General features: G+C 39.6%; 1 protein-coding gene across 1 annotated transcript; it reads left to right on the forward strand.

Annotated features, from left to right (window-relative positions):
* Nucleotides 1-47,862: 47,862 nt before the first annotated feature.
* LOC306734512 (L-amino-acid oxidase-like) lies at nucleotides 47,863-53,239 on the forward strand (the record flags this gene model as incomplete). Its single annotated transcript, XM_079215869.1, is given in 8 exon segments — nucleotides 47,863-47,899; nucleotides 49,180-49,406; nucleotides 50,298-50,410; nucleotides 50,557-50,758; nucleotides 51,199-51,267; nucleotides 51,446-51,582; nucleotides 52,455-52,976; nucleotides 52,978-53,239. Coding segments are annotated over 8 exon segments (1,569 nt in total).
* Nucleotides 53,240-72,089: the final 18,850 nt, after the last annotated feature.

The following is a 72,089-nucleotide window of genomic DNA, read 5'->3' on the forward strand; positions in this document are numbered from 1 at the left end:
CCAGTGTTGCTGTCTTGAGATAAGAGGCTCGCAGTATGTGCTGTGTGTGTGTGTGTGTGTGTGTGTGTGTGTGTGTGTGTGTGTGTGTGTGTTTATGCCCAAGACATTTAATAAGAACTATGTGATACACAGAACATGCACTTCATTGTAAAGTAGCTGAAGATATTTTTCTTTCAACTCTCATCCCGAATTCTGTCAAAATGACGTTTCACCCACCTCAATCCTATTTTTTACGTCTCTACACAACTCTACGTCCTTAAGCTCGAGCCCTGATTTTAACCAAATAAAAATAAAAATATCTAGATTTTAAAGCCCCGGGCTACCAGTCTTAGCTTTCTAAATTATTAATAACCAGCCCTTAGCCTGAGATCTGACAAGGCCGTGTAAGTGATTCACCGTTCAAGGCTGAAGACCCAGGTTGATGGGGCATTTGTCATTGTAGTATTTGACAGATCCTACTCTCTTTATTCTGTAGTTTTGAAAAGTGCTATAAAAATCAAGTACTTTTTTCTATTTTTATTATTATCATCATTTCTCTGCCCCAAAGAAATTAATTGACACTTTAAATGTAAAACATTGCGATTTCGCCTCAATTTCCATTTGTGAATTTTTAAATTTCCACAAGCCAGGAGGGAACTGAGAACAGGTGAGTCTACGTGAGCCCAGGATATCACCTCAGTATGGTGAGTAGTTTGGCTTTCTGTTAATTTATTTTTCATATTGTGTATATTTAAAAAATATTTATTGGTGTACACACCATCAATTATCTATGAAATAATTGTGATATATCAAAACACAGTTTTCATCCTACAGTGTAGAACTTAATTGTTTGGTACCTTAAGTCACATCAAATTAACTGTAACTGTAGCTGAAGAGAAGACATTTTATAATTCACAGAAGAACATCTGAAGTCCTTCTGTCTCTTAATACCACTCATATAATAATGAATTTTAGAAAATAGTTTGTACTGACATCTGTATATAAAAGCATTGACGGCTCTTCTATTCTTTTTCCCCCAGGGTTCCATGTGTTGTTGCTGCTGGCTGCACATGGTTACCAGCTATGCTCAGAAAGACGGTAAGTAGCCAATACTTCATTTTTTTATTACATTCACATCTCATTTCTTGAGATAAGAGGCTTGCTGTGTGTGTGTGTGTGTGTGGTTGTGTGTGTGTGTGTGTGTGTGTGTGTGTGTGTGTGTGTGTGTGTGTGTGTGTGTGTGTATTTATGTCCAAGAGGTTTATTGAGAACTATGAGCGACACAAAACATGCACTTCATTGTATTGTAGCTGAAGTTATTTTTCTTGGCCGGATGAGGATTTAAACCATGACTCTCCATATTTTAGAGGAGGTGACTTAATGACTGCACAACTTGAGGTAATGGCATCACATGATTTAAACTTGGGTATTTTGACTCTTTGGCTGGTTAGCTAGCGTTAACTGTAATGTTACCGTTCTGTTATCATCAAACACTCTTCACGTTAGCTTACGGGTAACGTTAACATAAATACAAGCAAACATGACTTGGGTTTAATTATCTGTTACCAGTGTCGCTGTCTCGAGATAAGAGGTACGCAGTATGTGCTGTGTTTGTGTACACTTGTGTGTGCTGAAGACCCAGGTTGACAGGGCATTTGTCATATTAGTATTTGACAGATCCTACTCTCTTTATTCTGTAGTGTTGAAAAGTGCTATATAGATAAAGTTATTTTTTCTATTTTTGTTATTATCATAATTTCTTTGCCCCAAAGAAATTAAATGACACGTTAAATGTAAAACATTGCGATTTCGCCTCAATTTCCATTTGTGAATATTTTGATTTCCACAAGCCAGGAGGGAACTGAGAACAGGTGAGTCCACGTGAGCCCAGAATAACATCTCAGTATGGTGAGTAGTTTGGCTTTCTGTTTATTTATTTTTCATATTGTGTATATATAAAAAATATATTGGTGTACACACCAATTATCTATGACATCATAGTGATATATCAACACAGTTTTCATCCTACAATGTATAACTTAATTGTTTGGTACCTTAAGTCCCATCGAGTTGAGTAACTATAGCTGAAGAGAAGACATTTTATAATCCACAGAAGAACAACTGAAGTCCTTCTGTCTCTTAATACCACTCATATGATAATTAAATCATAATTAAACATAGTTAAAATAGTTTTGTACTGACATCTGTATATAAAAGCATTGACAGCTCTTCTATTCTGTTTCCTTCAGGGTTGCATGTGTAGTTGCTGCTGGGTGCACAAGGTTACCACAGCTATACTCAGAAAGACGGTAAGTAGGCAATACTTCATTAATGTCATTAAAGTTATCTCCCTAAAAAAAAATGTATTGATTGGATTTTGTTCGATTTCTTAAATGATTTACATTTAAGACGTATTCATTTATTATTTATTGTTCTCTGTCTCTGATGCAGCTTTTCAACATCTCGTTCCAACCAGACTGCACTTTCTTTGATTAAGAGTTGTCCTCTTTTACCTGTGAGGGTTTTAATGGAGAGGGGTTAGGAACATCAAGAAATTCTAAAAGGGCTGTGACCCTTTATCAGTGGTTTGCACTATTTACAACGTCTTTGACACAGACAGTGAAGAATAGTTGTGTGATCTGTTGAAATGCTGGTGTCTTAATCACCTGATCTTCCGCATCATGCACTAAACCTACAACAGCCGGTCCTGAGTCCTCCAGTTGTTCCAATGGACAGAGAAGCGATGACTCCAAATCTTGACCTGCTTTTCTGGGAAGATGACCATCCTCCTGAATTGTTCTTCTCAAGTGCAGAAGCTCTGGAACTGGTGAATCACCAGAAGCCTGTGAAAATAATAGATTTATGGAACACAATGAAAAGGGTATTCTTTATTATTATTTTTTACAGTCACTAACCGACAATCCTTGGACTACAGTTAGTGAACATTGTCTGTGCAATTTCATCTGTGTTTCTGATAATTGCCTGCTTTCGAGAACATCAATTTAATTGTGTTTTTTGCTAAAAAGAAGTGTTGTACTACATGGCAACAAATGTACACCTTTGTTAATGTGTTCATCCTTCCACTAGACTGCAGGCACAAAAAGAGTCTCTGTGAAAGAACAGATCGACAGAAAACATGACCATCCACATTGTCTGCGATTTCCATGAAATACGCTGCAAGTGTAAAACCTCTGGGGCTGAAAAATCACCTAAAGAAATTACTATTTCAGATTAACATCCAGATCCTAAACAAACTGCTAATATTAGAATCAAGTTATAGCAGAAACTTTCTTTTGTCTTTCCAGCACTTGGCACAGAGGCTTACTCCTGAGGAGCTTTCACACCGTAGTGACGGTAGCCCTGCTGTTGCTGCTGGTGGAAAAACTTCACCTGATAAAACCCGTGGTTCACACCAAACCGGAAGTCTCGAGTAGACGTGAATTTGAGATTCTCCTCCTGTCATCACTGTCTTCCTGATGTTGTTGAACTTTCAAATTTCCAGTGGACGTTTTCTGAGTTACTTATTGACTCCACCAACTGTCAAACATGGCTTTATATAGACCTTCTGACAACTTAAAGGAATGTCATCACACGCTCACAATGGGGGTATTTTTTTTCTCATGAGTTAAAACGCTACAACAATGAAAAACATTTTTTGTGTAATTGGTAAAGTAGAAAAACATACGTCCTTTCATATTTTAGACCACAAGCATTCAGAACATATGGGCAGAAAGAGCATTTGCCCCTGTCCAGGTAGTTTCCTTATGACCGCTCTAACCCAGCCCACCAGCTCCTGGGTCGGGAAGCCAAACCAACCTCACAAGCAGAAGGCAAAGGGACGGAGGTCCAAAAACTTCAACCCTGCTTTTTGGATTATTTTTCAACAATTTTGATGATTTGGGGTTCAAGCCACACCACAGGTATGTCACACAGGAGTGATTGGGATGGGTGGTTTTATTTATCGCTTGAGCAAACATTGCGCGACACAATTTTTCCTCAATTTCGACTTCCGAATGTTTGAATTTCCAGCATTGACACAGGGAACGGAGAACAGGTAAGTCCATGTGTGCCCTGCAGGTGGAGCTAGCTAACTCAGCAAGCTAGCTAGCTTCCTGTGCAAATACTTTTATTTTAAACTAAGCTTAAAACTTACAAAATGACATTGAAGGTAGTTTCACTTTAATTTGTATCCTACAGGAGTGGGTGTTTTCAGTTAAGATGCAAATGTTACGTTAAATACAGCAGCAAGTGGCAATGATCCAGATCCAAGCAGATTAAAAATGATCACTGATTCCTAAATTGTGAGATAAAATAATTTTGCCAGATGGGGATTTAAACCATGACTGTCCATATTTTAGAGGAGATGGCTTATTGACTGCACCAACAGTTAAAAATAGTTCTTCGCACAACTTGAGGAAATTACATTGCATGCTTAAAACTGGGGTATTTTTGGTCTCTTTCGAGTTTAAACGCTACAAGAATAATTGAAGAAATAACTTTGTAGTTGGTAAAGTAGAAAAGCATATGGCATGTCAACTTTTAGACCATAAGAGTTCCAAACATATGGGCAGAAAGAGAATCTACCCATGTGCAGGTAGTTTCCTCATGACCTCTCAAACCCAGCCCACCAGCTCTTGGGCCAGGAAGTCAAACCAACCTCACGAGCAGAAGGCAAAGAGACGGAGGTCTCACAACTCCAATCCTGCTTTTTGGATTAATTTTTCCACTATTTTGATGAATTTGGGGTCAAGCCCCACCACAGGTACGTCACACATGAGTGATTGGGATGAGTGATTCTATTTATCGCTTTAGCAAACAGTGCATCGCAATTTTTCCTCAATTTCGACTTGCGAATGTTTGAATTTCCAGCATTGACACGAAAGAAACGGAGAACAGGTAAATCCATGTGTGCCCTGCAGGTGGAGCTAGCTAACTCAGCAAGCTAGCTAGCTTCCCGGGCAAATACTTTTATTTTAAATTAAGCATGACAATTACAAAATGAAATTGCAGGTAACTTCACTTTAATTTGAATCATACAGCAGCAAGTGACAATAATCCAGATCCAAGCATATTGACAATGAGCACTTAAAAACATACCACATACATGAATTGCAACTACGATAAACAAATTTGTCTGGATTGGGATTTAAACCTTGACTCTCCATATTTTAGAGGAGGTTATTTAATGACTGCACCAACCATTAAACAGTTATTTGCACATCCCACAGGAGTGATTGGGATGGGTTGTTTCATTTCTCGCTTGCGCAAAGGGCTGTGTGTTGCAATTTCTCGTCAATTTCAACATGCGCATTTCTTAATTTCCAGCATCCAGAATTAACAGAGAACAGGTGAGTCCATGTGTGCCCTGCAGGTGGAGCTAGCTAACTCAGCAAGCTAGTTAGCTTCCCGGTCAAATACTTTTATTTTCAATTAAGCGTAAAATTCACAAAATTACATTGAAGGTAGTTTTACTTTAATTGAATCCATTTTGTAACTTAAGAGTGGACAATTACTCTAAAAAGATTAATGACACCTTTTGTTTCTTTTTTTATGGGAGATTGTTTAGTTTTGAGTGCCCTCCCGACCTGGCTATGTAGACATAATTATTAAATAATCTCATAATTCCAATTAACACATCTGGAAATAACAGAATCGAATAAGCTGCATGCATTCTTGAAAAGCACCGGGTCCAGATCATGTCCCCTGTCAATCATGACAGTTACTGCTACTTTAATTCTATAACTACTTAAACATTATCTGTTGAAACTGAACTTTGACATTGTCGATCATTATAGTCAACTGGTGGAAAGACATAAAACAACAGAGCATGAATCAACCTGCTATTGGTGAAGCAAAGGAAGTTGAATCAAAAAGCATTCTGTGAATAAGTGATGTGTGATATATTTACTCCAGAGGGCAGAAAAGGGTCTTTCTTGTGTCTTTGACATGAGAGGAAAACCTCATACATGTACTGTGGCATTATGTGGAGTATGTACTAAATGTAGATACAACAGTCCTCTGACCACATTTTGGGTAGGTTTGCTTTTTTATATGCCTGCCTAGTTTTGACAGTAAATGTGAACTATTTGAGTCCTGCTTGGTTCAAGCCTCACGTCCCCTGAGCTTCACAAAGCAACACAAGTCGAGCCATGTTTATTGATATATAGATTCATATAGAGAAGATTCATTAGTTTCTACAGTATTAACATCTGTATAAACGGGCTTGGCCTGGTTAACTTGCTCCACAATAGATTGCTGCTAAATATATTAGTTTTACCTGATTATCAAAACGTGTTCGTCATTGTTCATTTATGTGAATTAATGCTGAAAACCTTTGATTTCCTGATGCCACGTGAAGACTCAAACACTTCTCAGATCTGCTCTGTGACCTTGACACAAAGTCAAACCTTCTAATTCTAGAAAAAATGTGTGAAGAGGAAGTTCCCACCTCCAATATATTCATCAGTCATTCAGTCAATAGACATCATGGAGGCCACACCTCTCTGCAGACTGTGTGAGTGCTTAGAGTGTCTCTCTAAATTTGCTGCTAATCATAATGTATATATGCAAATAAAAGCTGTTTTCCTTCGTGTCTCCCTTAATACATGTACTGGTGCTTCTAAATGCAGAGAAATCTAGTGAATATAAGTTATTTTATTATGTTCATATACGCTTAATGTGCAGTCACTTGACTTGCATGAATCACTTTTGTCACAACAGAAAAATATTTAAAAAAAATTCTGCGTCTTATTCTCAGAAGCAGCTTTTTTTCATGTTGTTCAAAACAGGCTCCAGCTCTTTGAATATGACTGGATCTTCTTTGATTGTGAGGGATTCAAAAATAACAATTTCAGTGTTTGTTAATTTAAGTTCAACATATTACATTGAATTTAGATATTAAAAGGGAACCTAATGGAGAAAAAAAAATGCTGTATTTGTAAACGATTAATTAGAACCATATATACTTGTTCTCTTCCATATGTCGGGAAAAACATTTCTAAGTTGATAAGGGCATTACATAAATGTTAAACCCTTGTTGTAAGCTGGTCCTCTGATCCTGGAGAGTCCTGCACTTCCTGTTTTGGAGGGAGACAATGTGACTTTGAGCTGCAGTACCAGGATGGCGTCCTCAGACCTCATAGCTGATTTCTATAAAGATGGCAAGCGTATACTTCAAGAGCATCTACAGCCTCTTTAAACCACCCAGAATGCTGCATGTGAACTCGTGTAAATATCACTTGCTTGTAAAAGAGTTCACCAGCCTGCACGTTGCTGCTTACAACAATATATTTTTAGATTCAATATTGCTTTTTGAAGTCACAAACGGCAAAGGTTGAAAGCCTGGTCTTGTCCAATGTGTCAAAAGGTCAAGATTAATTTATATAGCTGCAGACTTCTCATGAAGAGATCATGTGAGAAACTCACAAACAGAAAAAGGTAGGACCCTCGGTGCATCAGTGCTGCCTGCACTCTGATGGGGGGAGGGGCTCCCCTTAGCCAACACGTGTGTGCAAAACAATGCACCGTTTGAATTTCAAGATAAGACTCTAGAGAACTCCTTCATTGATTTCACCAAATAGCTTCAGTTTCATTGCCACAGTATTCTGTGTGAAAGTGAAAAGGACCTTTTCATCAATCAAGTTTGCATTTCCTTTCTTTTTTTGTTCACATTCAGTGTTTTGTCTCAATGAGGTCTGTGTGTTTAAGTTTGAAGTGTTTCATTAATTTCAACAGCAGACGCAAGGGTATCAGTACAAGGGGTACCAGTCATCGACACTCCCTCAGCCGGTACCGAGCAAAGCACAACAGATGCATATGCCTTCTATTATACCATTGATTAGGTAAGTATGATGATACACTGGCCTCTAGTGCTGACCTCATCTCAATCTGTCCTCTTGACCTTTCATAGTAGTTCTCGTGGCTCCTTCTGACAGTTGATTGATAACAGTACAGTTAATAAAGAATAATAATGTTAATAGTTGCAGAAAGTATTTACATTAAGCCTGCAATAATTATTTTGTATAATCCAAACATATTTCAAGCTTTTGTTGTTTGTTTTTACCATGTAAGTCCTTGTCCTTGAGTACCTTGTAAAGCGCTATACAAATAAAATATTTTTATTTTAATAAAAAGTTATAAAGCATGGAGAAGTTTTGTATGTTTTCCCCTTATTTTTGATTGTTAATCATAATTTATATTAATCCTGTGTTTCTTCCAGGTCGCTGAGAGCAGAGATGTCAGACTGAAGGAAAGACGCTTGTTTACGACGTTTCTCTGTTATATGTCAGCTTATTTTACATTTTAAAGTGGGAAATATTTGTATGTATTTTGTATGTGTCATACAAGGACTTCTGTATCAAATGTTACACATGTGATATGATTAGTTGGTGTGGTGAATACTCATACTAAAAAATAAAACTTGTTGCCAGGATATATTTGGAATCATTGAGCACAGCTATGTGGCTGTTCATCGAGCGTCTCAAAATGGACTGACGTGCTTCTGAGTCGTCTTGCAGCATCAGAGTCTATTTTTAAGAATGAGCGGTTCATTAGAGCGAGACAGTTAAACCACATTGTTCTATCTGCTCGCTTCCGAAGAGCAGTAAACGTTTAAATGCACTCAACTGTGGTAAACTACTGGCATCTGAAGCAATCAAAACAAAGATAATAAAGTATGATAAATAAGTAAATAAAACTAGAGTCTGACTTGTGCACAGTTTAAACATTGGATTGCACATGAATGAATGAGGAATTGTCAGTTTTTGGTCTGTGTGATCTACTGGTAGCGGTGCTGGTTGTGCAGCTAATCAAATCTGTTGAAAAATGTTTTGGTTGGAGTTTTTCCTGCTCGAGGGACCGAGGATGCCGTTTGTTGTACAGATTGTACAGAAGTTCTCAGAGGCAAATGTACGATGTGTGATGTACTGTAGGGCTGTACAGATACACTCGAATGTAATTGTGGCACCTACAAAACCTGTCACACTTTGCATCACCTTTTACATCAAGGTGCATTTTTTTATTTGAAAATGTATCATCTTTACCCTCTAAATCACCGTAATGCAACTGTTGAATATTAGTGTTACAATTGCATAAATATATTGATGGTTGCAATCAAAGCAAGAGAGATAAAGCTGTCCTGTCACGCTTTTAAAATGCTGGATTTATGTATCAGGGATTTAAGAGCAGATATTAACACGTCTTCAGCAGAAGCTCACATTTGCTTCAATTTCATTCGTTAACTACGAAGAAAGGGGAGGAGCCTGCTTTCATGAGACCTCACTGTACTTCTGGTGAAGGTCAGACGACATGGAGGCCACAGCCCTATGCATCAGACTGAGTGAGTACCAAGTCTGCTTTAAGTGAAAAAGGTCCTTTTTTACTACAAGAGACAAAGCTCATATCACATTGAAAGAATTATTATTTATTATATTTCCTGACAGACATCTTCTTTTATCTCTGCAGTGATGAATGTGTTGCTGTTGCCGGTTGCAAGAGTTCACCTTAATAATGCACAGGAAAGTTGTAAGTAACAGTTTGTCAATTACTTATAATTTTTTGTGCTAAATGTCAGAACATCTGTAATGATAAATCTGAATATTAGAAGTTAATATTTCTAAATCTCTTGGTTTATCCTCCTCTCTGTATTTCTGTCATATAGATGCTCTGATTGTTCCAACCAAACTGCAGCTCTTTGAATACAGCTCCCTCTCTATTACGTGTGAGGGTTTCTACACCACCGGATGGACCGTCATGAGGAAGATAAAGATGAGGGGGGAAGTTGAGGAGTGTGTCAGCACCTGGGCGACAACGCAGGCATCCATCTGCGCCATCAAACCTATTTATTTAACCGACAGTGTAGAGTACTGGTGTGAGACCGGAGACGATAGGAGCAACGCTGTCAACATCACCGTCACCGGTAATTCACTTATTGTTGCTTCACATGTTTGCTGATAACTCATCTAAAAAAAAAATCATCAAATAAAAAGGGTGAAAAACAAGCAAAAACATAGGCTTTGTCAATAAAGACAATTCATTTAATTAAAAAATTTAGTAAAATGTTCACAATTTATCAGCTAAATCTGGGTTTGACAATGTGAGTTTTAATGTTTACTTATTGAGGCGTTTTCTAATAGTGTGTTTAGTAAAAGGCTATAATTAACTTAGATTTTTACAGTGTATTCTTGTGCTTTTACATCCATCATAACTCTCTGACTCTTCCAACTACTAATCACGGTCCTAATAAACCAATATCACATTTTTCTTTGTTGAGCTGGGGATGTGATCCTGGAGAGTCCTGCTCTCCCCGTGATGGAGGGAGAAGCTGTGACTCTGCGCTGCAGAAACAAAAGGACCTCCTCGGCCCTGGTGGCTGATTTCTATAAAGACGATCTTCCCATCGGCACCAGCTCCGCAGGAGAGACGACCATTCACGGCGTTTCTAAATCCAACGAAGGACTTTACAAGTGCAGCATCTCTGAGTTTGGAGAATCACCGCAGAGCTGGCTCGCTGTCAAAGGTGAAACATATCAGGGTTTCAAGCTTTTGTTGTTGTTGGCATGCACAATATGAGGCTTAAATATGAAATAAAATTAAAAAACTGCTTAATGTGTTGCTACTGTAAACTAATCTAATGAGCCAAAACTGCTGACTTCAACTGGTTTGGTAGTTGTGAATGTGCAAAGTGTTTTTTATATTACAATGTTAAAATCTGAACAAATTTACAATTTTAAGAAATATATTCAAAGCTTATTTCTTTCCAATTGTGCACATGTTGTACTTCTGTGATTTAAAAATGATTTAATTATTGAGTAGATAAACAGTAAACAATTATTTATGTCACATAGATGTTTCTGATTTAGAGCCAAAATATGGTTGGGAAGATGAAGAGCTTCATGTTCTTTTGGAAGAAAAGATACAAGTATCATCTGCAAATGAAAAAACAAGACAAAATAATAATGATAATTTTTCTTGATGAAGAATGGTGATGACATTTTACGAATACAATAAAAAAATGGTCAAATACTGAACACATGTTAAAACTAAACAGCTATCTTTTATCATCATTCTTACTGATACAATTGAAGTTACTTTCACGACCTTATAGAAAACATGCAAAAAGGTATTTGCTTCTACTGCAGCAATATTCACTGTGCCTTCCTCTCACCATTTATTTGGGGGCAACTGTAACTCAGGGGGATGAGTGGTCGTCCCGAAACCACAAGGTACCCGGTTCGATCCCCAGTCCCCCCATAGCTCACATGTCAAAGTGTCCCTGAGCAAGACACCCAACCCTTGCTCCCAGCTGCTCCCCGGGCACCTCAAAGGGCTGCCCACTGCTCCCTAACCAGGGATGGGTCAAATGCAGAGAAGAATTTCCCCAAGGGCACTAATAAAGTGCATGTTTTCTTCTTTTTCTTATTCTATGTATCTGTGTCTTTGCAGCAGTTCCCAGAGAGACTCATCACTCCTGCCAAGTGGACCTCTTCTTCAGGACCGTGTCCACCATCGTAATGGTGGTTCTGCTGTTGCTGCTGCTGCTGCTAGGACTACTTCACTGTGGGAAACTCAGAGTCACAATAACTGATACCCACCAATGTGCAAAACTGAAGACAAAAAAAATTACGACTGTACAGAGTTAAATGTTTAAGTTATTTCAAAGTTTTTTGATACATTTCAGAGTTTTGAGATTTTAGTGACAAATGTGGCTTCTTTAGGTCTCATGATTCTATTTTATTGACTTCATCACAAGCAGAAAAAACTCTACCCTACAGATCGACGCTTGACCTATTTTCTATTTTTAAAAAGCGCGCTGTATATCTTGTTCTATGTTTTGTTTTAGAGACTGCAGATGCTGGTGATTATTTAAGTGACTTAGACACATACCACAAAAAAAAATATGAAAGGGTCACACGCTCAAAGATATGCTGTTAATATAGAACTCAACCTGTTTTTGAGGGGTCATTAGTATCTTCTAGGGCTCCACAATCTACTGTTTTTCTATTGTATGAATAAATAAAAATTCAGAAGTCAAATAAAGACATTTGTATAGGTATTTTGTGTGTTATATATTCTTAAATGTCTGCTCATTCAATTTCTTACAAACATTTAAAAAAAGGCAACTTAAAAAAAAGACCAACAAAAGACATCTTTTAAGGTATTGTGACTGCAAAAAGTTGTATATTAACTTTTTGGTTATGATTACATTTTTCATTGACCTTTGAAATCACTCATATTGTATAACTGCTCATAATGTAATGAATGCACATACAATAAATGCAAAATACATGTACATGACACAAGTGGAGTCCTTTAATTAAAGCATATGGACTTGAGGACATTTTCATCTGATCATATTGAAATTGACAAAGCCTCTTGAATGAGTGACATATTTCAGGACTACAAGAAATCGATCTGGACAAAAGAGAACCTCCCCAGGGATGATGCTGAATGTATTATACTGGGTGGTTCATAGTATTTAAATAACTGGCATGTGATCCAAGCCCAACCTAACACGGCCTGTCAGGAGCTATTGCTTCAATTAATTCTTAGGGATTATTTACTCACATGAAACACTATTTTAAAATATATTTAAAAAAACATTTTTAGGATTAAACACATTCAACTCTGGGTTATTGGAGCATTGTTGTATGTGTTGCCAAAATAGTGACAAAAGCCCAAATTCATTGTGGTCCTCTGTTGTTTGGAATAGTCTGACTTCTTAAACCGATTACATTAGAGATCTAAAATTAATGCATCAAATTATTTATTTCCTCTCCCTCTCTGACTGCTCCTGAAGTTTCTTCTGAATCTCTTCTCTCTGACTTTCAGTCTCTTTCAGGAGTTTGTTTTCTCTTTGTCTCGCTGTAGTTTCCCTTTCCATTATGGCATGTTATTAATCATCTCCTCTGTTGCCTCCAGTAGGTTATCTGTGTTCTGTAAGAGTTCCTTACATTGGTCCTCCCTCCTCTCCAGATTATTTAGGTTTTATTTATGCCTCCTCATTCTTGTTTTTTGTCTGCTTTTGGGTTTTCTTTGTCTTCTTCTTGTTCTCTTCTATCTGTGTCTTGTTCTCCTGCTGATGTGAGATGAGTTTCTATCTCTGGTTCTTCAGATCTTTCTTCTGGTTCGTCAGTGTCGTTATCACCTGTTGTACATGACACAGTACTTCCTCATTGTTCTGTAAGTCCTCATCAAGTTCAGCCTTCAAATGCTTCTCAGTGTCTCCCGCGTCCATCAGAGGCTGAAGTTCTGTGCTGTTGTTTGTAGTTTCTATGTAAATACAAGAGATGTCTGTTTAGTTCAAATTAGTTTTTTTATGTAGTCTTGCCCTTTGCTAAAAAAGATTGAATATAACAGAGAAACATAGCAGAACGGGGATATCATTATCATCACATTATCATCGTTTTAACAACGGTTATGTTTATAACAGCAAAGTTGCTTCATGACGTCAAGAGAAGTTAACCAGAACCATAAACCAGAGACAGATGGCTTCTGTTTCAGTGTTGTAAATAAAGGTTGTGGCCGTTCTTCTGTGCTGTGCTTGTGTAAATAGGATGGTGGTGACACTACCTATGATCACACCAGTTAGTTAGCACGATGGACACATCTAAGCAGATGGAAATGTGAATAGCAGAACTAGACTGGACCTTAAAGAGATCAGCTGAAAATATAAAACACATAACTGTTAGTTACAGACTACAACTGTCTGTCACTGAAAAGGTGACAACACCTCTGACTTATACATCCTTTTTCTACCTGTATAGAGGTCATCAGGACCTCTGACTGTCTCTGGAGGTCCAGCAGGTCCAGCTCTGGATACCAGCCTCCAGACTCACAGTGTAGCACCATTCCACTGCTGGATTTGGAAATATCTACGTGAGGTAAGGAGACAGAACCCAACAGAGTAGAAATGTTAAAAACTGTTTGAATGTAAAGTTACCATAATACTTACCACACCCTTTTTGGAACAGTTGCTCCGGCCAGCCAAAATGCTATACTTGCGAGCCTAAATTCCCTTCTGCTTAACCCAACTGGGATTCAGGTGTCTCTGTGGTTTACCTAGGTACCCCTTTCTTTGAGCTCACGTACAGCACCCTTCTTGTCATCACAGGAACCCTACAGGTTGCCCCAAAGTTCAAAGTTCAGGCTCTGGATACCAGCCTCCAGACTCACAGTCTAACACCACTCCAGTGCTGACTTTGGAAATCGTTATTTCAGGTAAAGAGACAGAACCTAATCGTGAGCACGAAGGTAAAAACAATCTTTGAATCTTAATTTGCAAAAAAATATCACTCTTTCAAGTAAATGTAACTTAGACACTGCACCTCCTTTACCTGTCAGCGCTTTTGAGTTGAGAGTTTCAGTGAAATGTCTCCGAGCTTAAGATTGTTGACGACCAGCGATGTTCTCCTCTTGTATGACGGATGCTGATCATCCAGAAGTTCTTGTCCAGAACGCCACACGTGGACAAATCTGGGTTTCAGGTCCGGTCTCGTCCACTCCACAGTGGTGGAAGCAGCATCCAGGGCGGGTTTGATGTGGCATGGCAAAATGATGTCGCCACCAGCTACTGCTACTATTGGCAGACGTGGACCGATTACCTGAGACTGACCTGAGGAAGAAATTATGGTATTTTATAACGGTGGTTGGAGCTGAACGCATTCCCCTCTGGAATGCTGATGGTCTGAAAACAGTCTCTCTACTGGTAGCAAAGTGGAAACAACACAAAAGCGGAAACAACAGCTTTAGCCTTCTATTCATTAAATATTGTGTGGGGACAGTATTGCTGTAAAGAAATGAGTCTGAGATTGGCAGCCTTTTAACTTCCAACACAACATTAATGAAGATGTACACTACCTTCACAGCAGTTTAGTAGCAGAAACAGGACAACAGTGTGATGGAACACCAAAGCACTGGAGGTCAAGAGTCAATGTTTCAGGGATGGTTCATCCTTCTGGTTAAACATCCTGGAGCTCTGAAATTGTACAACTTAGGTCAAACTTGTCAAATTTAAACACAGTAAATGCAGATGACGTTACTCTTTCAGGTCTCTATCCAAAATACATTATTTTGTAAATTCTCCCCCTTTCTGATCTTTTTTTCACTTTCATGTTCATAGACTGAACATTTGTGAACTTTACTTTGCTTTAAGTTTGAATAATTTTTTTGAGTTAAAATGTCGGTAAACCTTCAATAAATAAGCACAGGAGATGTTAACTGTATCCGTACCTTTTTGCAGGAGTCAGTATGTCGTCTCAGCACAGAAGACTGACGGCTGCATGATCATTAGTAATAATGAGGAAGGACTCCAGGGACGCGCCAGATGGTTTGTTACACAGAACCATCTTAGAAAGCTGTCATTGGACAGGATATACGTGGCAGGTGATTGGATGAACCATCTGTCAGTCAAACTCTTACTGGAGCAATTGGGAGAAGATTGAAAACGTATTTTATATGTAGAAAAAACTAATCAGCTAAACTAATCTGTTCAGGAGACGCCATTGTTTATTTTTTATAGAACAAACAGTTGTCTCTACATATTATCTCACACACGCCTAAGCCCCGCCCCTAGCTGCCTGGCGCTCCTCACAGGAAGCTGATTGGTGCGTGCTCTGGCTTAACGAATGAATGTTATGTTTCATCGTCACTCTGCTGCAGCTCTCCATTAAAATCTCAATTTCCCAAATTAAGTCAGATGAATCAATATAGTATTTTCACCACATTATGACATATTGTTTGTGTTTTGATGGACTCATTCATTGTATTTCAAGACCTGATCGCTAGTTAGAAACAGTTATACTATTTTATCCAGCTGGCCAAATGTGTACTGTTTTCAAGGAAACGTTGCAATTGACAATCAATTATATTTTTAAAACACATTTAAACAATGACTCATGCAGACGGCTCTCCTGTCACGTTTACATTGTCTTAATGTTTTCACCATTTTGATGATGCTCTGCTGCTGTTGGGACTTCTGTTCTGGGGGAATATGAGAGTTAAACACAAATAACTGATACCGACTCGTATGTAGAGGTAACCACCAAACGGATCAGAACGAAAGAGTAAATGAGGATACTCAGGACAGAGATTAATGAATGACTTTGGTCAGTAAAACTATAAAGTAGTAAATATGGCAATATTCATTGCAGTGTTTGGCATCCCTTCAATAGGTTTTATGATGTGGTAGATAAGGTTAAAGCACCGGGTGCTCAAGAGGTTAAACATCCTTTATGTTTATGGATTTTATTTAGTCTGATACTTCCATCTGCATCCTGTAAAAGCAGATTAGCAAACCACAGGAAACATTCACTGCTGAGGTATTAATACTCACCTCTATCTGTTTTTTATGCCGATTCACTTTGTATTGCTGCAGCTAAAAGAAACATCTGAGACTTCTGTCCTGGTTATTGATTATTAAGTTTTATCAGTGCCAATATTTGACACAAACAAACATGGCAGCTTTCATAAAATGAAATACCTATAGAAGATTGCATAGTAGTTACGTTCATGTTTATTCAATCATTTCTTTAAAAAGAGAACATATACAGTTATTATTATAAAAATACAAAACAGAAGAAGTTGTATTAATTTTTGGGAAACAGACTGATTAGTCTGCAGATCAACAGTGTTCTCATACGCATTTGCAACAAATAAAGGAAACGATAATTAATGCACAATATATTCAAATCAGGCTTGATTTGAATATATTGTGCAACACAATGATGAAACTTTTTTTTATAGAACAATCACATTTTGAGCACTAAACTGACTGAATGATGTGAGCAGAGAATAAACTGACCAGTTGAATGTGGTCACACTTCGTTTAAGATAACCACGTAGATGTATTAACAACTGAGGATCAAAACTGAACACATGCAATATTTTAAATGTTTACGCAATTGGATGATTTATTTCCTCTTCTCTCTCTGACTACACCTGAAGTTCCTGCTGCTCCTGACCTGTCTCCTGCTCCTGATGTTTCCCCTGCTCCTGACCTGTCTCCTGCTCCTGATGTTTCTCCTGCTCCTGAAGTTTCTCCTGCTCCTGATGTTTCCCCTGCTCCTGAAGTTTCTCCTGCTTCTGATGTTTCTTCTGCTTCTTATGTTTCTTCTGCTCCTGAAGTTTCTCCTGCTTCTGATGTTTCTTCTGCTCCTGATGTTTCTCCTGCTCTTGCTCCTGAAGTTTCTCCTGCTCCTGATGTTTCTCCTGCTCTTGCTCCTGAAGTTTCTCCTGCTCCTGATGTTTCTTCTGCTCCTGAAGTTTCTCCTGCTCCTGAAGTTTCTCCTGCTCCTGATGTTTCTCCTGCTCTTGCTCCTGAAGTTTCTCCTGCTTCTGATGTTTCTCCTGCTCCTGATGTTTCTCCTGCTCTTGCTCCTGAAGTTTCTCCTGCTCCTGATGTTTCTCATGCTCCTGATGTTTCTTCTGCTCCTGAAGTTCCTTCTGCTCCTGATATTTCTCCTGCTCTTGATGTTTCTTCTGAATCTCTTCTCTCCGTCTTTTATTCTCTTTCAGGAGTTTATTTATTTTCTCCTTGTCTCTCTCTTGCTTCCCTTTCCATTCTGTCATTTTATTAATCATCTCCTCTGTTGCCTCCAGTAGGTTATCTGTGTTCTGTAAAAGTTCCTTAAGTTCTTTCTCACTCCTCTTCAGCTTATTTAGGTTTTCATTACGCTTCTTCGTTTTGCTATCTTTCTGTGTTATGGGGGGTTTCTTCTTCTGCTTCTCTTCTATCTGTGTCTTGGTCTCCTGCTGTTGTGAGATGAGTTTCTCTCTCTGGTTCTTCAGATCTTTCTTCTGGTTTGTCAGTGTCGTTATCACCTGTCGTACATGATCCAGTTCTTCCTCCTTGTTCTGTAAGTTTTCATTAAATTGTGCCTTTGTCTTGTCCAAATACGTCATTTTCTCACTTGTGGTCATGAACTTCTCAGTGTCTCCTTCCTCCATCAGATGCTGAAGTTCGGTGCTGTTGTTTGTGGTTTCTATGTAAATACAAGAGACGTGTTTAGTTTGAAGTTCAAGATTTTTTTAAGTGAAGTTAGCTTTGGTGAAGCTAAAGCATGTGAGTCTGAGGGCCAGCTGTACTCGGGACTGATTCATTTGAAGATAAGCAAGGGTCTTGGGATAAGTGGTATAATACCAAACAATTTGTATGCTCCACAACTGCAGTGGACACAGAGGATAAGATCACGTCAAGTGGTTCTCAACCCTTCGTAGATCTACAATCTTAACAGAATAAATGTAAAAATAACCATGAAAAAGATATGTAAACCAGAGACAGACGGCTTCTGTTTCAGTGTTGTAAATAAAGGTTTTGGCCGTTCTTCCGTGCTGTGCTTGTGTAAATAGGATGGTGGTGACACTACCTAGAATCACACCAGTTAGTTCTCCTTTCACCATGAAAGTAATTCATGTAAAAATGTGAATTAAAAAGAGACGTGAAAGCAATTGGAGGTTTGAAAATAATATACAGTATAAAAAGAAGTACAATGAAGTTCCAACTTACGTGTTTTGTTTCGTCCCCGTTTCCACACAACAATGATGACTGCAACAACAGGCACGATGGACACAACCAAGCAGATGATGATGATGCGAATAACAGAACTAGACTGGACCGTAAAGAGATCAGCTGAAAATAGAAAACACATAACTGTTAGTTACAGGCTACAACTGTTTGTCACTAAAAAAGGTGACAACACCTCTGACTCATAAATCCTTTTTCCACCTGAAAGACGGATGTGGGTCTCTCTGGTCTGGTTGGTGGTCTTCTGGTGGACTCTACAGGTGAAGCTGTTTCTCTTCTCTACAGTCAGTCTGCTGCTGACAGTATAGAGGTCATCAGGACCTCTGACTGTCTCTGGAGGTCCAGCAGAGAGGAGGTTTCCCTCAGCGTCCAGCCACAGCAGCTCAGGCTCTGGATACCAGCCTCCAGACTCACAGTGTAGCACCACTCCAGTGCTGACTTTGGAAATCGTTATTTCAGGTGAGGAGACAGAACCTAATCGTGAGCACGAAGGTAAAAACAATGTTTGAATGTTAAGTTGCCACAATAATGAAACAATAGCACTCTTTCATGTAAATTTAACTAAGACACTGCACCTCCTTTACCTGTCAGCCCTTTTGAGTTGAGCAGTAAAAATCATTTAGTTTTGAAAATGTAGTTTTGTTAACCATGACTGGAGGGTTCAAATGCCCTCCAGTCCCCCCTTGGCCCAAATAATCTGCACAGTATAACTGTCATTTAAGACTAAATAATGTATTTATACATTTCCTGGATGACTATAGTGTTTTAAGTGCTCAATGAATTCACACCAACTTACCGACAGTGAGCTCGACCACAGATTCTGTCTCAGATTTGGAAACTAAACATTTGTACGTTCCCGCATCAGAGAGTTTTACTTGAGAGAGTGTCATTGAAATGTCCCCACACTTCAATTTGTTGGTGGACAGCGATGTTCTCCCCACGTACAACGGGTTATCCTCAAGCTGAAGCTGCACACCGTCTCTTCTCAAAAGGACAAAACTGGGCTTCAGGTCAGGTCTCAGCCACTCCACGGTCAGGCCAGTGGCATCCAGTGGCATTAAATGCAATCAACACGGCACTTCTGTCCCGACTCAGTCCCTACTAGTGATGGGAATTCCGGCTCTTTTTAGAGAACCGGCTCTTTTGGCTCGGCTCACTAAAAAGAGCCGGCTCTTTCGGCTCCCAAATGGCTCTTCAGATTTTTTGGTGCTTAAATTAATTTATTACCAACAATAATGTAAAATGATGCGCAATATGAATTACTAACGTAAAAAAAACATGCACTATATCAAATGTGTATTATATAAATACACTTTTATTTATACACTCTACAGAGTGATACAAAAAAATTAGAAAGTGCAAAAACAAACGTTTAACTGTTTTCAAATGAACTTAACTAACTTTTAACTATTTTAAACTTTTAGCTTTTAATACTTAACAAATTTAAAGTGAAACAACATACAGAAGCTTACAGAATCACACAACAAAATATAAATAAAAATGTATAAAACAAAAAGAAAAAAATCAGCATCCTGAGTTGTGTCCTTCATTGAAGGTTTACATTGAGAAAGACCAGGTGCCTCAGCTTTGAGGGCTGATCCTGTTTCTTCTCCGTAATGATCTACTCTGTTTTGGAGAAGATTCTCTCTGAGGGACTGAAGTTGCTACAATGCACAGTCTCTGTGCGTCACGTGAGTGAGGCGTGGGCCCCTCCCTCCTGGTCGTGTGCTTGCTGTGTGTGTGTGTGTGTGTGTGTGTGTGTGTGTGTGTGTGTGTGTGTGTGTGTGTGTAACTCCCGCCCCTCCCCCCTCTGCTCAGCGCATGCACAGAGACGACGCTACACATGTTGACCAATTAAATGCGGCTTGAGAGAGAGAGAGAGAGATTGAGAGAGAGAGGAAAAAAAAAAGCGGCTCCCAATCAGGAGCCGGCTCCCAATCAGGAGCCGGCTCCCGTCGTTCACTAAAGAGCCGGCTCTCAGAGCTGTTTCGTTCGCGACCGACACATCACTAGTCCCTACATCCCTCCCACCCACCCCGTTCTTCTCTCTCTCTCTCTCTCTCTCTCTCTCACTCTCTCTCTCTCTCTCTCTCTCTCTCTCACAGGAACAAAGGGGGGGCTCTGATCTGCAGAGCGCCAAGAGACAGCCCCCACCCACGGTCTCTACCCCCGACGTTACCGGCCGTCCGCCGGAACCGCCACCGCCAAACCTGCCTCTTTCTCCCATCCCTCTCCCCTCATCTCTCGCTCCCCAAGAGGGATGCCAAGGCCATTTTTTTTCTTTAAAATGGAACAATATATTAACCTTTTAAAGTATACTATAAATATAAATAAATAAATACATACAAAACACTTGTCTTCAAACTGCAGCGTCAAACCTTTTAACTTCAAACTATAAAAATATATATTTAAAAAAAGAACAGACACAAGCATCAGGTGGCCTGATGGGACCGTGTGCAACAGAACTCAGAAACCGTCGGATTCTACAAACTGCTGCTTTACTGGACTACACGTCATCATTAATATCAACTGGGAGAGATTTGTTCCATCAAGGCGAGGACGGACGTTCAAAAGCTCGTGCTCGTGTCTCCAGCGATCTCTGTGTGCGCTCTGATCCGCGCTATTTAAATTGGCTCAGGCACCGGAAGAAAGCACCGAAATCTGCGTTGCTTTTCGGTCCAGTAGGTACCGGACGTGTTGGTGTTTGCAAGTTGTAAAAGCTCAACTGTTGTTGTGTAGTTTACCTCCACAAGAGTGTGTTAGAAGAAGGAGGACAACAATGTGATGCAAGGCCAGTGCACTGAAGTCCCAGGGCCGAGGTTTCAAGAGGAGTCCGTCCTTCACAGGAATCATCCTGAAATTCTGAAAAAAATAATCGTTTAACTGTAAAACACGTGAGACCAAGTCATTCTAAAATCTTCTATTTCAAAATAATTGTAGTTATATTTGTTCAAATTGTATTCGTTCAAATGCTATGACAAAGAAAAATAGATGAAATATCAGTGGATGTCACAGGACTGTAATAATACATCCGTGATAAGCAGTTGTAAATCAAAGTGAATTAAGATTTTATTTGATACTCCAATATTACAGGTGGTGGACCATGTCATGAATATGAGGAAAGCTCGAACCAAATGAACTTTCAATAAGTTAAATTAATGGTTTGGTCCCAGATTACTCAACCACTCACTAAAAGACTGATTTTACAATCACTGTCCATCTTAGTCTGTTTTTGCTCTTCTATATGCAGTTTCATGATATTTACAACATATTGACGTCAACTACATTTAATTTTCTGAGCGTCTGATTTGAGCTTCAAAACCCACAGACATCTATTTAAAAAGAATGCAGAAGAAGCGATGAGGTGCTTGTCACTAGAATAATGTCTTAAAACACGAGTGTTTCATAAAGAAATCCTACATACCTGCTGCTAAAGAGTCGCCGAACCGAAGTAAAAGTAAACTGTTAGGTCGTAGTCCAAGATAAAACAGCCTACGAATAAAACCAAGTGTACTTTTGCCCCAACCCCTCTGTCAATAGATAACATGTGCTATTACTTTATTGATCCTTTCCATTAAACTCAAGAGCGTAAGACTATGCACAATGTTCTACATCTGCATCTATTTGCCTTGAAGCCTCAAGCTGTCTTGATTGTTGTGCAGAGTTCTGCTGGATGCAGAACATCAGAGGCCTTCTGGACCACGTAATCCTGCACTCTGATCCTTCAGGTAAAATAGAGCCAATCAAAGTAACTTCTCCAAAACGTTGAGAGTAAACGTGTGTGTCCCTTCATTGCACTTTCGTTTCCTCTCCGTCTGTTTATTTATGACCTCATAGTTCAAACTGAACTCTGGACCTGCTGCCTGCAGTATAGTTGTCGTAAAATACTTGTATATTTGTATGAAATACTAAAGGAAGCTGCGTCGGTTTTCCTTTAACAAATGCATCTGTCTGGATGGACTGAACCAATTCAATGGACTATTTCTAATAATGGTGGTTATTTCTATGGCTTATTGTTAGTGTTATTTATTTGTATGAGGTTTTTTCACTTCAGGCCAAAACAAATCCCAGCGTCCAATACAAATGTCCTGATTATGTTTGTAGGAGGTGAAGTGTCTTTATATAAAACTGTACTTAATATTACATGAGATGTAATAGTTTGTTTCCTGTTCACCAGAGTTCTGTCCTTTAAATCTCAAATCCCCTGGCGCCACCTGTTGAGATCGTACTTTATTTCCTCTGGTTTTAAACTCACAGCAGCTGTTTCCTCAGCAGCAGAGGAAGAGGAGGAGGAGCTTCTGACTTCTTGATGTGTTGAATGCAGGTGATGCTCAGACAGTCAGCAGCCGAACAGCATGGAGGCCACAGCGCTCTGCAGCCCGCTGAGTGAGTAAAGGTCTTTGTGAAGCAAATAACAGGAAATGTAGAGTTGTAATCTCACTGATGATGCAGCAAATATTACAGATAATTACATGTTCCAGTTATGTGATATATACATAATATATACAGTATATATATATCAGAAGTAATATCTGAGACAGTGACAGTTCTCTTGTCTCTGTAGTGAGGACTGTGATGTTGCTGCTGGTCGCACAAGCTGATTTGAGTTATTCTCAAAACGCTGGTAACTAACTTTACAATTTTATGTGTATTTGCTTTCTTTTTTTTAGAAACAATGTCTTTTCATATTCTGTATCCCAAGTGATAACACCTAACTACAAGTATGCTTGAAAATAAGATACCGGTAATAAAGCAAAAAGCCAAAATGAGCCTTAAAGGAGGACTTCAGAAACATTTCAAGAGTGTAAAACAAATTCAACTCTGTTTCAAAAACATGAAAGTCTTTTGTTTTGTTTTAAATGTAAAATATATTTGATGCAATAGCAGACATGTCCTTCTTTGGATGCAGCTTTTCCGCAGGTTGTTCCAAACAGACAGCAGCTCTTTAAATCTGAGTCCCTCAGTGTCAGCTGTGAGGGACTGGAGGGGCTGACTGGATGGAGAGTGATGAGGAGGATCAAAGGAGTAGATGGAACATGTGCTATAGACTGGTCATCGACAGGACCCTGTGAAATTAAAGATCTCTTTCCAGCAGTGGACAGTGGAGAATACTGTTGTACAATGGGAGCAAAGACCAGTAACACTGTCAATATCACTGTCACTGGTATGAAAATACTTAAATACTAAGAATACAATGTGTGTTGATGTATTACTGTGTTAAATACAATATGATCGAATAAACTATTAAAACCAGGAATCCTCAGCCACATTGGCCTTCTTTATTACAAAACGTTTTAAGCTGTGTAATTAACACATATTCCATTAAAACGTGTCGTTCAGAAGGTCCAGTGATCCTGGAGAGTCCCGTCCATCCTGTGGTGGAGGGGGAAGCTACGACTCTGAGCTGCAGAGATGAGCAGGCGTCCCCCAACCTCACAGTGGACTTCTTTAAAGACGGCCGCTTGATGCAGAGAAGCTCCTCATTAAACGTAATCATCCTAAGTGTCTCCAAGTCCAATCAAGGAGTCTACAAGTGCAGCATCTCTGGAGCTGGAGAATCACCAGAGAGCTGGCTGACGGTCAGAGGTGAGACGTACCCGTGTTTCAAAATACATCTATGGATGCTTTGTCCCAAACCCATGTTTTAAAGCTTGATGGAAGTATTACACACAATTTGTACAACTCAATGTGAATTTGTACAAGTTGTCTGAGAACGGATGTCAAAGTCTCAGGAAGTCCTTTACTTTTTATTTTCAGAGAAAATTGTGAAAAACAGAATGGATTGAACAAAGCATTTTATTTCAAGTCTGATATTGACATCCAAAATAATGCTTTTCACAGCATCATGTCATGTCTAATCTGTAAATTTCCCCACTGCGGGACTAATAAAGGAGTATCTTATCTGCTGCACATCCCATGATCTCTCCAGCCGCCGATGAAGCGCCTCATCACGGCCCTCGGATCCTTCTGCCGCTCTGCATTGGTATCAGTGTGTTCCTGGTGGCTCTGCTGATGTCGGTCGGATTGCTGCAATGTAGGAAACGACCACCAATCACCAGAGGTACAGACAGATGGACCCCGCTGTTATTACTCATGCAAAGTTTGCTAAAAGTGGGATCTTCATTGCTATACTATGCAATACTATGTTAGTATTCAACATAATTTCTGATGGTTCCTGATGGCCAATCACATGGTTCGCACTCATTTAGTTCTGGTGTTTTTATTGCATCCAAACAGAGTCCCCAACCTCTCCTCCCTCGCCTTGGTCTTCTTATTCAACTGAAATAGGTGAGGAACGCCCACCTACATTTATTTAAACTTAACTATATACTGTACATGGGTATTTTGTTACTCTGCAAATGACCCCAGGTAGGAAGGTGGGCTGGGCTAATGACCCCAGCTACGTATCTATGTATATTACAACCTTTGCAGTCCGAGCATGTTTCATAGATGCAGAAATTAAACTTTCTGTTGGATCAACAAGCCAAAGAAGACGTCCTCCCATCCACACCCTGTAAGAGGGACATGTAAAGTTAGGCCTATAGAAACATCTCCAAGTTCTTCCCTTTTTGACATGTAGAAAAATGGATTCATGCCTTCATTTTAAGAAGAAAAAAAAAGAAAAGAGAGAGGTATCAGTCCAGCTGCAGCCATGCAGAATTTATTTCATAATTTCACTCATATTAAGCAGGGATCACATTATTCTTTTAATTGTCTATAATTTTTGACCCCATTGTCCTTCTGACATTGTCGTCTGCCGACCTCTACGTATATCATTCTGGGGCATTTTGGGTGGTGTGATGAACAACATCGTAGTCCAGTGAATCATGTGTTTCATGCACGAACATTACACGTGCACACGTGTGCACACTTCCACGAAGGGTTAAAAGCGTAGCAACTATGTCAACGATGATAAAGAGTCCGGGGTTGAGATCCACAAACAAAATATGGTCGAATAAAGTTAAAACAAGTCGAATAATGTGTCCGCTTTAATACTTATAGGACTAGATTTATAGAATGCATGTACATACGCTTAATTGCTTTGACATACCTGCCTGTTACTCATGAGGTGTTGTATTTGTATTATACTGCAGTGTATGAAGAGGTCAGAGCAGATGTTCCCACCCAGGCAATGTATCCTTTCTTGATGAAACCGAGGATGGAGAACGGTAATTAACTTGACTCTGAAAAACAAAGACTTTAACATGTAAAAATGTAATATGTTAGTATTCAAGATTGCATTAAGAAAATCTAACCTGACATTTATAGACTATCTTTTAGGGTTGGTTCATCTTCAAGCTTTTAAGCTTGTGATACTTAGGCTTCTTTTTTTAGCAACCCAGACATAAACCACCCGAGAAACCCACGGACAGAAGAGTAGACGGGCCCCAGGTTCACCGTGTAGCAGCTCTCATGCTGGCTGATCTTACGGTTATCAGTCAAGAGGCCACTGTGGAAATAGTTCACCACAATGCACGTGTTAGCTTTATTTTCATCAGGACATCAAGCGCTATAAGCTTTAACCTGAAGTGTTGTGTAGGGAAGTGAACGGAAGGTCAATAATCAGACCTCAGAAGACTTTACACTGCAATACATTTGAACCCTTATTTTCTCACAGATACATAGTTTATCTGTATTACAGTAAATAAGACCAATTGACACTACGTGCATCAGTCCAAACTGTGATCAGATGGAATAGGGCAACAATTTGTAAAATATAATTACTTTAGAATAGAAATAATTGGACTCTAATAAAAGTCTAATGAAGTATCTAACAAATATTAAGTTGAGTATCATCTGCATGATAATGATTAAAGCTGTGGATTGTACAATTCAGAAAAAAAGTGTTTTTTAGAAAAAGTATTGTGCCAATAATTGAGCCTGACATCTGTTTGTGTGGTTGTGTGTATTTATATAATTAATTAATCTTGTGTTTTGTAATGTCTCAGGCTCTCAAATCTAATGGACAATTAAGTCATCTGAATCTGATGTTTTGACTAAAAGATGTTTTTTTATCCATAGCTGTGCATTATACAGCACATAACAGTTTACATCTGCATTTAATGGGTAGTTTATAGACTGATTCATGTACTTTTAGAGTCAGTGTATTTTAATCAGGCTTCCCCTGTTGTTCTGAATTTCTGACGAATGTTAGAATGCTATCAAGAAACTTCCAAGTTATGTCGGGTCGTATAGATTTCTGCTTTCAGATGAATTAAAAAATTCACAATTTTGAATTGAATTTCTCTCAAACAGAACCAAGAGGATCCAGCCATTGCACCAGAATTGCAGGTACCAACCGACTTTTAACAGAAGAGGATCACTTCTATTATACGATTGATTAGGCAAGACTGACTTTGCTTTATTTTATGTGTAGAAATAGAGAGGAAAAACGGTAACTTGTCCTATTGATGAGGGGACTGTGTACATCTTGACTGTTCTCAACTTCTAAAATTCATATTTATCAAAAGTTTAAAAACATCAGCACAAACATGAGAGTTAATGTTGTGAACATACTGACAGATATGTCCTTCGTCCCTTGTGTGTCCTGCAGGTTACTGAGCGCAGAGGCTGAAGAAAGAAGAGATGGAAGACGTTGTCATGTGTGCAGGTCGACCACACACAGCTGTTGAATTAATGCATTTTGTAATATGTCGACCGAACAATTTTTTAAACTGTTACATTTCCAATCATTCCCGTTGCAGAATCAAAGTTTTATAATTTTTCTCTAAATACAACTATTTTCAAACTGTTGGGAGAGTCGTGCATGTTCATGATAAAAGACAATATTACAGTATCGCAGGCTATGCACATTTGTAGAGAGAGTAACTGTATTCTTATGTAATGACAATGGGAAGTTTCTTCATCATCGGAGGGCTTTAGCTAACTCAGAGCAGCAGTTAAACCACATTGTTCTACCGTCTCTTCTTCTGAGATGCTGTTTACCAGAACGGAGCTGCTAGAGATCGGAACTCACTCACTGTGGTCAAGTAGTAACATAATTACATCAGTTTGACCTGAAACAAATATAGAAACATGTATACTGTGAGAAATGGTAGCATCCCTTCTGATGCATGAACCAAACTGTTTAATTTTATTTTTCATGTCAATATTAGATAACTTGACGCAACATTAGCATAATAAATACAAATGAATACATTTTAATTTAAATTGATTAAGTGTCCCCATTTCCACAAAATTAAGACAAGATGAAGCATTTATATCAACATCTGTTAGAGAAGCTTCTTAAATGATTTCATGTAAAACCTGATATGTGCTCAGTTTCACCAAATGTTTAATACAATTATTGTATATTTGTATTACCTAAAGCTTACATCCTCCATCAATGTACGGAGCCAATAATGCTGCTGTTTTCAAATCTATGTATGACTTTGTTGAACAAATTCTAAACAAATGATAACATAGCTTGTGGGAAAGAAGTGGCCAACGTGGTTAAAGACAGTATGTTGTATTTATGAACACAGTAAATACTGTATTGATATAACAAATGAATACCGATGTGTGAAAATGGATGGAACGTTAGCTCCTCATCTGAGCTCTGCAGCTCACTCAAAGCCTCCGTGGCTAATTGTGTTAGAGTGCAAAGGTTAAACCACATTGTTCTGTCAGCGCAGTATGAGGAAGCTCACACAGGAAGAGCAGAGCTCACTGTGGTCAGCAGGTTCACATAAAGCACTCGAGTCTGCAACAGATGCAAAAGATATGAAACCAATAATAACTTCATCATTACCAGTTCATGATCAAAAATACAAGACATCTTTCAATGATACACAAGTTATTTACAAACACATGGACATTTAAGAGTCATGGCCTTTAACATTGATACAACACCACATGTGTGTGTGTGTGTGTGTGTGTGTGTGTGTGTGTGTGTGTGTGTGTGTGTGTGTGTGTGTGTGTGCGTGTGCAGGGGCTTCTGAGTAAAAGCATGTAATATTAAAGGGAAAAAAGTATTTACAAAAGAATAAATCACCCTCATATAAAGTTTTTAGGATAAATATAATAATAATCATAAATATCAACCTCAAAGTCAGGGCATTGCAAAAGTCAGTTTTCTCTGCTAAAAGTGGTTTGTTTAGGTTTTGAAAAAAAGTTTCCCCCTGAAGTCCAGTCCATCAACCCGTCATACTTCACATGGCCACTAGAAGCCCCTGTCAGGTCAATTTAAACATATCTAAAACACAAACGTCCTCCTTATGATGACAGCTATAAGTCTCATACATGTTTAGTGGTTCATCCTGTACTTTGTCACTGTTTTATAATCTGTCAGCAAAATAAATATGCCATTCAAAATCTCTGAGGAGATGAAGGGATCCCTTTTGTATCTGAAAGGTCTGACTTTTTTCTTCTCCTCCAGTTGTTTATTGGTTTGCTTCTTGAGATTATGGAACACGCTCTTCCTCTCTGACACTATCGTATCCCCATATATAACATAGACCTTAAAAATTTGAGTGTATCTTGTTGTTTTTTCTCAAGTTCAGGATTTATTTTGATATCTTGGCATTCTGGCTGTTTTCTATTGGTCTCTCTTGCAGTTGGTGATGTACCGGCTTCTCCAGGCCCTTCTTGTGATGCATTAATAAATTAACCACTCATAGCACATCTTTACGTTCTTCCTCTACTCTCTTTAACTGCACATCAAGGTTTGTGAGGATTTACTTTCCTAATGTCGGTAAATGTGCTTCCGCTGGCAAACTGTCTTATTGATGTTCTTCCCTATGAAGCCGATACGATGTTTCCACTAAACAACAACCACCTCGACAGTAAATTCTCTCTTCAGTTGGAATTAAGCATAATAGGAATGTTACTTATTTTCAAACTCTCCAGTTTGATGATGGACAGTGACGTTCTCCCAATGTAGGACGGACAGTTGTTACCCTGTAGATCCACACCTTCACGCCACAATGGACAAATCTAGGATTCACGTCTCGTCCACTCTGCAATCATGTCAGTGACATGCACAGCAGGTTCCATACAGCTAACATGATGTCATCTCCAACTGCTGCCACTATTGGTTGTAATAAATACATTGCACCATTACACTAAAATGAGTATTCTGAGAGAAAAGAGGTGATGTCGTCAGAGAAGCACAGGTTTTTCTTCTACACAAGAGACCAGTGAAACCCCTATAAATAGTTTTTTTATGGGTGACGATGGTTCTTTCTCTCACCACTGTGGAAAAAACAAGCTGAGAATAGTATGCAGCTTACAACATGGCCACTGCTGACAAAACGCAATATGAACATCTAATTTAAAATGCCATTCCTTTATTTAATTATATGACACATTTTGGTCTTCTGTTTTACATTGTGAAAAAAGTTCATGAGCATCAGAATTGAGGTCTTTCTTGTATTTGAGTCTGTGTTCCTTGGCTCCACCCACTGACATTAAGCTAATGAAGGACTCTACAGGTGCAGCATCTCTGACGCTGGCGAATCAGCAGGGAGCTGGATGACTGTCACAGGTAAAACAGAACAATGTTTCAGAAGGATTTTTATACATATGTGATGTAATTAAGTTTAATCCTTCTCTTCCTGTTTTCACTGAAGAGACTAGACCTACCTCCTCCACTAGTCCTACCTCCTCCACTAGACCTACCCCCTCCAGTCCGTCCTCCTCCAGTCCTACCTCCTCCACTAGACCTACCCCCTCCAGTCCGTCCTCCTCCAGTCTTGTCTCATGGATCGTTGTCACTATTTGCGTCATGCTTCTTCTGTTGGTGGTCGGACTTCTTCACTTTGGCAAAGATTATTGGCAAAGAAGTACGGAAACATTTCACTGACATTTTTGCTCATAAGAAGCGCTCATAGCTACTGCTGACTTGTACTCTTGACAGAGATCACCTTATATTTTGTGCAGCTATGCAACTTCCTTATTGGACTGATTCACATGTAATTGCACCTTGAAACTTCCAAATAAATATAGAGAAAAGAGGTGATGTCTTAAGAAAACCACAATGCAAGAGACCAGTGAAACCCCTATAAATACTTGATAAGTTTCACGTTCTATCTTTGTTATGGGTGACGTAGGTTCTTTGTCTCTGTGGAAAGTCTCACCTCCATGTAACGTACAAGCTGAGAGAGGATTATTCCGTTTGCAACATGGCCGCTCTACAACATAATGCTGTGTACGTAACATTTCATTCAAAATGCGTTCCTTAATATAATCTTATAAACTTGGTTTAAATTGTTCTGTTTAAAGTTCTTTAAGTCCTCTCATATGTGAGTCTGTGTTCCTTGGCTCCACCCACTGACATTAAGCTAACCACTGAGGCTATTTCCACCTTGACAGCAGCTCGTTCTCTGAGACAAGGTTTTCAATCTCAAACTCAAAGTTAGTGCTGCAGCAACAGCAGAAAAACAGCCACACAGGAAGAGACCACGTCTCACTGTTGAACTCACTTTCACAGTCAGATGGTCAGACGGTCAGCGGCGAGACGACATGGAGCTCACAGCTCTCTGCATCCGACTGTGTGAGTACTGACTCTGTCTCCAGTTAGTAAAAACTCAACTACCAAGATGATGTGACCTCTTGGTGCAATATGTGTTCGTGGACCAGTCATGATATTTAACAGACCTTCCAGAGCAGCTGTAGTCGCTGCAGGCATCGATACAACATGTGGATGCTACGAACACGTCTCAGTGATGTTTAGCTCTTCTTCTTTGTGTCTCCAGATCTGAATGTCTTGTTCCTGCTGTGTGCACCTGATCAGAGAGTTGGTGAGTACCAGATGGTTGCTCATCTATGAAGCAGGAAGATGTGTTCTTATGTGATTTTAGTGAAGTCGTTTTTATTGTGTTTTATGTGCAGATTGATTTCAGATATATATTTCACTAGTTTATAAATCAACATCAACACAAATATCCTTTTTCTTTGTCTCAGGTTCAGTGTTTCTTCGTGTCGTCGCAAACAGACTGCAGTTCTTTGAATATGAGACTCTGACTTTCCAATGTGAGGGGCTCAAAGGGGAAGAACTGTCATGTAGATCTACTGCTAAGATAAAATCAATGAGGTCCTCCTGCGTCATCGAAAATGCTTTCCCAGAAGACACTGGAGAGTACTGGTGTGAAACTGGAGCCGTGAAGAGCAGCGTCCACATCACCGTCACTGGTATGTTTGCATTAATATAATAACTCGTTGTTATTAAAACATCATGACTGTAACTTGAATATCAAACACATGTTTTCCAGCTGGCTCAGTGATCCTGGAGAGTCCCGTCCTTCCTGTAGCGGAGGGAGATGATGTCACTCTGCGCTGCAGAAGCAAGACGACTTCCTCCGACCTCACGGCTGATTTCTATAAAGACGGCCTCCTCATCAGGAACGGCTCTACGGGAAACATCTCTATCCTCAATGTTTCTAAGTCTGATGAAGGACTCTACAGGTGCAGCATCTCTGACGCTGGAGAATCAGCAGGGAGCTGGATGACTGTCTCAGGTAAAACAGAGCAATGCTTCAGAATGATATTTATATATATATATATATATATATATATATATATATATATATATACATATACATGTGATATAATTAAATGTAATCCCTTCTCCCTGTTTTCACTGAAGAGACGAGACCTACCTCCTCCAGTCCATCCTCCAGTCCATCCTCCTCCAGTCCTACCTCCTCCAGTTCTGCCCCATGGATCGCTGTGATCTTTTTCTTCATGGTTCTGCTGTTGGCGGTCGGAGCTCTTCACTTTGGCAAAGATTATTGGCAAAGAGGTACGGAAACATTTCACTGACTATTTTGCCCACAAAGCTACTGTAGACAGCAGTCTGCAGGTGATGAGTTTGACCTTGTGCTCATACTGTTTAGTAGATGGTGATTTTTTTGGGTTAGGGTTGAAAAGTGGGCCTCCGCTGAATGGAATCTCTGCATCATTAATGCTTTGAAAATGTGTCACTTTTTGAGATCGCCCCTTCAGGGATTGTGCTTCTCCTATAAGATTGAGTCTGGCATGCAACACAGATCTCAACCAGCAAACATTTGTATTGAAACAGTGTTTTACCGACATGCAGCTAGGGGGAGAGCTGCAGTATTAGGATTGATACTCGTAACCCAGCATGCTGCCAAACAAGAGAGGGACCCAATCTTAAAATTTAAATTTAGTGATTCCACCCCTTAATACATTAAACAATTCAATGTAATATTATTAATATTACAAAATTAAGCACAGAACTAATGAACGTCTTTCTTGTCGTGCAGCATTGCTCTTCCTGTCCACACTAACACTTGGACCAGGCTCAGCTGAGGATCAAGCAGGTGAGTAACTGAAGCCTGCATCAGTATACTGCTGTATTTTTGGCATCCTATATTGGGCATCATTTTATAATTATATCTATTTATTTGGATCTTTATAGCACTTCAAAAAATCACTACAAAGTGCTAGATGTTCACTGAATTGTTTATTAAAATAAGACACAGTGATATATGCGACTGTATCAAAAAACAGGAGGAAGAAAGGTACTTCACCTGACATAGTTATTTTTGCTTTAATTGTACTTTTAGGTTCTTTTTCTACCTCATGTCCCATACAGAACACAGCTAGAAATATCTACCATCTTTTGGGCATTTATTCCCTAAAACAGCTCAATTATTTTAATTTATCATTTGATAACCATCAACACAGTCTCACGGCAGTTAGTGAACTAGTCTCTGAATACTATCTATTGATATTATGTATAGGGACACAAATTGTCCTTTTTTTCAGCACAACATCTTAACTAACGAAAGTTAGGGTTTTGGCAACAAAACCATAAAAACATTTTGGGACACATGGCTGAAAGTTCTGTGTTTGTTGGACCCATCCTCCCTTCCCATTTGTTACATGTGTCCTACGGAAAAGCCTCCCATTTACTTTCCATATGACCATGTTAACCTATCCCTGGTTTAAAGAACAAGCATTCAACTGACCAAACTTAACCCTTAGTTGATCCTGAATATGTTGATGTATTGACCAGCTGACAAACACTGTCTCTCCTTCAGGTGAGGATGCATTGCTGTCTGGAACTCTTCACTCTTCCTTTGGACCGAGTGATGCTCAACAGCTGGGTAAGACTTGTGTTAAAAAAGCCATTTGAATGGTAACTCATTTTGATAATAACCAACATCAGAGACCAATTTTGTGATAAAATTAGTTTTCTAGTAATTCAATATTTTAGCAACACACTCACATCATTCCTTCGTTTTTCAAAGGAGAGGCCGCAGCAAGTACCAACCCATCTTTAAAAGAGAATGCCTTGTATTCTACAATTCCGTAGGTAAGACTGCATCGACATCTTAGTGGATGGATCGTAGAGATACAAATATTTAAGACTGGTGTATGATCTGGTGGTATGAGGGTTGTAAAATAATGTTAATTGACTATAAAACTGTATATGGGTTTAATTGTATTTTAAAATCAAACCTTTACTGACAAGGGATCCATTTTGTATGGGTACTTCTGTACCTTAAGCAACAGGTGGGATGCATCGGAGCTAACAGCGTTTCTGAAACACAAATTTGACAATGTTGACAATGTGAACACTATTTGCAAGTCCATAATCAACTTGAATACAGCACCACTTCCAACAGCATTTACCTTTCCTCTTTGGTGAAAGCTTGGCTTCTATGAGGAGACTAATGTTTAAATGGTTTGACTCCAAATTGGGAATTGTTGTATGAAGTCAGTATTTCTAGATGTAACCTAAATGTATCATCATTAATTAGGATTTGTTCTAGTTGACGATTAGTTTGGAATAAGCTATGTGTTAACATTTGTTGAATCAATAACTCACAACACACACAGATGTTGTTGAATAATGTCAAGTCTTGAGGCAGGGTTTGGGCAGAACAACTATTTTCAGGCTGTAACTGCACTGACATGTTTTCTTGACATACTTTAAATTGTATGTTCTTATGTTGTTTGTCTTACAGCCGACTGAAGGATGAGCTGCACGTGTTCATGTCTTCACACAGCATACCTACATTAGCAAAGCCATATGAGTGGAATGAGGAAGTTCATCCATATTACAAAACATAGTCAAATGAAATACTATTGTGGTACTGTTCAATGTTACTCATGACAGCTCTAGGTTGGGAGGCCAGAGACCAATAAGAGGAGGGAGTCAATGTGTGGGGCGGGGTTGAGACACGGGGTGAGCTCGGAATAAACATGTTGGCTTTACTACACAGTCTGGCTCACGCACGTTATTAAGAGAACCCGACATGGTGTCAGAAGTGCTGTGTAGCTAAAGCAGGATATGTACAAGTTGTACTACTGTAGGGACGTAGGCAAAAGTTCGGAAGAAGTGTTCGGTGAAGTTAGATGAGTAATAACGAGCAGGACGGGGAAGTAGCTACCGTTAGCATGGCGGCTAACGCTCCCGGCGCTACGTTTAACATCCAGCCGCCGGAGCCCTTCGATTTTTCCAAACCGAACGACTGGACGAAATGGATTCGGAGATTTGAGAGATTCCGTCAGGCAAGCAACCTGTTTGCAAGCTCCGAAGACAACCAGGTGAATACCTTGATATACTGCATGGGAGACGACGCAGATGACGTCTTGAGAGGCTTAAAACTAAGCGCTACAGACCAGCATGTATACACCAAAGTGAGAGACGGATTGGAGTCTTTCTTCATTGTTAGAAAGAACATTGTGTATGAGCGTGCGCGCTTTAACATGCGCAAACAGGAGGCAAATGAAACAGTTGACGGTTTTGTAACTGCCTTACATGCATTAGCAGAGCACTGCAATTATGGGACATTGCATGACGAACTAATCAGAGATAGGATTGTAGTGGGACTGGCTGATGCAAGGCTCTCCGAACGCATGCAGATGGAGAAGGATTTAAACCTGGAAAAAGCCATTAATATGGCAAGACAATCAGAGGAGATAAAAAAGCAACAAAACACATTGAGGAGTGATGCCAGTAGTGTAGTGCAGATGGATGCAGCCACTGTGGACAGAGTGTTCGAAGGCAGGAAGCTAAAAGAGAAGCCCAGGTTTAACAGATACAAAAGTGATGGAGCAAAGCCACACTTCGGCAGCCAGAGTAAACAGCCACATAGTTCCCAGTGCTACAAATGTGGTGGCTCACCTCACCCTAGACATGAGTGCCCTGCCAACGATGCAAAATGTTATTCATGTGGGAAAAAAGGTCACTTTCAGCGTGTCTGTCGTGCAGGCGGAAATGTGGACGGTATTGAAACGGAAGAGGAGGATGAAAGTTTCTTCCTGGGTTCTGTGACGTCCGACAAAGCTGCATGGACCGTTAACATAGGAATAATGAACACCACAATCAGGTTCAAACTCGACACCGGAGCGGATGTCACTGCTGTCGCACAGACTGATATGAACCGCATATTTTCCGGTACGCAGCAGCCTTTTCTCCAGAAAGCAGAGAGACCTTTGCTTGGTCCGGGACGGATGCCGCTGGATGTGTCAGGGTTCGCCAGTATGCAGCTGAGAAGTGGAGTCAAACAGTCCATGCAGAAGGTTTATGTGGTTAAAAATCTGAGTACGCCTTTGCTTGGATTTCCAGCCATTACAGCCCTTGGCCTGCTCAAACGTGTTGACGGCATAGATGTGGACACTCTCAAGTCGACGTACCCTAGACTGTGCAGTGGGCTAGGTGAGGTGAAATGGGCATATCACATAAAACTTAAACCAAATGCTGTGCCTTTCTCTCTGAAAACCCCTAGGAGAATTCCCCTGCCGCTGGTGGGGAAAGTCAAGGAAGAGCTCCAGCGAATGGAGAAGCTGGGCGTCATCAGCCGTGTGGAGGAGCCAACAGACTGGTGTGCCGGTATCGTGGTCGTACCAAAGAAAAACAGTACACGGCTGAGACTGTGTGTGGATTATACTGGCTTGAATGGGTATGTGTGCCGTGAAAAGTACATTCTGCCGTCTGTGGATCAGTCCCTTGGAATGCTAGCCGGAGCAAAGGTGTTCAGTAAATTGGATGCTAACATGGGGTTCTGGCAGATCCCCTTAGCAGAAGAGTCAGTCATGTACACCACATTCATAACACCCTTCGGGCGGTTCCACTTTAACCGCCTTCCCTTCGGCATCAACTCGGCACCTGAACACTTTCAGTGCATGTTGGCGGAAGTCATAGAGGGGTTGGAGGGTGTGGTCTGCCACATTGATGACTTACTGGTGTGGGGGCGGGACCAAGACGAGCATGACACTCGACTCCATGCTGTGCTACAAAGAGTAGAGAAAGCAGGCATCACCCTGAATGTGGAAAAGTGTGACCTCTCCAAGAGCGAGATGGCCTTTTTGGGCCACATCATCTCAGCCACGGGCATCCGGCCCGATCCGAAGAAGACGGAGGCTATCACGGAGATGAAGGAGCCCACAAATGTGAGTGAGATGAGGAGTTTTCTCGGCATGGTCAACCAGCTGGGGAAATTCATTCCTCAGCTGGCGGAAAAAGACAAAGCACTCCGCGACCTCCTCTCGAAAAAGAACTGCTGGGTGTGGGACACGGACCAGGTAATGGCGTTTAAGGAGCTGAAGGAGGCACTTACTTCTCCTCCAGTGCTGGCCATGTATGACCCAAACAGGGACACTAAAGTATCAGCCGATGCATCTTCGTATGGCTTGGGAGGCGTTATTCTCCAGAAGGTGAACGGTGAATGGAGTCCTGTGGCTTATGCATCGCGGTCACTTTCTCCAACGGAGCAACGCTATGCACAAGTGGAAAAGGAGGCTCTGGGCCTCATATGGGCCTGTGAACGGTTCCGGGATTACCTCCTAGGAAAGCATTTCGTCCTGGAGACCGACCATAAGCCTCTTCTCAGTCTTCTTGGAGCCCAAGCACTCGATCTTCTGCCGCCAAGAATCCAGCGCTTCAGAATGAGGCTCATGCGCTACTCATACACAATTATACATGTGCCAGGGAAGTCACTCTGGACAGCAGACACACTGTCACGCTCGCCTGTGAAAGCAAGCATGTCCCCAGATGAAAACGAACTGATGGAGAGCACAAACATATATGTGGACTGTATCATTGAAAATCTGCCTGCCAGCCCCTCATACATAGAAAATCTGAAAGAGCAGCTCAATGCTGACAATGTCTGCTCACGGGTCATGATGCTGTGCAGAGAAGGATGGCCAGCGCATGACAAACAGGAATCAGTGCTGAAAAACTACTGGCTAGAGCGAGCCACACTCACAGTGGAAGACGGGTTGCTCCTAAAAGACTCACGGCTGGTCATACCTGCAACGCTGCGGAACGATGTGCTGGCCAAGCTGCATGAAGGACACCAAGGTGTCGTGAAATGTAAAGCGCGCGCACGCCAGTCTGTATGGTGGCCGGGACTTGGTCAGCAGATAAATGACATGGTACTCAAATGCAGAACATGCATACAAGAGAGACACAATCACAATGAGCCGCTCATGCCCTCAGAGCACCCTGACCGACCATGGCAGAGGTTGGGGGCGGACCTCTTTGAACTGCTTGGTAAGACGTACTTACTTGTCGTCGACTACTTCTCGAGATATATTGAGATTGCTCTCTTATCCCACACCAGGTCCACCGACATCGTCACTCATCTAAAGCCAATCTTCGCTCGCCATGGCATCCCGGAGGTAATGATGTCAGATAACGGACCTCAGTTTTCTGGACAGGCCTTCGCCTTGTTTGCAGCTGCATACGGATTCAAACATGTCACCAGCAGCCCAAGGTTCCCGCAAAGCAACGGAGAAGCAGAACGGGCAGTCCAGACGGTGAAAAACCTTCTAAAGAAGGCAGATGACCCCTACCTGTCTCTACTCGCTTATAGAGCCACTCCTCTTCAGAATGGATACAGCCCGGCTCAGCTTCTCATGGGCCGACGTTTACGCACCACGGTGCCAGCTGTTCCCTCTCATCTGGACCCTGCACTGCCTGACAGCTGCGCACTGGCTCGGAAGGAAAAGGAGAAGAGGATGTCAGATGCTGCACATTTCAACAGGCGCCACCGTGCAAAAATGCACAGCGTCTTGTCACCAGGAGAACATGTATGGGTCACCAACGCTAAGACGTCGGGAACTGTGATCCAGAAACACTCTACTCCTAGATCTTATTTGGTGGATGTACCTCAGGGGGTGGTGAGACGTAACCGTCTGCATCTGATACCTCTACAGGAGCCTACACAAGAGAGGACATCACCACAGCAGCACACGTCAGAGCAGGCTTCCATGTCACCTGCTGCGACACCTCCAGTGTTACCTGCACAGTCTCCCACTCTCAGAACTAGGTCTGGGAGAGCCATCATTAAGCCCGATAGGCTTAACTTGTGAACAGATATGAAATGAAAGAAATCTTTGAAATATATGTTGAGTTATTGTTGTGTTATGGTGTCATGGTCATGGGAAGGCTTAGTTGAAGTTAATAAGGTTAGTTAAAACACGTGATGTTACGATGTGAGAATTCAGGGAACTGCAGTTGTTTAATTAATACACTTGTTTCATACTAGTTCCAATGCTCACCAAAATGCCTAACATTGTTTTACTTACAGGGTTCGAATGGTCTGATGGGAACAACAGTTTATTCTTTGTTATCTTGAAAGGGAAGATGTGGTACTGTTCAATGTTACTCATGACAGCTCTAGGTTGGGAGGCCAGAGACCAATAAGAGGAGGGAGTCAATGTGTGGGGCGGGGTTGAGACACGGGGTGAGCTCGGAATAAACATGTTGGCTTTACTACACAGTCTGGCTCACGCACGTTATTAAGAGAACCCGACAACTATGTTATGTTTATTAATAATTAAAGAACAAATTGAGCAAACAAAGTGTACATTGTGTAATTCCAGTTAGGTAGCACAAGTACAACATTGTGTATATTCATATTTAATAATATTCAATGGTATATATTATGAGCTGGACTGACTTGGTTGAAAGGTCACGTGAAGTTAAAAGCATTTTGAAATGGACTAATGTCATCATGCAGCCTTCATCTGAGTTCTTTGGTGAACTAAAGTATCTGTGTCTATTTGTATGAAGTATCAGTTCATTATTATGGTCTCATAGTTAAACTGACTGGTTCCATTTATGTCTGTTCAAATGTGTGAGAACACCATTCAAAGCTGCTTAAGCTTTTAAATACACTCACTAACTTAAAAGTAATGCATCGCTTTTATCTGAAGCAGACACACTCAGTTTGTGGTAAACACGGTATTGTACCGATGACAACATCCTCTACAAACGAGAAATACATTTGCTTGAATGTTGTATTTGTATGTTGACTTGCTGTCTGGTTAGCGATGCAAATGTCCTTAACCAACCACTTTCCAAGGAAATGTAAAATGGTGCAACTTTTTCCATTTCTCCTTCTTTTCCTGTGTCTTACGTACCTTCTGCAAAGCCTGTTGTAGCAGCTCGTCTGACTTCTCTTTCTAACTTTACCTCACGTTGTAATTCAGAGCGTCAGCGTTTGTTTTTGCACTACGTTTGTCCTCTTCAGCATCCCGTCCATGATGAATTCATTCAGTTTGAACCCCAGTTTTTTAGCAAACCAGTGGATGATTCTGTCGACAGAGGAGGTGATAGTGGCAGAGTTTCTGCAAAGTGTTTTTATGGCGTGTAGCAAAGACAGTAAATTACATAATATATATTACACTGTATAACTTTGTTGCACTGAACAGAACATATTTGTGATATGAATATTAAACTTTGAGTCATTTCCACTTTGTTAATTGTATGATCTTTACAATAGCTCAACTATTCATTTTAGGGCCTTTGGAATCTATCAAGTTCCATTCATATCTTTTTCTTCAGGATTTTAAATAATTTGGTAGTATCCTATTCTGGCTGCTATCCTTGCGACTCAACCCCATGAAACCCTGGTAGCTTCTCTATCCCTATTACAAAATCACGTTAGTCTGTGAGGAGGAAGAGCTGCATGCAACATATGTCAAGGATTCACTAAAAGAATAATCATACCAGCCCTGACTCAGAGACTCTGTTTCATAAATCATGAAGTTTGATTATTTTGCAATTTTTGATGAACATCATCACACCACAGACGCTACCACACGTTAGTGTTCCATACAACCGTATAGAAGTTGGCTTTCTCGTCCAAATAAGTGTTGTTTTGTTCTGAATCGGTCCAATTCACTGCAATATTTCTTCAGTCTGGATAATTTCATTAGGTCATCCACTGCAGGCATAATTCATATTTTGTCTGTGGAGTGATGAGGATGATCCATTCTTGTTAAGCGGTTTGGTTCCATGACAAAAAAAGAGCAAATTTTCCGTTCTTTTTTTTAAGAATATATTGGGGCACTTTATTTGAAAGAGAGTTAAGAGGGACAGGAAGTGTGGGAAAGACATGTCATTGCAACTCAAATTGTGTAAATATTTGCCATACTAATATATCATTTACTCATTGCTCATTAAATCCATGCTCTACTTCAAAACTGCAGTGGTTATGTCAAGCAAGCGACTAACACACTGCAAAAAAACCTTACTTTTCTTGATGTTTGGCTTATTTTAAGAAATCTTGTCAAGCAAAAAAATCTGCCAATGGGGTAAGTTTTTTTTGCTTTGATATAGGATGATTTGATTGAATATGGGTTTTGCTGTTTTTCTTCTTTCTAGAAGGGCTGTTTTTGCAGTGTATGCCTATTTGCAAAATGCTAATAGTTTATTTCAGTGTGTCTTATGCCGAGCAGCCACAACTTGGCTGTGCGATGCTACTCGGCCCTGCTGGTGTGTCGCTGAGGACCAACGAAGCAAAGTGTTGAGTTGAAGTTTTTCTCTCGAAAGCTGCGAGCATCAACACCACAGGCCGAGCATTCAGCCCCTTCTGAACAGCTGTGTTTTCAGACCCGTCATTCATTCATTATTAATAAATTAAAACAAGAACAGAGTCGATGTTAAAGCAAGAACTATCAGCCTATGAAACATTACAAACAGGGATGTTTTGCATCACAGGACAAACACAATTTGACGTGTTCAACATAACCTTTCTTCACTTTAATAGCACTTATTTATTCCACATCTTTTCACAACATTGCCAAGATAATACAGTGTCAATAACACTACTATTAAGAGTGTATTTAAAAGTTTAAGTAGCTCTGAACGTTGTCCTCACACATATGACCAGACATAAATGGAACAAGTCAGTTTAACTGTGACCATAATAATAAACTGATACTTCTTAAAAATAGACACAGATACTTTAGTTCACCAAAGAATGACGAGAATAATATTCGTTCATTTTAAAATTCTTTGAACTTCACATGACATGACAACCAAGTCTTTCTTATTTAATATGAATACACACAATGTTGTAGTTGTACTATCTATCTAAAGTACACAATGTACACATTTTATGCTCAATTTGTTCTTCCATTACTATTATACTTGTTGTAATAAAGTACACATGGGCTGTTGTACTTTCTCATTTTACTCATATGTCTGCCTATTTACTGTGAAATTGTAATCATGTCTTTAAAGCTTCTCCTTCAGTCAGCTTCCACTAGTTGAACTGTAAGATATGAGATAAAAAGATAGGAACAAGTAAATATAAAACATAGAGGAAGCATGTCAAGGGAACATACACATACAGAAATTTGAAGTTATAGCCTGATAATATTTGCGCTGCCTAAACTTGCTTCAAGGCTTGACATTAAATAATAACAAAAGAACAAATTGGGATAACTAAAAATAAAACAAATCTTTTTGTGTTCAGAAAAAACTGAAGTGAATGTTGTATAATGTATAATATGTATAATATATATATATATATATATTGTATTTATGTTACCAAATCGCTTATTCCAAACTAAATATGAACCTTTTTAAAATCCTAAAAAATTATTATATTAACATTACATCTGAGATACTAACTTCAAACGACAATTCGCAAATTTATGTCAAAACCTTATATATTAAACATTAGTCTTCTTAATTTTGAAATGCATTAGAATCGAAGAGGGATGTAAGTTAGATTTAAAAATACAATTAAACCCATATTCATATGTAGTTTCACATTCAACAATTAACAGTAATTTTCAACCCTCATACCATAAAATCATACATCCGTCTTGTAAATATAGGATTTTTTCCAATTTCAACCATCCAACCAATATGACATGTAAGCGGCATAAGAGTTTATCCGCAGTCTTACCTTCAGGTTAATAAGGATGTATGTCATTATCTTTAGAAGATGGGTTGGTACTTGCTGAGGGCTCTGCTTTGAAGATAGAAGGAATGATGTCAGTGTGTTGCCAAAATATTGAATTACTAGAACTCTAATTTCACTTCTTTTATCACAAAATTGGTCTCTGATGTTGGTTATTACCAAAAATCAGTTACCATTCAAATGGCTTTTTATCACAAGTCTTACCCATGTGTTGAGTGTCACCTGGTCCCACGGAGTAGTAAAGAGCTCGAGAAAACAATTCATCCTCACCTGAAGGAGAGATATAGTTAGTCAGTTGATAGGTAAATACATCAGCATCAGTAATAATGCTCAGGATCCACTAAAGTTAAGTTTGTTCATTTGAATGCTTTTTCTTTGAGCCAGTAATAGTTCAATGTTTGGGGTTGTGCACCTATTCTAAAAGTTGGATATAAAAATCAATACCACTGTTACATCTTTATTTATAGTCAATTATGGGTCTAATAAAGTTTTGCTGTCCTCCAATAAAGATGTTTGTCTTCCTTATGATGACACCATATTGCCTATATGCTAAATGCAATAAACTCAACAAATGTGCAAGCTTGTAGGATTGCCCGGTTAAAGGTCTGCATGTAGGTTGGTAGGTAGGTTACCCTTTTGTTCTGTATAAAGCCAAACCCTAATCTACTCTACATACACTGGTTCAAGACAGTAAGATAACATTATCACCAGCACAGACACATTTACACTCAACACGTCTCACAAAGACTGAAACAATGCAAAACAGACATAGTTGTGGTGAAACCATGGTCATATTTTATTAATACTGCTGTTACAGCCTAGTATCATAGCAGATTGTGAAATCATCACACAATGCAATCTACTGGTTTTGAGTTCATGGACACTAATACTAGTTTTTTAGGTGGGGTTGCTCAGCACAAAAACAATGACAGTGGAAACTCAATTAGGATCCTGTTTCGTGGTGGACACACATATTAAACATATCAATGTGACTTTGCAACTGTCGGTAGTTTTAGATATAAACAAAGAGCCCTCACAGTGGATGGGAAAGGAGGTGGATGTGTCCACCAAACACAGAACCAAGTGTTGCAAATTGTTTTCATGGTTTTGTTGCCTAAAGTTAACGCTCGTTTCTTAAACCTTGTTTTGTGGTTTTGTTGCCTGGATCCAATATTAGTTTGGTCCATCTAAGAGAGCAGAAACTAAACAGCACCAACACAACAGAATACAGACTGACTGACAGGTGATCTCTGTCAAGAGTACAAGTCAGCAGTAGCTATGAGCGCTTCTTATGAGCAAAAATGTCAGTGAAATGTTTCCGTACTTCTTTGCCAATAATCTTTGCCAAAGTGAAGAAGTCCGACCGCCAACAGAAGAAGCATGACGCAAATAGTGACAACGATCCATGAGACAAGACTGGAGGAGGACGGACTGGAGGGGGTAGGTCTAGTGGAGGAGGTAGGACTGGAGGAGGACGGACTGGAGGGGGTAGGTCTAGTGGAGGAGGTAGGACTGGAGGAAGTAGGTCTAGTGGAGGAGGTAGGTCTAGTGGAGGAGGTAGGACTGGAGGAAGTAGGTCTAGTGGAGGAGGTAGGTCTAGTGGAGGAGGTAGGTCTAGTCTCTTCAGTGAAAACAGGAAGAGAAGGATTAAACTTAATTACATCACATATGTATAAAAATCATTCTGAAACATTGCTCTGTTTTACCTGAGACAGTCATCCAGCTCCCTGCTGATTCTCCAGCGTCAGAGATGCTGCACCTGTAGAGTCCTTCATCAGACTTAGAAACATTGAGGATAGAGATGTTTCCCGTAGAGCCGTTCCTGATGAGGAGGCCGTCTTTATAGAAATCAGCCGTGAGGTCGGAGGAAGTCGTCTTGCTTCTGCAGCGCAGAGTGACATCATCTCCCTCCGCTACAGGAAGGACGGGACTCTCCAGGATCACTGAGCCAGCTGGAAAACATGCGTTGGATATTCAAGTTACAGTCATGATGTTTTAATAATAACGAGTTATTATATTAATGCAAACATACCAGTGACGGTGATGTGGACGCTGTCGCTCTTCACGGCTCCTGTTTCACACCAGTACTCTCCACTGTCTTCTGGGAAAGCATCTTCGATGACGCAGGAGGACCTCATTGATTTTATCTTAGCAGTAGATCTACATGACAGTTCTTCCCCTTTGAGCCCCTCACATTGGAAAGTCAGAGTCTCATATTCAAAGAACTGCAGTCTGTTTGCGACGACACGAAGAAACACTGAACCTGAGACAAAGAAAAAGGATATTTGTGTTGATGTTGATTTATAAACTAGTGGAATATATATCTGAAATCAATCTGCACATAAAACACAATAAAAACGACTTCGCTAAAATCACATAAGAACACATCTTCCTGCTTCATAGATGAGCAACCATCTGGTACTCACTAACTCTCTGATCAGGTGCACACAGCAGGAACAAGACATTCAGATCTGGAGACACAAAGAAGAAGAGCTAAACATCACTGAGACGTGTTCGTAGCATCCACATGTTGTATCGATGCCTGCAGCGACTACAGCTGCTCTGGAAGGTCTGTTAAATATCATGACTGGTCCACGAACACATATTGCACCAAGAGGTCACATCATCTTGGTAGTTGAGTTTTTATTAACTGGAGACAGAGTCAGTACTCACACAGTCGGATGCAGAGAGCTGTGAGCTCCATGTCGTCTCGCCGCTGACCGTCTGACCATCTGACTGTGAAAGTGAGTTCAACAGTGAGACGTGGTCTCTTCCTGTGTGGCTGTTTTTCTGCTGTTGCTGCAGCACTAACTTTGAGTTTGAGATTGAAAACCTTGTCTCAGAGAACGAGCTGCTGTCAAGGTGGAAATAGCCTCAGTGGTTAGCTTAATGTCAGTGGGTGGAGCCAAGGAACACAGACTCACATATGAGAGGACTTAAAGAACTTTAAACAGAACAATTTAAACCAAGTTTATAAGATTATATTAAGGAACGCATTTTGAATGAAATGTTACGTACACAGCATTATGTTGTAGAGCGGCCATGTTGTAAACGGAATAATCCTCTCTCAGCTTGTACGTTACATGGAGGTGAGACTTTCCACAGAGACAAAGAACCTACGTCACCCATAACAAAGATAGAACGTGAAACTTATCAAGTATTTATAGGGGTTTCACTGGTCTCTTGCATTGTGGTTTTCTTAAGACATCACCTCTTTTCTCTATATTTATTTGGAAGTTTCAAGGTGCAATTACATGTGAATCAGTCCAATAAGGAAGTTGCATAGCTGCACAAAATATAATTGCGTTACTAACATATCAATGCTAACTCGTTTCAAAGGCGGCACAAACAACTGTCTCCTGGAGGAAAGACCAGTGACCCATCCACATGTATGTATTACGTAGGAATCGTTGTGGGACGTCCTACATAGCGCCACGAACTCTGAGTAAAACAAGCCTGAACTGTTTGTTGCTCTACTACATTGACAGCTGGTTTCTAGTAGAAAATACAAGCAGGAAGTGAGACTTGACGCTCCGAGGTGAACTGCACATCATTTCATGGCACCTTTCACAATCCAATCGAAAGTGGATTGTGAAATGTACTTTGCACTTGTGTAATATGTGGAGTTCACAAAAAAGTTCTTGAAATAAAAAAACCATCGGCTAATTATTTCAAATGTTTATCCTTTTCTAGCTTACTCCTACTAATACTAATACATTTATACAATATTGTGTATATTATTGTAATGCACTACCTTGATGTGTTAAGTACTTCTTCTGCTGGGTTTTTATATCCATGAACTACTTCCTAGAAATGTGTTGTATGAAGGCAAGCATGCACTGCGGTGGATCAGACACTTAAAGTACTCTATATACTTCTTTAAAGACTAACCCAGCAGCTGTGAGTGACTCATTGGGTCAGAAATACAATCGAAGATGAGCGACTGCTCGGATGAAAACGTCCTTCTTGCACTTCCTCCCTTTTCTGGCAAAGTTCCCATCAGATCACACACAGCGTCTTTCTTTATGATGTCGTAAAAGTTGGTTGAGTAGAAACTGAAAAACAAAACCTATTTGTAAAAACAAAACCCAGATCGAGTCATGCCCTTTGTGGTCAGCCTGGTCAGATGAGAGGAAAATTCCATTATTGAGACAAATTAGGATATATAAGAGATCATAACTTCACATCAGGTCAATGTGACATCAGCTTCTGTTGTTTAAGCTCCACAAAAGGTAGGAACCCTTTCATCTAAAAAAAACTATTTTTAAAATTTCACCACGAATATATGTATATACATATATATATATATCAGCATAAGAAAAGTTATACCTAGTTAGTTTAGTTTAAATTTTTCCTCTAAAAGGATGTTTATTTCAGCTTAATTCATAAAACATTACACTGACAGCAACTTTTAATAGAATAGAAGGAAAAAGTAGATTCAAAGAAATATCAAAACAAAAAACTAATTCATTAAAATAAATGTGAGTACAAATATGTGTATAAGTGTATCTATGAGTGTGTATACACAGTATGTGTGTATATATATATATATATATATATATATATATATATATATATATATATAAATATATATATATGTGTGTGTGTGTATATATGTAGAAAAACTGAAAAAATGATGTAAAACAGAAATATACTTAAAATAGAGTAGAAGATTATGAACACATATGTAAACGTGACTTTAACTGTCTGACAGGCCACTTTTAGGGAGATTAATTAGCATAAATGGAATATGATATGCATAAATATGTTTTATATATATATATATATATATATATATATATATATATATATATATATATATATACTAGTGTATAATTACCTGAAACTATGAGTCTGCCATGTTGCACACGTTTACATTTTTAAATTATAAAGGTTATAAAGGGATGGCTACCAAAACCTAAACATTTTATTTTATTAGTAGTAGTAGTAGTAGTAGTAGTAGTAGAGTATTGATACGTTCCGACGGTGCTTTTTTATTAGTACTTTTTAATGTTTTGGTGTCATTAAAAATCACGCTGAAGCGCTGAGCTCCACCAACTCCACACTCACACACACACACACTCTCACACACACAAACACACACAACGAACACGGACTGGCAGCGCTGACCACTAGGGGCCACTAATTCTCACACCATTTGTTCTCCCTTTATTTTTCTGTTTCTGTTTCCCTGTCACCAGAGACTGAGAGGAGTCCCGCTTGCACATGGAGATGGATCCACATGTGGTGAAATGGAAATTGTGTGAGTATTTTTGCAATTGTGTAAAAAAAAAGTGTTTTTGTGTGTTTTTTTAGACAAAGTATATATATTTGTTTTAAAACTCAGCAGACTAAATTATCCCTTTGACATTTTACAGACTGGTGAATTTGGTTTTGCATGTTTGAGTCATCCGTCTTTGCTCTCTAATATTTTCCGTGCGTGTCGTCAGCTCCTCGCTCTGTTCCTCTCAGAGTCGTTCTGCTTCAGAGCAGCAAGGTTTCGTTTTCCCTGCATGAGGACTGAGGTCAGTTTCTGGACTTTACTGAAACATTCTGGTGTCACATGCTGAGCAGAGGAAGTGGGACCAGCTGACTTTAGCCCACTGGCTTGGGGAAATCCTTCAGTTTCTAGACTCATGCAGGCCCACTGTCATTCCATGTGTCATCATATCATACATGTGAGATAGATAGTCGATGTCTGATCATATTAGGTTATAGATCATTATCAATCACAAAGATAGATACAATGTTTAAAGACTGAAAAATTAGTTTGTCTTTTATTAGTTAGATTTTTTTTCTTTCAATCCTGAGTATAAAGTACATTGAGCTAAATAAACCATGGCCATGAACAGAAAAAATATGAAATGCAGATAAAAGAATATCTTTTTTTAAAGGGAATTATCCATTTTTTAAATGTGTGGTTTTCTGTACAGTGATATAACAGATAACTGTTTATTTTATGGGTCTATAATTTCCAAAACTATTTATTTCCAGTATTTAAAAAGACAAGGTAATTTGGTGAAAATAGTTTTCTATAACCCAAAAATTGTTATTTGTGTTCAGAGAAGAATCCAGATTATGGTATATGGAGAATGAATGAAGATGAAATACATAGATATTCTTGGGTTTAAATTGAGATTTTCTTTCAGGGACGTTCCTATATTCCGAACAAATAATGCAGATTCAAAGTAAAACGATTCCAAATAAATCAACATTGTTCCCGCTGAATAAAAGCTGAGGAGTTATAGATACGGAGGAAACACTTAAAGTGCAGTTACAGAGTCAAACAACAAGGATGTTGAACCATTTCAGTTAATAGCAGGTTATTTTAATTGAGTTTAGGAAGCTTTACACTGTGGCTTTTTTTGTTTTCCCGGTTATTTTTGTCTTTTATGTTTTAGTGTCTCACCTCAAATAAACGTTCTCTCAAACAGACTTCGGCTTTCGTCTTCTGGCTGATTTAAAGATCCCAAGTTAACGATCTTTTGATATCTTCTCTTTTGGAAGTAAAGCGGTGCCTTCTCTCTCTCTTCGTGTTTCCAGCTGCTGTCGCTGTGCTGCTGCTGCTCACACTCCACCACAGCAACACTGCTGCTTTCAGACTGAGGGAACATCTGGCTAACTGTCTGGAGGACAAGGACTACCACGAGCTGCTGCACACCGTGAAGACCGGCCTGCCTCGTGTCAATGCATCCCATCATGTCGTCATCGTGGGAGCCGGCGTGGCTGGACTGACGGCCGCCTGGCTGCTGCAAGACGCTGGCCACCAGGTCCGTGCAGCAGGAAGACAGCAGACAGCTGCTTGTATTTATTGTTTTGATACTTTTATTTAGATGTTTTTACAGTTAACGAAAAATAAATGGCTTGAAAATAAGAAAGAATGAAATTACTTAACCATGCATCTGACAAAGAAGAACAAAAACAGATAAATAAACAAAATAAGAAGACATTTTTCGTCAAAACAACCATGCAACAATTCAACAACGTTGTCAGTCAATTGTGTCAACTATAAATTCAGCCCAACAAACAGATATCAACAAACATATTCAAAGGGTTCTTCAGACGGTTGCTTGTATCGTTCGTTGGCCACTAGGGGGCAGAATAAACATTTCAACAAGCTGCACTGTGCAGCCACCACCGAGACAATCTTTAGATTACTTACATTTCTAAAGTAGACGGTAACATATGCAGCAGAGGGAAAATAAATGCACATTTTTGTTCCACCTTCTTGATTATCATTTCTTATACAAAATTAAAGTGGGGTTGTATGAGGTACTTCTCCATAGTCAGTGAATTATTACAGTAGGTGGAGTTTAAAGAAACAGACAGAGAGTACAGTAGTGTTCTTCCACGGGTGTATTTGAGACACCTGAAAGAATCAAGATCAGCTATATTTATATTATTTTCTTTAATATAACTGAAGCTGTTATATCTGCTCTCTTCAAAGAAACAAGACACCTTTGACAAAAACAGTCATTTTACCAATCACAACAGGAGTTGCAGGTCCATCGGTTAGTTTGTGTTTTTGTTTAGTTTTTTTTAAATCTGAACTAATCTCAAAAACACTAAAAGTCACACAATAACACAAACTAAACGCTGGCTTCTTGTTTTCAGGAGATAGACACCTGTGGTTAGGCCCTTTATTTAACTGTCTTCTCAAGGTGACCCTGTTGGAGTCCAGCGGTCGTGTTGGAGGGCGGGTGGAGACCTACAGGAATGAAGAAGAGGGCTGGTATGCCGACCTGGGAGCCATGAGGATCCCGAGTTTTCACCGGTGAGTGAAACTGTGTCTTAAATGTGCAATAACACACTGTTTGGACCTTTAGCCAGTTAACACATGTTCCTTGTCATGAGCCCTTTGTTAGAAATGTCTTTATTTGTCTTTACTGGAAATGCTCCATGCTCCTCCTCTCTGCACAGCATCGTCCGCTGGTTTGCTCACAAGCTGGGAGTTGAGCTGAATGAGTTCATCATGGAGGACATCAACACCTACTACCTGGTCCACGGGCTGCGGAAGAGGACGTACGCGGTGAAGGCGAACCCCGACATCCTGAACTACAAGCTGCCCAGAAGAGAGAGGGGGAAGTCGGCCAACCAACTCCTGCAGCAAGCTCTGCAGAAGGTACAGAGAGGAGGCATACAGTCTATTATTCTATGTTCTCATTCCAATTAGCTGAAAGATATTGTTCCAAACAGATGTTTATTATGTCAACTGATATCCCCTTAAATGTCATAAAGTAAATTTTCTAATTGTTATTTGTCTTTCCCGGTTGCTGAAACTTTTAATTTCTTCTGGAATTTTAGGGGCTGAAGGCAATGTTGTGTTGTTGTGCTTTTATAGCTCAGTAAAAGAAAGCATATACAGTATATATATATATATATATATATATATATATATATACAAAATGAGTCACGTTCCCAGTAAGCATTGATTTGATAATATGGAGGTCAAAATATGTTTATTGAATACAACTGAAAACGCCACTGTAAACAGCAGCAAATTCCTTGTGTGTGCAACGTACTTGGCCAATAGATGATTCTGATTCTGATTTTTTTCTGGAGGTGAAAGATGAAGTGGTGGCACATGGCTGCAGAGCTGCTCTAAAGAAGTACGACCAGTACTCTGTGAAGGTAAATCAGACACACATATAATGATGTGAATGTTATGTTCCCCCAATGCACATTGGACCAGGGTTTGGGACGGCTGAACATATTCTCAGCTGATCTGTTTCGCAAAAGGTCTCCTGAATAAAAAATCAGTTAGATTACATTTCAATGAGAGGTTGTAGTAGACATTTGCCTCTCACAGGAGTACCTGAAAGAAGAAGGTGGCCTGAGTCCAGAGGCGGTGAAGATGATCGGAGACCTGCTCAACGAACAGAGCCTCATGCACCTGGCGCTGACTGAGATGATCTACATCGAGAGCGACGTCAGTGACAGCACCACGTACGATCGGATCGTTTCACACATCTGTGCATTGACAAATTTGTCCCGAAAGACGTTGTGTCTTAGTTTACTGAATTAGTGAACTTGAACTTCAACTAACTCCAATGTAAACCCACTGGCGTCATTATGAATTGGTCTGAGCAAATGACACAATATGAAGAGCGAGATAGTTCCCACCAGGTGGACAGTAAGACAGGTTGACCAGTTAAACAATCGTGGGACTCCGCCCAGGAGGCCGCCATTTTTGTCCTGTGCAAAACTAAAAAAGTGAAGCTTTTTTTGTTACTTGTGCGTGGCATGCACACCGGCGTTTATCGTCTACGCGGTGTTCACAGGATTATTCTCCTAAACATCAGGGGACGTAAAAAGAAAATGAGCAGTGAAGAATCAAAAAGACAACGAGTGAACACCATAATGCAGCCTCCACTGAGCCGAGGAGGGATTGTAATTACCTGTCGACTTGTATTCATGGACTGCTGCATTGCCTTTGTACAAGACCCGTAGATAAAGAAGTCTAGTATTGAAGAAACAGAGGTTGAATATCCTGTAAACTTTTTGATTTGGCTGCTGAATATTTACTCAAATGAAGGTTTCTTAGACCCATTGTTTCTAAAGCGTCTCAAAATTAATTGACCTTCTTCATATAATCCATAGATGTGTAAATGATGCTTTTATCAGTTTAACTGAGTTACAATTTACAAATCTTCTGAGGTACACGACCGAGCGCTGATAATACATGATTGGGGTTAACTACTACTTAGCTACACTTAAATGTTGATGTCCAAAACCGACACTAGAGGGCAACGTAGCTCTAGTTATAAGCTTTGGGCCAATGACCAAAGGGACTAATGATCTTTCCTTTTGTTTTGAAGGTACGACGAAGTGACTGGTGGGTCAGACCTCTTCACCAATGCATTTCTTTCTGTCCTTGACATTCCCATTCTCCTTAACTCGAAGGTCAAACGTGTCAGCCAATCAGATGAGGGTGTAGTTGTATCCTATCAGATGGGCCACCAAACCTCTTTGACAGACCTTTCTGCTGACATTGTTCTGGTAACAACCACAGCCAAAGCAGCCCTCTTCCTGGACTTTGATCCACCTCTCTCCATCAGAAAGATGGAAGTCCTGAGAGGGGTCCATTATGAAAGCTCCACTAAAATCCTCCTTACCTTTCGGGAGAAGTTCTGGAAAGAGGACGGCATCCGAGGCGGCAAGAGCATCACTGACGAGCCCTCGCGTTACATCTACTACCCCAGCCACAGTTTCCCAACAAATGAGACCATCGGTGTCCTCCTGGCTTCCTACACCTGGTCTGACGACTCCCTCCTCTTCTTAGGAGCGAGCGATGAAGAGTTGAAAGAGATGGCTCTGAGAGATTTGGCAAAGATCCATGGAGCACGTCAAGTCTCTCTGCACAGGAGTGGTGGTGAAGAAGTGGAGCCAGGATCCTCACAGCTTGGGAGCCTTCGCTCTCTTCACGCCCTACCAGCATGTAGAGTACGCTGAAGAGCTCTTCAAGAGTGAAGGCAGGGTGCACTTTGCTGGGGAACACACAGCCTTCCCTCACGCTTGGATCGAGACATCCATGAAATCTGCAATCAGAGCTGCTACCAACATTAACCAAGAGGCCGCTAGAACTCAACATGACGAGCTCTAGGGTTTTGCTTTTGGAGTCTTTTTAACTCATGATGCTTAGAATTCTCCTCCAAAATGTAGACGTGCAAATATGGGAGGAGCTTAAAGAGTATTAAGAATTCATGAAATGCCTCCTGCTGTTAATAGGATGACTGTCCCATCCTTAAAAGGTTTAGCTGCACATTATCAACCTCAACTGATGACTTGTGGGTATTACGTGGCATTATTAAACCTGACCGTCATAACTTATACCACTTAATAGTCAGAATCTGTTACCTTCTCACAAGTCACTCAGTCAGGACCAAATACTGGCAAAACAAATCTTAAAAAAACTACCGAAAGAAAATGGCTCCCATTGAGAAATTATTTATTTTTCTGATTGCATATAATAATAATAATAATAATAATAATAATAATAATAGGAACTCCATCACAATAGGGCAACAGCATTGACAAATGATCATACAGATAGAAAAACTGATTCAATGACATAATTTAAGAGCTGCATTCCAGGACACAACAAAAAGGCTCAGCACATATTATGAAGAACAGTTCAATTCATGCTCATACTAATTTGTCATTTCTAACCTTTAAAACGTTCATTTGAGCTCTCACAGGTTTTCCTTTGAGAACTCTAAATTAGTGTATTGTGCTCTTGATTTTGATAGATGGTTTGCCAAATTCACATTTTTAAATGTATTAATTCAAACTTAAACTAGTAGTTTGAGATCTCACAAGTTTATTCGTATGCAACAATTACTCATTTATGCTCTCAAATTAGTGACTTCTATGCTACAATTACTAGTTGACAATAGACAGTAGTTTCCAATAAAAAAATGAATTAGTTTTTCATCTTTAAACATGGGACATGTACTTTGACGTATTGTAAAATTATTCATAATTTACAAAATTCAAACTCAAATTGAGTGAATATTGAAATATGGGTTAAGTACATGTTTGATTAAAACAGCCACATGTGAGGGAGTTAGCTTAGTTAGTTAGCTAGCTATGCTAGTCTCAGCAAACACTTCTTTAATCACAACGTTAACATCAGAGCTGAAGTGGATGATGTGCCATGTGTAAGTCCATAGCTTCTCTCAGCCTGCAGCACATGGCTAGAGTGAAGCGAGGACCGTTCAAAGACCTGGGAGGGAGTGGGAATTTCAAGTGTTGGCCGAGTTGACACGATTGCTCGAAAATACTAAACTAATATCATTATTAAAAATACTTAACCGTCACTCAATCAAAGCCAAACTTCACACATATACTCCTAACATATAGAACATTCATTAATAGTCATAGTTATGATAAGAATTTATTTATTTTTTTCCTTTTCTGTGTACTATCATTAACTAATATACCACTAACACATATACAGTATGAACTTATTATCTATGTTCACAAGGGGTTTCTGTATATTATAGCTGTTTTAATTATTTAAATAGACCTTGGGGTTGAGGAGATATTCAGTATTTAGTTGAATGCAAACCATTCGCAATTTTCACCATTAAGGAGGTTAAGTCATTTATAAATAAATATAATTTGAATGCAAAAATGTGTCAATTGAGACAAATCAAATGTCTGCGTCGATGAAAATCAAATGTAACCCTTTAAATCACATCACAGTTTTTGAGAGAAGTTGCAGCAAACCAAGAAATCCTGGGCTGCGATGATCACAATAAAGACCTGGAGGGACTACTGCAGATGATATAACTGTATGAAGATTATGAAACTGTATGAAGATTATATGACTATATGAACATTATATAACTGTATGAAGATGAAATAACTGTATGAAGATTATATAACTATATGAAGATTATGAAACTGTATGAAGATGATTTAACTTCATATGCAGATGATACAACTGTGTATGCAATTGATTTACCTTCATACACAGAGTATATTACCTGCTCTATTTCATTTGTTTTATCTAATAATATCAAATCCAACCTTCTATGCTCTAACGCATAGCCTGATGATTAGTTACAGTGAAACGTATTCTTCATTCATTTAAAGCAAGTAGCCTCTGATCCGTCCAGTTGTTGTCTTTACTCATTGCTTTAACAGCATATGAGCAGTTTTCCTGCTCTGTGTAGGAACAGCATTGGTAAAACCAAACTACTGGGCAGACTAAACCAGAATCCAGATATCAGCATCAAACACCCGGCGCTGTTGCTCAGCAGCTGTGAGTTGTATATTGCGAGACAGACGAGGAACCCTGTGAACCACAACCACAGAACTGCCATGATGGCATTGATCGTATGGAACGCTCTCTGCTTTGATCGATCGACTCGCTCTCTTTCCCCGCCCATTTTCCCTGGCCCTGGACGAATCAGAACACAGACAACACAAATGCTGCAGAAAGTTATGACAATTAAAGAGAAGACCAATAAACAGAACATTGGGATGATGGGAAGATCAGGAAGGAACAGAACTGATAAACCAATCCATCCAAAGCACAGCAGCCAAACACATACAATGACGATGTTTCGTATCTTGACCCCGCCTGACTGTCTCAGCCCCAGATACATGACGGGATGAACAACAGCCAGGTATCGCTCCACACAGGTCAGGATGTGAAAGCACATCTGACCCGGCATGATGATAGAAGACACACAAATCCCCACGGTGATCACCTCGTAGAGACCAGTAAAGAAGCCACAAAAGGTGATTGCAGTCCCAAACGCATAGATGAGCTCCATAGCAGCCACGTGGAAGGTGATGACGTCAGAGTGCCTCGTCGTTGCAGAAGAGCTCTGCCGCCGCCATTGTTGGTAACCCAGGTAGAGGATGAGGATGGAGAGCGGGAGGAAGAGCACTATCCTTGTGGCGTTGAAGGCAATGCTGATGAAGACTACATCTTCAACGTTTAAGCAGCGGATAGGGAGGAAGACGGTAGAAGAGTTGACAGACATATCGATTCTTATGGTTTTGCTTTTATGACAAAAAGGGAAAAAAGAAAGTGAGAAACTAATTAATGAGACAATGAGACAACAATCATCTTCTATTCAAAGATGATTAAAGGGATTTAAAACATTCATTGTCCAGTTATTTTGTATATGAAGCAGCATATATATATATATACATATATATATATATATATATATATATATATATATATATATCTATATATATATGTATATATATATAGATATATATATATATATCTATATATCTATATCTATATACATATATATATAATATTGCAGATGTTCTACTGTGTGCAGATTTAACAACAACAGATTTAAAATGTGCTCAGGAAAACCTTCAATAACAGTCAAACAACTAGCAATGTGCCTCATGGCATGAAAATGGAAGTTATTAAAAAATACGGATTTGTATATAATAGCAAATTAGTTTTTAAGTAGATTTGTTCTGCAGGATCGAAAAAATAATGCAATCAAGCGATTTGTTGCTATAACATGAAGAGTTTTTGCTGCCTCAAAATGTTGCTGTTTTGAAACACATTTTGGTTTAGGATCTCATAATTTGGACTTAAATGTCAATTTTTTTGACTTATTAAATTGAATTCATCACATGTGTTTATTCTGTCATTCATAGTTACTTTCCTCTACTTGTTTTACTTTTGGAGCCAGACATGGTCTTCTGTAAAATATTGCTAATGATATATGAGTCAATACAAAGCATCTTTTTAAAGGAAATATCTTAAATTAATGATTCATAAAAATGTAATTTAATATTCATATCAGATGTTACAGAGTTTAACAAGTAAATAAACATGGCATTCAACAATATCAACTGAAATGGTTGCTTCATAAAGGACACCCACCTTGTCAGCTGCTTGTTTCTGATCGTCCAAACCCTCCGTCTGCTCTCCTCTAGTCCCGATATACATGTATATGAATATGAGTACACATATTAATCAATGCTCCTGTATGCGAGTGTCTTTATGGCAACAGCAGAACTGAGCTGTTGTTGTTGTTGTTTTGCATATTGTCAAAGAAATGATGGATTTGATGTCAATCTTAAGTAAACTATGGCAGGCAAATGTTCTCTTTCAGCTGCTGATTAGCATCACTGGCGGTGACCTCGTGTCTCGGGATATTAAGTTAGTTTAACATGGAATATCCAGTTAGATTGATAGGTTTTTGTTTAATGCAGGATGTGTAAATTATCTTTTTATTTGTATTCATTTTAAAGCTTCAAACACAAATCATTTGAATCAGATATTTCCTATTATTCATTTCATCTGTCCGTCAGGTTTGACAGGATTCAAATGACGTGCAAAGCAAAGTGTTTATTCTAATGATACAGCATGCAGACTGGAAGCCACTGTGTGAGCACAGACAGCTGTTTCATAACAACACAAACAAACAAAACAAACTATTGTTTTCTGGATATAAAACGAATAAAACTAGTATTATAATTCCAGTTAGTGTGACCACGGTCAGGTCTGACTCATTTAACCTCTATTAGTTAAATGAGTCACTACAGAACTGCACCTGCAACCCAAGTTGTGGGTTTAAGCAGTGATTATTTGTCTAGGTTAGTTGTTGGCTACTGCAGCTATTTGCTATACGTTTTATTTGTATTTTGCTTTCATAGTGAAAGAATCACAAGTGCAAAGCCACATTACCATGTTTCAAGCAAGCCAATGTGAAGGACGTTATTTCATGACAGTTAGACATTAAAGGAACCTTGTGCACTCTTTCTTCAAAGGAAATGTCTATATTCAGGGAGTCTTGCCAAAATGCCTAGTGTGTTTCGTTTTTGGCCTTATGAACTATTTACATTTAACAAGTACACGCCTTGGCAAAATGAATGAATGAATGAATGAATATATACTTTATTAATCCCCAAGGGGAAATTTGGTATCGATGTAGCAACAATTTACAGACAAAAAAAAGATACAAAAACAACAGGGATGAAAGATATATAAAACAATAATAACAATAATAAATCATAAAATATAATAAACCTGTTGAAATGTTTACGTTTGCGATCAGCAGAATTGTGAAAAGGTATAAAGGAATGTGTCGTGCATTGCCTGCAATAACATAAAGCTTGTGAACTCATTGTCCCGTAGTGCTCATACTATGGATCTGTGAAGAGAACTGGATACGGCGTTGGAGGCGTCCCGTTTGTTTCTATGAAAGTTGCATGAAGCAAAAATGGTTCGAGAACCGAGCACCGACCACAATAAAACAAAGCATTGTGTTGTTACGAAGGAGTTTCAGTTAAAAAATAGTGTTGTTTGGTTAAAACATTTAAAAATTATAACCTTTATGCCAAAACATGGTCGGATTTTGGCATGCTGGGTATCCAACTGTGCATAAACCCCCGCTTAAGACATGTGACGTGTTCTAAGAAACCCCCCCTGACCACGGAAGCCGGTGCAGTCGAAAAACTTAGTTGGGGAAAAAAACTGTCCGGCCGCATTGGGATTTATCAGGTACTAATATATACAACACACAAGGATCTACAATGCTTTATTAGACTCCTACAAGCTCGTAGAGTTACAGAGAGGTGTCTTTCATTGGAATCCGACTTTGTAAAGTGTACTTATTAACGATCTAGTGAAACGTTTTGGCCACCGCGTGTACGTGACGGCGAGAATACGGGGTTTATGTAATTGCATAAACTTAAATTTGTTTCTGACCCAATAGAACTCTTTCCACAAGGCTTTACTGTATTTCAGCAATTTAAATGAAGTTAATCAAAATTTAGTTCTGGAGATCCTTTAGGTCAGTGTTTTTCAACCTTTTTTGAGCCACGGCCCATTTTCCACAATAAAAAAATCCCACGGCACACCAACAACCCAAAAATTTACAGAATGTCACATTGTAGCATAATACAGCAGATATGGTAGACAGTTACAGCTGCGAGCAGCTGTGAACGGGTCCTCACTGGATCCCGGCACGTTTGGGGTAGCCGGCGGGTCGCCGAATGGCCTTGGAAGGAAACCAGCCAAACCCATGCATGGTCTCAACAAGCACAGGGACCAGCATTTCATTTTTTACAGTTTGACCCTTTCAGTGCAGTAGAGCTACTTAGGTTTCAGCGTCACTGGCATCCGTCATGGTTCCAAATTACACGGGCGAAAGGCATGCTGGGAAAGACTGTCTCAGCGTTGGTCGGCTAACTGCTGTTTGTGTGGCGTGTCTTCCGGTCTGTCTCTTCCTGTTGTGTTTTGTGCACGAGTGTTACCCAGCATGCAATTGGGCGCTGTCATTTTTATTTAAATCCGATGCTGTTTGGCTGATTTCCTTTGGCCAGTAGGTGGCGCTACGACAATGTGAACATATACTGTGCATCATGTTTCTGTACGTGAAAAGTAGACCAGGTGATTTAAATTGCATGTAAATGGGATGCAGTTTGGTATATTTAGTTTGGCCAGTATGTGGCGCTAGTAGGTTACTATGAATATATAAGTATCTTATATTTAAGCAATAAGGTACCATGAATATGCTTTATATTTCATGAATAAGGTACGATGTGATTTACTGATCAGGTCGGTTGAAAGCAGGGTCGATGATGACACACACACACACACACACTCAGAACACAGTCAGTACACACACACATGCATTATGTTTCTCTATGTGAAGAGTAGAGCAGGTCATGTAAATTAGATGTAAACCCGATGCCGTTTGGCTGATTTAATTTTGCCTGTAGGTGGCGCTATGACAATCTGAACATTTGTCATGTACATGTCCTCAGGCATGGACCAGTATCATGCATGAGGAGTATTGGGATAATAGCATCATGTATGGAGGAGTTACAACAGCTTTCTCTCATATAGCGGTTAGCTCAAAGTAGGCGCGTCTTTGGGTCCTCGTCACGTCAAGGCCGTTGAGTGAAAACGTTGCGAGCGCACAAGCCATACTCCTGAGGGTATTGATATCACTTTAGAACAGAATTTAAGTCGATTGTCTGAAATTTGTAGGAGGAGTATTTGGCGTAAATGCAAATATATGCTAAAATTAGCATAAATGGGCCGAAAATGGCAAATTGGCCGAAGTACTGTAGCGCCCCCTATTGTTCAAATTGGACGCCTGATTTATTGCAAGTTAGGGGATGCTATGTGCACATATACCCCAAGTTTGGAGTCGTTTGTCCAAATAGTTTTAATGTTATGAGTGTTTAAAATCAAGACACGCTCCTAACAGGTTGATTGGTCGATATCTCCTCAACGCAATGAGATATCAAAGAAATTCCAATGCAGTATTGATGATCCAGTGCCATTGATGATGAGTACCAAGTTTGGTATGAAACGGAGCAAGCGTTTAGGAATAAACTACAATAATGTGTTTTTCACAAAATCCAAGATGGCGGAAAATATTCATAGGCGGACTTTATGGGTCTGAGAGGCTTTTTTGTAGAGCAGGTGGAGACAGACATGTGCGAATTTTTTCAAGTAAAAAAAAAATTCTGGGCGAGGGGCGTCGCCGGTCCAACTTGTAGGGGGCGCTAGAGAGCCATTTTTTGGAACTTTTCTTTCCGGCTTTAATAGATGTCTATTTTCACCAGACCTGACAAACGTTCCAAATTTGGTGAGTTTTTGAATATGACAAGTCCCCCAAAAAGCAGTCCAATGTTCTAAAATAAGAATCATGAATAATTAAAGCTGCGAGCAGCTGTGAACGGGTCCTCACTGGATCCCGGCACGTTTGGGGTAGCCGACTGGTCGCCGACTTTTCTCGGAAGGAAACCGGCCAAACCCATGCATGGTCTCAACAAGCACAGGGACCAGCAATTCATTTTTTACAGTTTGACCCTGGCAGTGCAGTAGAGCTACTTAGGTTTCAGCGTCACTGGCATCCGTCATGGTTCCAAATTACACGGGCGAAAGGCATGCTGGGAAAGACTGTCTCAGCATTGGTCGGCTAACTGCTGTTTGTGTGGCGTGTCTTCCGGTCTGTCTCTTCCTGTTTTGTTTTGCGCGCCAGCGTTACCCAGCATGCAATTGGGCGCTGTCATTTTTATATAAATCCGATGCTGTTTGGCTGATTTCCTTTGGCCAGTAGGTGGCGCTAGTAGGTTACTATGAATATATAAGTATCTTATATTTAAGCAATAAGGTACCATGTGATTTACTGATCAGGCTGGTTGAAAGCAGAGTCGAGGATGACACACACACACACACACACACACACACACACACACACACACATCATGTTTCTCTATGTAAAGATTACACCAGGCCATTTAAATTGCCTGTAAATGGGATGCAGTTTGGCTGATTTCCTTTGGCCAGTGGGTGGCGCTATGACAATCTGAACATTTGTCATGTACATGTCCTCAGGCATGGACCAGTATCATGCATGAGGAGTATTGGGGTAATAGCATCATATATGGAGGCGTTACAGCAGCTTTCTCTCATATAGCGGTTAGCTCAAAGTAGGCGCGTCTTTGCGTCCCCGTAAACGTTTTTTTTCATGTCAAAAAAACATTCTGGGCGAGGGGCGTTGCCGATCCAACTTGTAGGGGGCACTAGAGAGTCATTTTTGGGAACTTTTTTCCCCAGCTTTGATACATCCCTATTTTTAACAGGCCTGACAAGTGTTCCAACTTTAGTGAGTTTTTGAATATGACAAGTTTCCCAAAAAGGCGCCCAATGTATAAAAATAAGAATCAGAGGAATAAGTAAAGCTGCGAGCAGCTGTGAGCGGGTCCTCGCTGGAGCCCGGCACGTTTGGGGTCGCCGACTGTTCTCGGAAGGAAACCGGCCAAACCCATGCGTGGTCTCAACAAGCACAGGGACCAGCAATTCATTTTTACAGTTTAATCCTGGCAGTGCAGTAGAGCTACTTAGGTTTCAGCGTCACTGGCATCCGTCATGGTTCCAAATTACATGGTCGAAAGGCATGCTGGGAAAGACTGTCTCAGCGTTGGTCGGCTAACTGCTGTTTGTGTGGCGTGTCTTCCGGTCTGTCTCTTCCTGTTTTGTTTTGTGCGCGAGCGTTACCCAGCATGCAATTGGGCGCTGTCATTTTGATTTAAATCCGATGCTGTTTGGCTGATTTCCTTTGGCCAGTAGGTGGCGCTACGACAATGTGAACATATACTGTGCATCATGTTTCTGTACGTGAAGAGGTACATTTAGTTTGGCCAGTAGGTGGTGCTAGTAGGTTACTATGAATATATTGTGATTTACTGATCAGGCCGGTTTATAGTAGGGCGGAGGATATATGATAAATGGCACTCAGCCACCAGTACACCCCATGACTCACTTTCAACCAATGAGAATGGTAGATTTCATCTACCCGTATTATAAATATATGAAATAAATATTCATTTATTCAACTTAATCACTTGTCTTTAGTGAAGCAATGATGTATGCAGGCCTTGAGTTTGCTAATGTGAACATACACATGCATCTCTATGTGAAGTGGATACAAGGTCATTTAAATTGCCTGTAAATGGGATGCCGTTTGGCTGATTTACTTTTGCCAGTAGGTGGCGCTATGACAATCTGAACATTTGTCATGTACATGTCCTCAGGCATGGACCAGTATCATGCATGAGGAGTATTGGGGTAATTGCATCATATATGGAGGAGTTACAACAGCTTTCTCTCATATAGCGGCTAGCTCAAAGTAGGCGCGTCTTTGCGTCCCCGTAAACGTCAATTCCCAAAAGTGAAAATGCGCACGGAGCACAAGCCATACTCCTGAGGGTGTTGTTATCACTTTAGAACAGTCGATTGTATGAAATTTGTAGGAGGAGTAGTATTTGGCGTAAATGCAAATATATGCTAAAATTAGCATAAATGGGCCGAAAATGGCAAATTGGCCGAAGCACTGTAGCGCCCCCTATTGTTCAAATCAGACGCCTGATTTATTGCAAGTTAGGGGATGCGATGTGCACATATACCTCAAGTTTGGAGTGGTTTGTCCAAATAGTTTTAATGTTATGAGTGTTTAAAAACAAGACACGCCCCTAAGAGGCTAATTGGTCGATATCTCCTTAATGAAATGAGATATCCAAGAAATTTCAACGCAGCATTGATGATCCAGTGTCATTTATGATGACTACCATCAGTTTATGAATAGGTGAATAGGACGTAGCGTTTAGTAGAAAAGTGCAAATTCGTGTTTTTCACAAAATTCAAGATGGCGGAAAATATTCCTAGGCGGACTTTATGGGTCTGAGAGGCTTTTTTGTAGAGCAGGTGGAGACGGACATGTGTGAATTGTTTCAAGTCCAAAAAACATTCTGGGCGAGGGGCGTCGCCGGTCCAACTTGCAGGGGGCGCTAGAGAGTCATTTTTTGGAACTTTTTTCCCCGGCTTTGATACATCGCGTTTTTCACCAGGCTTAACAGGTGTTCCAAATTTGGTGAGTTTTCGAATATGACAAGTCCCCCAAAAAGCAGTCCAAATGAGAAAAATAATAATCATGAATAATAATAATAACCCTTTGTATTTCAATAGGATCCTCTCGGGACTGACTACGTCAGTCGCTCGGACCCTAATAACAATAACAAAAACAGCAACACTAGTACTAGTTGTGTAGGTTACTTACAAAGTTCAGAGGGAGGCGAATCAGGCGTCCTTTCTCCAGCAGGTGCCGGTCTCTGAAAAAATTGCCTGAGTGCATCTGGCCAATTTAATAATAAAAAAAAACATTTTAGTATATTCTGGGGAGGAACTGTACAGAAGGGTGAACACCACCACTATCCCCAAAATGGTTACTGTGTGTGTATGCACCTGCTAGTTGTGAATTCACTAAACAGAACTTATGCCATTTATAATGAATGTAGACAGCAACTGTACTGTTCATAACTAGCATACAGTATCCAGATACTGGTCTTTTGACATGTACATCCATGTAGGTTATCAGTGAAGTTAAGTTTGCTAGTAATAGCCTACGTAGCAAATTAGCAAAGTAACAGTTGCTAGCTAGCTATAGCTAGCTTAAGTGACAGCAATGAAACGTCCAATATTAGGTGATGCACAATAATAAATGTATTTCGTTTGACACCTTGATGGCTGAGATCAGAAGACATACCTCTATATCTATTTCTTTTCCTCTTCTTCCTTTTTTCGTCCCTGTTCTCCAGATGGTTTAGACCGCTTCATTTTTGCAAATGTCACGGGCCAGTCAAAGTGGCCGCGCAATAGATTTATTTTTCAGATCGCGCAAACTTTTTTTGGAGTGAGCCATCTTTGCAATAGAAGATCTTTGATGTGACGTGATTTTTGGCCAATGAGCTTTAAGATGTTTACAGCGCCCGTTTCTCAATATGCTTGTCTCTCGGTACTTGATGAGAAAACCCACAGCTGAATCGTCCCTGCTCGCGGGAGCCAGCGCCCCCCCCACACGGTCGCGTGGTGAGGGCGCCCCCAACCCATTTGTCGCCCTAGGCAGTCGCCTAGTTCGCCGGTCCTGGTTCTCACTGTTCATCAGATCACAATTCGGTGGATTCTGAAAAAAGGATTTTCTGTAAAACGAGGAGAGAAGAAAAAGCATTGTCTATTTGTTCTGCACCAAAGCTCCTCAAAACTATATAAAAACATGTTTCAACAGTCATCTCCTAGGGGTGTGGTCACCTGCTCGTTTCCATTTCATGAACGATGACATGTTATTCATGCCTCGTCCTATCACGGCAGGACTACCAAAATAAAAGAATAGTAATACTAATTAACTTAACCTGGCCCATTTACAATGAAACAGTCTGTTGTCTTTTGTAAATGAGTTGCTCAACCTGACCTTTGTGCTGCATGGTCGTATAAAAAATCAGCCTGTACAAGTTCAGTTGTAATATTTTTTTAATTCCACAAATACCTAACACAACTTCTCTATAACTGACAAAAAGCTTTTAATGTCCGTTTGAAAGGCACATCATTCCAGAGATTCAAACATTTGTAGTGAAGAGGTTTGTATGCAGGTAGAGTCATGTTTAAGATGTTTTAAAGGATGCATTTTTATTTTCACATTTTTTATCTTTTTTCTTTTGTTTTATACTTTTTTTTACGTTTTTCCACAATATTTACAGGCCGATTGCAACTTTGATATAGTTCATGCTAATTCTTTGTAATATTTACATCGTGGCCCTTGATTATCCTCTCTGCTGTGATGCTTTTCTCATGCACTAAAAATAAAAAAAAGCATATCCAAACCCGAAGTAGAGGACTGATAGGTCAGTGCTACCCACAATATTATAATGTGTCATCATCGGTATGCCTTATGCAGTTTGTCATACAGGGTTTGACATAGTTACCACTTGTACCGTCTACTTGGACACGGAAGGAATAAGTCAATCAATGACTATACCAGTATTGTAGATAATGTTAAATGAATACACATAATGAACTACCTACTTTATATACATAAATAGCTAATATACCAAAGTAAATATGAGGATGTCTGTGGTTGAACAACTCGTTGTGGTGACAGCATCTTCAGTCGTCCGTCAGTCAACAGCATCCATCTACTGCTGTGCTCTCAGATGCTCTCAGACAGCCAAATACACAATCGATATATTGTTAAGAGCAAAAAACAGAAAAAAAAGCATTTGAAGCATGACATTAAGCCTCTCCTTGTTATTAATAATATTATAATAATAATATTATATATATAATATTATTAATATTAAAATAATAATAATATTGTTTATTAAATAAGTAGTGCTGGAAACACATCCCCAATGTTCCTCATCCCCAAAACAAAAGAAAATGCATGGATTGTATCTGCAAACTCAACATAAATACCAAACGAATGGTTAACACTTTTATTCAGGCATCTCAAGGAACTAGATTAAGCTTAGAGAAAAAAAAATGCTTTTTAATGTAACCAATTGTGTATAGGTGCAAACGAAAGACATGCAGAACAGGTTCTAAAAGTGTCTGTAAATAAACTCCCAAGTGACAGCCCTTGTATTGCATCTACCCTCAGACCTTTCGCAGCCATAGGCTTCACAGGGAGAAGGCATGGGGCTCTATGTCCTGCAGGGCCTCCCAGTGACCACAGGTACACGGACATGGTGAACTTAGGTCATGGTTACGGGGTTATTTTGATACGATACAGTAGCATCTATCAAGAAGCTGTGCTTCTCAAACATGAAGTCATAATTACAGTTTATCTTTTGCATCTCTAAACTGCATCTCTGCCCCTCTCCCATTAGACTGTGGGGATGTTTTAGTGATGAAAGGTTTCTCTCACAGGACCACAGACATGTAAATTAGCTTGAGCTAGAATATGAGGTATCAAACAAAATAGCACTATGATAATTATGAAGCAGTGCTGTTTAGTAGCTCCATATGGAGGAATGCTATATTAATATTAAGAGTGGATCCCTTGTGTTTGTACAGTATAATGCACACGTACACAGACAACACACTATGACAAAGGCCAGACAGAACAGCATTGTTTGTGAGTAAACATAAATAAAAACCATGCATTATTTAAAACTTTCACAAATGTTTTATGAGGAAAGAAATTCAACACATTTGTGTAATGCAGTGAAGGAATCATGGACTCTCTACTGCTATGATATCTCACAGTATCTTTAAAATAGACTGTGGGATGGACGGAAATATAAAACTAAAAAAAAAGCATTAACTTGTTGCTTTGAGTGGATAGAAAACACTCACTTGTATTATTCATATTTTATTTCTTATCTTCATCCTGTGCTTCCTCCTTCCTGTCCATTGTTGTAATAATCACCTTCTCTGTCTTCTCTAACAGTTTCTCTGTCTCCAGCACTAGTAGATGAAGTTCTGTCTGTCTGTCAGACCCCATTTGTACAGAGAGATTATTTCTTTCAGCTTTGTGCAGTTTGCAATATTTACTCTTCCATCTTCATCTTTCTCTGTTAACTCTTTCTCCACTGACTGAAACTTCATCTCAGTGTCCTCCACCAGCTTCTCCATCTTCTCCTGTTGCTCCTTCAGTTCATCTCTCTGCTTCTTCAACATCTCTTCCATCAGCGTTTTATTCTCAGTGTTCTCCCTCTTCTGGTTCTCTACCATGAGCTGCTGTGTTTCTCTTTCTGAGGCCTTCATGGTTTCTGTTAAGCAGACAGCAGTTTAACATTCAGTGTACATCTGTGTGTGTGAGTCAATAAAAAATCTTGAACAGGGATTTTTGCTTTTTCGCATCAAAAAGTCTTCATATCAGTAAAGACACTAAATTATCTTGAATGTTAGAATGACGACCAAAAGTTAAAATGCATTAATTTGTAACTTACTGATTTTGTTTTGCCTCCGTCGCCATAAAACAAAGACAGCAACTGCAAAAATACAGGTGAAGCAAGCGAGCAAGCTGACGGTGACACGAGCAGCAGGACTACACGGGGCCACGAAGAAATCACCTGGAAGAACAAAACAAGTGAAGTTACACATCAGCTGTTTGAAACTCCGTTCACATCACAACCATATGAACCTCTTCTACCTGGAACAGTGAAGTGAGTGTCTCTGGTCTGGTTGGTGGTCTTCTGCTGGACTCTACAGGTGAAGCTGTTGCTGTGTCTCTTCTCCACAGTCAGTCTGCTGCTGACAGTATAGAGGTCATCAGGACCTCTGACTGTCTCTGGAGGTCCAGCAGAGAGGAGGTGTCCCTCAGCGTCCAGCCACAGCAGCTCAGGCTCTGGATACCAGCCTCCAGACTCACAGTGTAGCACCACCCCTCCCCCGTCTCTGTCTATCCACGCTGTTATTATATGCTGGAGAGGAAACAGCCTTTGGTACTAAGCAAAAGGGAAAATGGAAAACATTGCCGTTAGTGGTGGTATAACGCTTCCAATTAGGTGATATAATATATTATAAATAAACGTGCATTGGCTTTCAGAGTTTGAAGTTAGTTACTCCCCTGAACACATACTTTCCACACTCACCTACAACCAGTTCAACCAAAGATTGTCTTTCCATTCCGGGAAGAAAACATTTGTATGTTCCCTGATCGGCGAGCATCACGTTGGAGAGTTTCAGTGACATGTTTCCAAGCTGCAGCTGGTCGACGAACAGCGACGTTCTTCCCTCAAAGTGTTTGTGTTTTTTACTCACGAGTTCTTCTCCAGAACGCCACACGTGGACGAATCTGGGGTTCAGGTCGGGTCTGGCCCACTCCACCGTCAGCTCGGACGCGTCCATCGCCGGCTCCAGATGACACGGCAAAATGATGTCATTACCAAGGGTTGCTACTATTGGCTGAGATGAGCCAATCAGCTGAGACTGACCTGGAAAGACAAGAGTCTGTTTTTAATGTTCGTTAAGGAAGGAAATGTCATCGACTCAAATATGAAGCAGCAATGAATAAGATGGATTATTGTCCCTCGTAATATTTGGTTTATATTTCATTTGGATATATTTCTCTACAGGGTATGAACAAAAAACAATATTATGCTTGACCATTGATGTTTGTAATTGTTTTAAAACCAAGACATAATTGGGACCCTCTTGTTAACATTTGAGCCTGTATTGATAATACAACGTATTGCCTCATCAATCACGTAATAGTGGTCCTAATAAGATTGTATTGTATTACCTGTACAGGAGTGGGCAAGGAGAAGATGTAAAACCAGAACTGAGTATTGTGAGATGATATTTCATGGTCTCTCGGGGTCTTTTCAGGTTAAAAAGCATCATGGAGCTCTGAGGACAAAAAAAATTTTTTAACACAGAGAAAAAGGCCTTTCAATAGTTCTTCAGGTTATACTTGGTCCAACAATAAAGTAATTATTAAAAGACAGTAGGCACTCCAAAAAGATATATACATCACATGTTGTGCTGCAGGCTCCAGTAAATAATCAGAAATCTTAACGGCCATTTTCTTTGCTCTGCTATAGACACGTATTATATGTTATCACGTTATACCTCTAGATGCCTCACACAAACTCTTCTACAATAATATTTATTGTCATGTACATGCATCGTTCAGTAAAAATCACACGATCACTCTCGTTGCTAAGACTTTAAAACGTCCCACAGTGAACTTACAATGAGTTTGGAGCTTGAGGCTCATTTTATATTTTAATTTCTCTCGAACCGTTTCCATGTTACAAAGTCCAATATCTCCGGTGCATTAGTGAAATACAATAAAAACTCTCTTTCACAGTTTTCTTTTTAAACTAAACAGGTTTCGTGTTCAAATGCTGAAAATTCAAATAGCAAATTAGAAATAAAATTCAACTATAAGGGACTTACATTTGAAATACATTTTGCATGTGGATCCCGACACAAAGGCTATGAAACGTAAAGTTTATTTTAAATGTAGACATACAGTACTGTTGTTATCTGTCTGCAGCTGAGGTGAGTTTCACTTTGAGTGACTCGGTTTATGGCTTATGGTTTATGATTAATGAACATCTGGACTTCGGTCTCAGTTTCCAGGTAAGGTTATAAAATAATGCACTGCAATAAATAAATAAAAACGGTTTCGGAGGGACTTTAAGGACACAGGGTAATACAACACACATAAAAATGTTATAACTTCAGCCCTTTTGAACATAACATTAAAAAAAAGGTTGGGAATGAAGCGAACTATCACAAATAGTCCGATGTGTAAACTCACGCAAGTAAAGTGTGTTGTGAACGCAGCATTGAGGAGTGTGTGAATATTCAATTGAGTTTATTTTATATAGCCCAAAATCACTAATTAAAATGTGCAATCTGTACACATAACATCCTATCCCGGGACCTCACATCAGATCAGGAAAAACTCCCCAAATAAAGATAGTAAAAACCTTTCACAGGGAAAACAGGAAGAAGCCTTCAGGAGAGCAACAGAGGAGGATCCCTCTATCAGGATGGACAGAAGAATAGATGTCATGTGACCAGAATGAACAACGTAACAGAGTTACAACACATTACATCAATATGACTGAAATTTAATAAATTGCACTCTGCTGCATTAAAAAATACCTTCAAAATAAAAGCACAGGATTTTTTTTTTTTGCCCTTGACGGACTGAAAACGGCTCCGCGAAAGACTGAAAACGATTCCGTGATTTCATGGCTTGGCCAGGCCTGATATAGACTGAAAAAGAGCTCAGTCACTGTTTAGGGGTCAGACTTTGACTACAAACAGCAGCCATGTGCAGTTTTCTGTTGTGTTGTTGCGTCATATTGTTTCCTTTTGTAAATATAGTGTAATATATGATGATCGCTTTGGTATTTTTCCAGTCTCATAGCCAGAGGAAACTTCTTGGACAAACGTCTGACTTCCTCTTTTCCTTGACAAGATTGACACAAGATTATAATTACCGGGTCTAGATTTGTTCTGTGGTCTTACTCCTACTATCCTGTTCTGTAGTCTAACTCCTACTATCCTGTTCTGTGGTCTAACTCCTACTATCCTGTTCTGTGGTCTAACTCCTACTATCCTGTTCTGTGGTCTAACTCCTACTATCCTGTTCTGTGGTCTAACTCCTACTATCCTGTTCTGTGGTCTAACTCCTACTATCCTGTTCTGTAGTCTAACTCCTACTATCCTGTTCTGTAGTCTGACCCCCACTATCAATTCCGGGATGTGTTCAAATCCCACCATACTTCATTGTGGTATATCTAGATCCACACTATCAGGTTCTATCAGTCTACAGAGACCTGCATCCTGTTCTGCAGTCCATCTAGACCTCCCTCTATGCTTTGCTTTGTGTAACTTGACCCCTCATAACTCTGGGTTAACATCATATCATGCAGGCTCAGCCTAACAAGTTATAACAGTAAAAATGTCTCATGACTCATTTTCTATTTTTCTTATAAAAGTCCTGCGGCTGTAGATAAGGTATTGATTTATTTGATTCATGTAAAATAATCTCTTTTAGGGGTTTCATCACCTCTTGATTATCATATGTAAGGATGGAGTCCAATCACAGACTGCACTGTTCAAATGTTATGCATTATGTGTCATAAATGATTGTTCTAAACAAGTCTCTCCTGATTTAAATAGTTTTATTGCTTCCGGGGCACAAATCAATGTCATATGGAGAAGATTAAAAAGATAATTTGGGTGAAAAGATGAACCTCCATGTTTTTGTTTAAATGGAAACACATGAACCTGTGGATGAATCCTGTTATGATCAGCTGGAGGATAAAAACTGATGAAAACAGAGTTTGTCTCAGTTTATCCTGAGTGGATTTATTCTGGAAACACGGATGCTGATGTTTAATATATTATTATTATATTCTATATGAATATATTGTCTGTATAATTGAGGCGTTCAGGAGCCTCTGTAGAAACAACTACATGTTCACGGTTTGATGGATTAGTTTAAAATGTTGTAATGTTTATTAGGAAATATAATTATAGAATAATAAGTCAGTTTCTGCTGTGTAGCTGCATCACATTTTTACTTTGTCTGCTTGTCACAGCCGAACACAACAAACTCACATCTGATAATAATATAATGAGAATATAGCTCTGAGTTACTTATATTTGTTTATTTCAACAGAAAAGATTTCTTTGGAGTGGTTTCGGTTAATATAAGTCTATCAGCAACTGATTTTAGAACACATAACATGATGTGCAAATATCAGTCTTTAAATTCTCAATTATATATTTCCATAAACAGTCGAGTTGTAGCTTACAAAACAAATACATAAAACATATATTTCTCAAATGATGTAAAATCTCCATCGGCATCTGGACATTTGAAAATAAAACAAAAAATTAAATATCTTGTTTTCTCTTCATTGCAAAAAAATACAGAAAGGAGTTATATATCGACAGTGTAAACTGAAAAACATAAACAAACCTATAAAAACATATAAAAACAAAGATCGAACATGAATATTAAATCCAGCAAACTGACAAAATAAAGCCTCACAGTAGCAATAGTTCACATTTGGATAATTCGTTTGATTTGATTTACTTTCTTTATAACAGTTCATGATCTGAGATTTCAGAATGATATGTTCTATCTGTTGGTTTCTCTTCGCTCAAGACCCAAACAAAGCCAATAAGAAAT

This window comes from Taurulus bubalis, assembly GCF_910589615.1.
Source record: "Taurulus bubalis genome assembly, chromosome: 3".
Lineage (NCBI taxonomy): Eukaryota > Metazoa > Chordata > Actinopteri > Perciformes > Cottidae > Taurulus > Taurulus bubalis.